Here is a 71,503-nt window from a genome sequence, read left to right as displayed (position 1 = left end):
CGGTCACTGATATCACCCATGACAAAAAGAACAAATAATAGGCTGAAGGAAATGTCTGTATTTTTTTTTTTGCTCCGTTACAATAATCACATTGTGGAGTTATATTAATGTGCCATTTTATGATATGCCATTATGAGCCCATGGAACACACATATACATGTGGTGGTGTAAATACTGGACGTAAATGTATAACTAAATTGTCCTTTTTGGAATCGCCAAACTTATCCTGATTATAATATAGATATCGTTCCTCAAAACCACTTTTCTGAATGTCCCAGCCAGTCTCACGGTGAGATCCTCCAAATTCTAAGACCTGTCCTCGGATAATAATGCGAATCTGCAAAAATTGACACAGCAGTTCAAACAGGACTTGCACAGAAAGTCAAATTAATGAACGACAAACAAAAAATATGACAATATATTTGCAGTCAGACAATAAGATTCCAGCACGGTGTTCCACATTGGGAGCAGAAGATGTCGAGCGAGGCCGGAGTACAGTTCAAAGATTTTACCTTTTTCTGCAGCAATGACAGAAGATACCAGGAGGGCGAGAAACATAGAGGTGATCATCTTTCTTCGGGTTCAACTCACAAGAGAGTTCCTAGGCGAAAGGCAAAGGAAAGAAAGTTACCAGTGTGGTCAGCCCTATGCTGTCTCGCATGGCAGCTGCTGTTACATCTCTAAGTTTTGATTGGCGGCCTGGTGGGAATCAAGCAGGTGGTCATGATAAGTCGGGACACAGAGGACTTTGGACTACGTGTCAATGTGCCACAGGAGACTCGTGTGTGCTCTTTTCTGGCTGCTTTTGATAAAAATCACAAGGATGCAAGAAGAGGAATATGCAGTTTAAGAACATTTATATGATTCAAAACCCTAATTGTAACAGGAGCAACGTCGAACATCAAGTATCTAAGGATTTCTGTGCCGGGCTTCTTCCTACTCGTTTGGATCTGATGTTTTTTTTCTTTCTTACAGATCTTAATAACATTGCAATTTATAGGAAGTATGATACCACCCACGATTTGCTACATGTTACACTTGTGATGGAGTAACTTTCCCTTCTGATGTTGATGCCTAATATTTGGCTTTACTTGGATTTTGAAATACATTTATTTGATGTGCTGTTTTGGAAAGCTGAAGAAATTATCATCGTGACAGGGAGATTGTATTGCCACTGAGATAAAAAATATTTAGCTGAAGGGACTTCAAATAGCTCACGATGAGGTCTGAGAGATCAGCGACAAACTGGGCTGCAGTTTGTACGACACACCACATGAGGGACACAACTCCTACCTTTTTTTAATCCTCTCGTCACCAGCCATCCATCTTATGTACTGCAGCATGGTGGAGTGCTGGAGGCGGAGGTGTACCCAGAACACAATCTACCCTCTGTACATGTTACCGGTCCATCACAGGGCAAACAAGAGAGACAGTCACAGGTTTGCATGAACATATTTGCGTGAAGTTTGTATGTGTAAAAAAAGAATTTATAATGTCTTTTGTCTGATTTATTAATGCTTGTATGGCGTCAAAACACACAGTTTTACATGTGAAGTAGTGTTGTTATTTTAAATACCTTTTGAAATAAGTAGTCTGCAGTTGGTGCATAATAGGACAATTCTGCACACACACTCCTTTCCTTTTGAAGATGTTAAAAAAAGTCTGAAAAATCATACTCATCAAGAAAAAAATCAACTACACCAAAAATCATACAAAGTTTTAATAAAGGCCTATCAGCAGCTCTGGCAACCACAAAGATGTTTTTTCTTTTGTTGTTGTCGTGTATTTGAAATGCAATTTCTAAAAACAACAGCAATTCTTAAAGCTGTAAAAGCATGACTCATATGGAGTTTGACATTTCATGTTGTGGTATTTTTCCTCTTTAAAAAAAATACCAAAAAATGAGATCTTGGTTGGCCGCAGACGAGACAAAGAGCTCGATGCACAAAAATACAATGAGCTCTTGAGGACAAGACATTTTAGTCTAAACTATATAAACCTTGTTTGCTCAAAAACAAATGGTCATATATAATTCGAACTCTGAGGTATGCAGTTACAACCTAGTTCTCGTGACAAAACCTTCATCATCGAAAGGTTGTTCTGAGTTATGTAAAGTCTCTGCTTGTTTACAGTGCTGACGTACACAGTGGAGCTTACGTGCCACAGGGAAACACTAATACTTTGAATCAGGGGATCAGTTAACGCTGAAGACTTATGACTTCTGTGAATACACAGACGCACGTCACAGGTGTGCTGAGCATGAGCTTGCAACTCCTTCCCGGCGAGAACAAGTGACGCTGAAACAATTTACAGCCTCCAATTCCAATACGGGATTATTTTGTTTCCACAACAAAATACTGAGTTGCAATCACTTGCAGTAATCAAAGAAATGAATCACAATGCAAGTCGACTAAAGAATTAAAGGGTAGCTATTTAATCACAACAAGTTCTAGCACTAATTAAAAACAAGCATAGATAGAAATACCACTAAAAATTGTACTCAAATAGAAAAGCTGATACATTGGTTGAAATGTACTTAAACAAATGTGTGTCTGAGTAAAGTAGTGTAGTAGATTACATAGTGTACTAAATTGTACTTAAGTATGTGTAAAATTCTCTACATAAAATACTATAAAAGTGCATGTACTGAAAAAGCACTACTCAAGTGCAGCAATGTAGTTGTAATTCCTGAATAATTTTATACCTTCAGTACAAGCACAATGTTTAAGTGACGTATGAGACTTTTTTTTTTCTTCTTCTTTCTTGAATTTTTTACATACTTTATTAGCTGACTTCTACACAAAAGGCTTACATTTTCATTTTGAGCCCTCAAAACTTTTAAGCACTTTTTTCCTCCATACATATTGTTGGCACTTTGAATATGCATAACATTTACACTGATTATATCATGTGTGGTACTACATGGTACCTTAGTGATTTGCACTGTCACCTCACACCGATAATATACCCAGTTTGAGTCTGGGCTTAGAGCCATGCAGTGGTTTTCTCTACATACCCCAGGCTCCTCTCATGGTCCATGTCTTTGAGGTGAACTGGTGAATTCAGATGGGTGTGGTACCCAGCAGGGTACAGCCTGGACAGGTCCATCATCACTGGGTGAACACAGAGATACAGACAACCATGCACACTCAAATTTACAGTTATCATTTATCTGCACATGCAGGCTTTTCGATTATGGGAGGAAACAGGAGAAAACCCACGTATGCACCGACATAACATGCAAACTCTACATGTATAATCGAGGAATTTAATGTGAAAGTGCAGCTCAAAGACTTTACTTTTTAATAATTTTTTTTTTTAACACAACAAACTGCCAATCAGCAATGATATTCAATCCACCTGCTTATTATTGTGTAGGTCTCACTTGTGCTGACAGAGCAGCCCTGACCCATGAAGCATGTACTCCACTCGACCTCTGAAGGTGTGTTGTGGTATGTTTGCTATGTGGCAGCAAGACGTCAGCAGAAGATCCTTTAAGTCCCGTCTTAAAGGAAGGTGGGCTTCCCTGGGCGCACGTGCATTAGTAGACCGCTCACGACTCACTCCTCACTCCTCACTCCTCACTCCTCACTCCTCACTCCTCCTCCTCACTCCTCACTGCTGTTACTTTCTGACTACTTGTGATAGATACTGAATCCTCTAACAGGCGAAATGACTAATCCTGATTAACTCTTCATCTGGTCATATTGTTATTGTTAACATTCCTGACACGAAACCCAGAAAACAGTACAAAAATTAAGCACAGATGGAAAATTCAAGAAGGACTCAAAAAAAACGTGTTGAACCGGCTGAAAGAGGACGCAGCGTTGGATAAAACTACAGACTCAGCCGCCCGTATGACTGGCGCTACGAATAAAAGTAATGATTACACTTCACCCGGCAGCAGAAAGGAAAACATCTGTTTTGTTAGACGGGCTTTGTGTGCTTTCTCTAGGTTTGTTTTGACGCTTGTCCTATTTCGAGATAAACCTGTTAGCTGGAAAAAATTCTATACTGTGCAGCGATAAAACGCTTTGTTTCATTTAGATGACTTGAATCCGTATGATCGCTGTTGATAAACTGAAGCAACTTTCCAGAGTTAAATCATGGGGACGAAGTTGTTAAGAGATAATAATTGAAGATAAGCTCATGTAGAGATGAAAGGACTTCATTGTCATGGCAATTTCTTTCCAGTAATTGTGCCAGTACATCCTCACAAACCACTAATGAAGATCAGCACGCGTAATCACCGGATGGCAGAAGCGGACACGCTGTATATCAAAGCAGCAAGAGCTTGCTTCATGATACGTGTGATGGTTATGGCAGCTTCACTCTGGAGATCGGAGCTCGCGTTAATGCTTGTATTTGATCGCCTGTAGCTTCAGTGATGTGTTGACGCGTTAAAGTATGATAGTGTGGCAGGAAAACACATTTGGAAAGTATTTCAAATGGCCCAGTTTTCTGTGAGAATGAGTCAAAAATGTTTAGTGGTGTCATACTCATTTCAGATCCGTGGCCACAGTTTGATCTCACTTGGGCTGTGCCAGTAAAATAATAACATAACGACCTACATACAGAGGCACCTCACAAATTTGCAGACTTTAGCATATGGCTTTCATGATAATGATGTTTTGTGGAGAATCGTTTGAAAAATTTGACACTGTTGATCTAAACACTGAATATCATTCAGAAAATATTATGTCTCTAAGGGGAGAACGGTAAAATAGGTAGCAAACCTGCTGCACATCCAGAAGGGTTTGCTTTAAGGGCCAGGCCTTCCCAACTAAAGGTTGCATGTTTTCCTTGTGCCTGCATGGATTTTTTTTTTCTGGGTACTCTGGCCTTCTCCCCAAATCCAAAATACACCACCTTTTGTCAAACTTTAGCTTGGACAAGCTTTGAAGCTTTTGATGTCACTGAACACAGCAGCAACAACCTCAACCACACTGCTGATTAGACTCAGGCAATACCAGAAGGACATTTTCCTCACAGCTTCGGCTCAGCCATTATTTCCCCACGTTTGCTCGATTGGCTTTCGGAGCTCATTTCACTTCATCTTGCTTTGATTCAGAGCTCCAATCTCTTTATCGCTCCCAAAACAATAATATCACCTTTGTGGATCACCCGGTGTTTCAACTGGCAGAAAGTCATCCTGTCGTCGTCCTACACGAAAACGCCATGTGTAATGGAAGGGAAGGGAAAGGTTTCAGGTCCCGAGGCAACTAAGCCACCGTGAATTATGTAACTCACTTCACTGTATTCTGATTTGGGAATGAGGTTCTCATGTTGGTATGCGGCCCTCTTTTCCCACCATAAGTGGTTTCTGCGTGTTTCTCCCAAGCAATTCAGCCTTCATTTCATCCGTCCACAGAACATTTTCCGAGTAGCAGTGTGGAGTGTCAAGGTTTTCTTTAGCACACTGGAGGCATGCAGGGTTGTTGTTGTTTTCTTAGAAAGCAGTGGCCTCTTTTAGTGCGTCCTGCCATGAACATCACATCTGTTCATTGTTTTGTATTTGTATTTGAGTCAACGGAGCTTTTATTTGTAACTGAAGGTGTTTTTTATTTTTTGTTTTTTTTAATTAATTAAGTTTCTGCATTGTGCCTTTGGAATATTGTATAAAGTGGTATGAATGGGTGAATCCATTCTGATCCATCCATAAACCACTATACACTTTATCCAACGAAGGGTCATGGGGGCTGGAGCCAAAGCGATATAAAAGATTGTTTAATGTGGGTATTGATACAGTATCACATTTATTGGTGCAGCATCATTTTTAAGCACATAGTCTTTGTTCATCCTTGTAATATGAATAGAGTTCAGATCATATTTGTGAGTAATTCAAATTTTAAAAAAAACAAACTGAAAATTTTTAAAGTATACACGTATGTACACCACCAGGCAAAAGTTTTAGAATGCCCCTATTTGTCTATTTATTTATTGCAATTCCAGTCTAAAGATTAGCTTGGAAGAGAACAAAAATTATTGGTGAACTGGGAGAGGTAAAAAAAAAAAAAAAAAAAAAAAAAAGAAGCCAAAACTGAGTAGCAGCGCACCAGTGAGAGTTGTCATTCAGATAGAAAGGCAGGTTTCGTGCAGCGATCTGTGCCGTAATGCAGGTAAAACTTAAGTCTGGTGGATTACTGGGTCCAGGTTAGCGCTGTCGCTATACCTCAATAGTCACTTATGCAACCTTGTAACCCTGTTAGGCTTTTACGCAGCCGCGATCTGTTAAGGTCCCACTAATCCTCAAAACATGCCGCTGAGCTTCTTCCCTCTCTGTGGGTGGCTCACTTATGCAACTTGCACATGTCAATCTGAACATTTGCAAATTAATAAATCTGGAGAGAAAACAAACGAACATTTGAAACCATAAACCGGATTCATTTATAAAAGAAGGGAAATAAGTGCAACTACACATTTGAGACAGAACTAAGCCTGTGGGTAATACACCAAATTATTATATATATTCAAACTATATGTATCAAAATGAGCAGTATCTTTGGTCTCGTGATGATATTATGTCTGCATCATTTTTGTGGGGGTGTTTGCGGTATGGATTCCTTGGATGGATTTTAAACAGCTTACAGACTGTCTGATGGTTATATCATGGGTCCATAGAGGATGGGGATTCCCTCTGACAGATTTTCGAAAACAAAAATGTAATTACCTATCTGTTAATCTGATGAATCATACTGCACTGTGAGAGCAATAAGGAGACTAAAAACATTAGATCACTCTCAAAAAGAACATTAAAAAGGTAATTGGCCAGACAGGCAGTTTAAGAAATAACTAGTTCTTTCTTTCTTTAAATGAAGAACAGAAACACTCTTACTACATCGTATTCACTCAAATCACTTATGACTTTGCACAATGCAATTAGCTTAATATTACATTACATGAAAGGTATTGCTATTTACATAAAGACGGGTAAAGCAGAGAAAAACACTACAGCCCCTGGTCCCTTCTTGTTTATTCTATCCCTTCTGTCCTCTCAGCCTCAGCCTCACTTCCCCCCAGGCCCCTCACTGTTCGCCACCTGACTAACAGATGCCCTCAGACTTTCCCTTCAGTCCTCCGACGACCACCTGCTCATCCATTCCTCACTCTCGTGTCTCCCGCTAACTATTTACACCCCTTCCTCACCCCAGTGATACCGGCTCCCTGTCAGTTTGTCATGTTGTGGTGCGTTGTCACCCTGTATCCGTCACCAGTACCTGAACCTTCACCTGCCCGTCTGTGGACCTCCGGACCCTGTGTGTGCGCTCACCACCAAAACTCCGTGATCAAGTGTCTCAAGAGCATCAAAACAGAAAAGATTTGCAAAGGCAGATTGTTGCTCTGTTTTATGAGATCAACAATGACATTTTAAAGTTGCGATTGCTGAATGATTAATCTAAACCACTGGAATGTACTGAAATGTACTGCATGTGTACAATACATGTTCAGCGTCCTGTGAATTATTTTGTATTTATTATTAATAGGATGCAATGTGTTGGGAACAAATCACTGAAATCGTATTTCAAAAACCGATAAAAACAAATTGAAGCAATACTTTTCCAAGCACACGGGCCTGCAACCACATTATTAATTCATGAACACAGTTTAACCTCCACAACTTTTCCTCCTATTTCATGTCCAAAGTAAACAAATAAAATTGCCTTTTTTTTTTTTTTTTTTTTTTGCATAGATGCCATTCCAGCAATAAGTGAGTCCTGGAAGTAAGAAGCGTGTTAAGTAAAATAACATGCAGTTAGTGCATGTGTCTGCAATAACCCAGATGGACAAGCCCCAATCCTATTACAGGCTGTTTGATGCCAACTCGTCTGCCCTCTGAGTGAAGAGTCGCACCTTCATGCCAGACTAAAGAGGAGAGAGACAAACAATTCCTGGCAGAGATCATCTGAGATATTCCAGGATCTACGATGAGCTTATTTCCTGTGTTGCTGCTGAGGGGGAAAAAACTGCATATGTTTGAGAAAAGACTTTAAGAAGGAAAAAAAATAAATCTCAAAACCAGAGGATTATGAGCCCAATCTGTACGCTGCAATCACACACACACGTGGCGACGCTGCTCGGCTCTCTCATTTTATGGATTCTATTTTAATCATACACAAATGGTTTGCAGGGGTGACTTCTCTGAGCACAAGCTGCAGTTTGTGGAACAATTTGGTGTTTGTAGGATACCACAGATATCTTTAAACATATGAAATGTGGTTTTCAGGACAGAGGCTTTGCAAGAAATCAGCTCGTATGATGGCTGAAGTATTCTAGGTTACTTTTCAGACCTTATATTTGCAGGAAGTGTCGCCTTGTTTCTGCTGTGTCCTGTCACTACTTCCTGGCTCTGCAGTGTCACAGTGTTAATGACTCTGGATTATGTTGGAAATGTAATAAATATTCTAATATTATGAAGTTCCTTCAATTCCTCCCAGATTCTGTTTTGGATTTCAGCAAAGTGACTCTTCTTCATGCATCCATCCATCCATCCATCCATCCATCCATCCATCCATCCATCCATCCATATATATCCAGATATAAGAATATATGCTTTTGTGTCTCTGAATTCTGGTCACCAGGTAGGACATAATCCAGAATTAAATGAATGAAATAACATGTTATCTTATCTTAAAACAAAATATATCACATTTCATTTGTGGGTCCACACTTCCTTTCTGGATCAATCTCTTGCACGACTTGACTTTGTTTCCATCAGATCACATCAAGTGCAGCAGTGCATCTACGTCTGTTATAAGTTAGGTTTTAACTGCACATTTGCACCATTTAGCATCTTTTTCCATCAGTGAGGGAAATACAGCAATTTATCATCCCTGCCTATGATCTGATCAGAAATTGCAGCACAAGCCTCGTGCATCGTTTGCTGTCAAGTTCACTTTTGTATGTTTTGTTTGTCTCAATCAGATACTGGAATTAGCCGCAGTGCAACCCTAGAATGTGGTATCAGAGAATTATAAGAAATATATCATTGTGGATTAGAATTCGAATTACGACAAGAACTGTCATTACTACACAGTTTATTCAAATAAAAAAAGTAACAAATAACATGTATATTATATGCCTGTGTTTGTGATGTTATTGACTAATGACATTACAAGTTGTCTGCAGAAATACCTCATCTTTAAATGTCTTTTTTAGTTTCAAAGGGATCCTGCAATACTTTTCCCCCACACCTTTCATCCTCGAGTCCTTGTAAATCAAGTGGCCCAAGAGTTTGAACTGATGTTGTGCTAATGTCAGGTTACACGAGGCTCGGTCTCTTTGTCTGCTCACAGTTTGGAGGCATAAACAGATAACTGAGGCAGTGACACAGATGCACATTGCTGTCTCGAGGCCAAACCGTTAGTCGCACCAACAAACAACACCAGGCTCTTTCACATCGCAACTCTACACTGATTGGCTTTATAATAACGATGTCTCTCTGTAGGGTTACATGAGCACTTTGTTTACGTGACTGAGATTATTCTTTTATTTACATTAAGTGCTAGGTCTTGCTAATCGTTTATACTTTTTGAGGGAATTTTTTCACATGACTCCCACTTTAAAAATGAATATGTTACATAGAAACAATCTGGTGAACTAAATGCAGATTCTAGGCTGAGCTATGCTGTTAAGTATGTGAACAATATTTTACACCTGACCGGCTATTTAATGTTTCAGTAATACTGGCGTGTTCCTGAACAATTGGGATGTGGATAAAGGTTCAACTTTAGAATGCGGTCAAGCTCAGAGAAGAAAATATACCATCTCTCAACATGACATAACTTGTGCAACTTCATAATAAGTTATTTTTCTTAATAATTCCCTCTGGAATTAACCAACTTCATCACACTTGGTGACAAATAGCAGATTTCACTAGCATAGCAAATGTAGCTTAAAAGCTAAAAAAACAGCAGCATTTACATATTTGTAAAAGTGAAATGTGTAAATATTGTTGACTTGAAGCATTGTTTCATCTTTGTGTTTATTTGTATTTGCTTTGTTGTTTTTAACGTCTGACATATCCGCACAATTTGGAATTTCGGGTAACAGGTAACGGTCATGCAAGTTTTCAACTTCCAACAAGTCTTTTTAAGGTTTCCACAAGCTAAATAACACAATTTAGATATATAAATAACCCTTTAATCTCAATATGTGTTAAGTGGGAACTTTATATGTGACCCGAAGTCTAGAAATATTCTTGAAAGACAGTCTGGGGTTGAAACGTTCAATATCCATTTCAATTAGCATCCTACAACAGCTTGAGTGAAGAGTAAGAATTTTTCTCACCACAGTATATAAACTGTCTACAGTATGTTGTAGAGACTTTTAAAAGAATTATAACTAGAAAAGTAGCAAGTTCAATCTTCTTTAAAATGAAAACATCTGTTGCACTGCATCTTTGCCTCGAGAATTTGTCTGTGCGGCGATTTAAATAAACAAGGGTGCATTAGCAAATTACCCTCATAAGACCCTTCTTTGCAGCGTCTCTGCTGACTTTGTCAGTGTTCAGATTTGGAGTCAGAGATTTCCTTTTTCTGGTGCAGAATAAAAAATAAAGATGGCATGTTTCTGTGAATAAGCAGGTCTGGTCGCTATGGCAACAGTATCTTGGGTTATCTTCCCTGAATTCAACTTTCCCTCACGCTCTGATCTTGAAACCAGATTTATTTTTACACTTTGACTGAACAATATCACATTTCTTTCTTTCTTTTTTTTTTTTTTCAATTTTCAAGTGATGCTTTAAAATCGTCACTATTGAGTAATGTTATTCTGCTGTGGGCAAAAACAGGAGGCATGTGAAGTCAAACCGTACAGATCCAGGCAATATTTGTTGTTGTTGTTTTTTTACATTGAGTGCATTGATTTTTTATTTTATTTTCCCCTCGGATTCAATGTCATTTGTTCATGAAATAAAGTCCCAACGGCAGATGTACTATGGAAAATATCAACATTTATTGTGCTTATGTAATTGTTTCACTCTCCTGATGAATTGGATAGGGTGGATCTGTTTTCTCGAAGAGTAACATTACTTACAGACGTTATCATAAAAATATATTCTGATTTATCTAACTGACAAAATAGACACATCTGTGCATATTGAGTGAGCAGCTTTTTTTTTCTTTTCTTTTTTTTTTTTTTTTTTAGCTTTAAAGACACCGGGACGGGGAGAGAAACAACACAGCATCTCCTGGGTATCATAATAAGATATTCATATTTACAAAATATATAATAGAGATCTATGATATACACAATCATTTTTGCTCCCAGGGCTGATGGCAGTGGTTTCATTAGGTGGATGGACAACATTCAGGTGAAGAGAAGGGCCTAGGGACTGAGAAGATGTACTAAATTAAGCATGAAAGAATAGAGTCGGAAAGGAAAAGAGAGTGCAGGAGACAACAGACAGAATTATATATTTTTTTGTATCCAGGTTGTAGCTCTAAAACATTCTAAGTTTGTGTCTCTGTAGATCTTAAAGCGAGTAGATTTGCAGCTGCTTTCGAAAGAGAAGGGCAATATGAGTGACAATGGCTGCAACAGGGACAAAGGCAGAGGGAGGAGGGTTAAATAATTCCATATTTCGCCAGGTCGCTGAGCTCCATGTCCCCGAAGGCTTCCCAGGGGCAAACCACTGTGAAGTCAGTGCCAAGACCCTCCATGCCGGGGATGTCGTCTCCGAACCTGAAAGAGACATTAAGCTTTGGTGAGTGCAAGCTGAGAGACAGATGGGACGTTGTCTTTAATGCAGCAATGATTGAAGACCTGAGATCAAGGAATTCAAATTACATCGTGGATGTTAAGGGTTTGATTTACGACTTGAAGAACTAAAGATAATATGTTTGATAAGCCATCTTTTCTAAAGAACTGATCATATAATTCTATAGTATGAGGATGTCCAACAAGTCAGGTCCTCCTAATCGGCCTGTTGGAATATGTGTGTGCAGGATGTAGGGATGCATGCAAAAGTATCCCGCAGGGAAAGAATAAGTTATGCAAACATTTCTCACCCCTTCTGTCCAGGCTTTGGTGCCTTGCTCTTGAAGGTGCGTACAGTCCTCTGCTTGAACTTGGGAGGTGCCTTCTTTTCGGCGGGAGTTGCCACGTCTGCCATTTCTATTAGCCACTGAAAAATAAAACACAAACTTCATTTACAACCTGACTGAAACTCAGAGTTAATTTAACAGTATATACAATGAGTTCCTTGTTACAAACCTCCACGATAAGTACAGTTCCAAATCATCCTGTGTTTACTGAGCATTATATCTAGATTGGCTCTCACTCTGAACCATCAGTTCTGTTGTGACTTCCAAGCTCGTCTCATCACACTGAATGTGTCTGGATTACTTTGTGTCCGATGTTTTCTGCTCAACGTCTCATGGATGCTATTGCCAATTACTCATAGCTCAGCTCCCACAACACTAACTTGGATAAAACTGGTGTATAAGACAGATAAAGGCTGTACGGATGAATTGATGGATGGCTTCCGTTTTTCCTTGTGTGGAATACTTCAGCATATCTCTGTGTACACATTGCCTAGTAATCCTGACTGTCTCCATCAGCCTTTCAAAAAGTCAGACCCATCATCAAATTAGAAAATCAAAATGCCAAAACTTGCTATGAAAAGACCCCAAAAATAAAGGTTGCAGACAAAAACAGTGGCAGCACAAAAATGTACTCCATATGATCCGTGTCAATTCAGAGCCATTTCACTCAGAAAAACCTGGAGAAACAAACTACAACGTAAATATTTTGTCTGTTTTCCTTCTGTTGGAAAGAAGTTGAAACAGAATAAAACAATCTGAGACAATACAGAACATGACGGCAGTAAAAGGTTTTGACTCCTGATATTAAAGTGCCTTAGTTTCTGGCGGTTCTCGTGAAGCTGCCAGATGAATCTGCGTGTTTCTGATCCGTGCTTCAGGTTCTATTCTTCTTCAGGTTTTAAAAGTTCCCCCAAGCAGCTTAATCCACCCATATGCCCGTTCTAGCTATTCTTTTATGTGCCAACTCTGCTTCGTCCTTCTCAGCCACAAATAGACACCATCAAGGATAGTGGGATATAAATACCAGGTGCAATTCTAATTCGCTGTGCCTGTCAACGTGTTGGATTGAAGCGAATTACAGAGGTGCCAGTTATTGGCAGCGGTGACTGATAGCTGATAGCATAGCTTTGAAACTGAAGCCAATAAAATCTGCTAAAAGATTATTGTCTACCTGTCAGAGCTCACGTCTTACTACTGCTCCATCACGACCATAAAAAGGTAATAAGCTGGAAAAATGGACAATTATAGTCAAATTAAAGCAGGTAAGTTTATCATGTTGAAATGTTGAGGTACTGCCCATAAAAAAATATTCATGTAGTTTCAAACTAATAATACTTTTTTCACTCCTTTTACAACATAGACTAATAGAAGTAGAATAGTTATGAATATAAATGTTTTACATTCAAGGGTGAGTAAGTACTATGGCTTTCTGCTGTTAAGATATAAATCCAGGTTTTTTTGGGAAATTTTAATAGCAGGCATTTGATTTACTCTGAATGGATAAAATATGCATGTTTGAAGCATGCTTCTCAGATTCCTTACAAATTATATTTTGGTGAAATTGTTTTGTCAACAAGGAAAAATTTCTTGCAATAAAAATGCATCTCAAAATCTTTGAATAAAACCCGGGCGTACATAATTTGCCACTTGTGATTTTAAAAGCAGTGAAGTCAATCACATGGCTTCAACTGGACTTTAGTAACATATATGAAAGTTCGACAACCCAGAACGACTGAGACTTACAGTGACTCATTACTTTCGCCCTGCTTCTTATTCACATGTTTGGATTTTAAAATGTTAAATACTGGGAGGTCCTTCCACCTTAGTGGTAAACACACATGTGTCCCGACAGGCTGCACGAGGACCTGGAGCATGTGACGTAAGAGGAGCAGAGGAGGAACGATCTCCTCAATCACACGGCAGCAGATAAGGAACACTTAAGCGTTCGTCTCTTAATCCCTCACCACATGGCCCCAGGGCGCCACTGAGAGCAAAGAGTGTCACCTCAAACGAACAATTATTAATGTGACACCAAGTGTGTGATCTTGGTAAAACATTCATGATGGTAATTTGGTTCAGCTCCCAATCCTGCCGCTGAGTCTTCACTTTTCAGGCTGTTTAATATAGAGATTTTTACTGTCAGTATTACTTTATTAGAACTTTTAAAATAGGCAGAAATCTAAATGTTGACACTGTGTAGGTTTTAATTGGTCATTTTATGTTAAAAATATGGTTCTTGCAGTAAAAGCTGGAGTTCTGCTGGTAATGATTTCACCCTTTAATCCCAGCTGCATTTATCGTGGGTGTGTACAATCACAACATATTGTTGTGCAGGTGCATGTCTTCATTCGGATTCATGTTGACGTCCTAATATGACTTATGACGATGTTCAGATCACGATGTCAGGCGGCCCTTTTTCTCATGACGCAGGTGGAACGCTGAGCTCACCCTTTAAGCTCATAAACACTGACTCAAAAAAGAGGGTGGGGTCTAAAAGTAAACAGGACAGAAAGTGATGGAGAAGCCTGGCGGGGGGATTAGAGAAGACAGTATATAAGAGTCCAGAGGATTCCCTCCCTCACAACGAAGCAGACTCGAGAAAGAAACATCAACCAGAAGCCAACTGTACTAAACTACAGGTAAGAACAAACTCGGAACCTGCAGTCAGACTTTGGTGCTTTTTCAATTCTGCTGTGGAGAGAAAGGTGAGGGAGTCAATGAGATGGCAGAGAGTAGATGAGTGTGAAGTCAGACAAATGTTAACGTCTTCCAGGTTTCATAGCAAAACGTTTGACACATTTTATAGCTGAATGTGGTTTTGCACTTTACCTTTTGGCTGCTCGTGTTCTGATTTGTGGACTGTGCATCATCGCTTTGCAACAACCTTTACATGTCTCTTATACTGTATTTTTTTTGTTGAAACTTCATGGGACTTTTTCACTTCCTGGAGGACTTTGGACTTTTACATGTGTATGTGCAAGACTATGGAGGATCTTTGGGGGGGGAGGGTTTACCTGGAAGACTTATTGAGATTTATTGTTAAATCCAATGTCAGACAAGCTTGGCAAGAAGATACATTTGAACTGGAGAAGTGACATTTAAAATGCTTTTATTTGAAGATTTTGAAGAGTTTCAGCATTCTGTCTTTGTTCCAAAAACAATGTTAACGTGTAGAAGAACGAGCCTTTGATTCTTAATGATGTTGGTCTGTGGCCATTCAACACAAAAACATTTTACATTGTAATATTGTTTGGAGGGTTTGCTGAAACGATTTACAGCCTAGAAAGGATAAACAGGGCCAAACCAAGATGAAGTTTTTAAAGACAAAGAAATACAGAAGGAGACTGCAGTGCTTTTGTATTGTCAAGTTGTAGCTAGAACAATGATTCATTTATAAACAGCTCTTCTATCAGGGGAGGTTTTTTGTTTGTTTATTTATTTATTTTTAATGAATGAGGTCAAAATAGTCTCAAAGAATTTCTAAAGTGCAGTGAAAAAAAGGATTCTTTGGGTACTTTTTTTTGTCAGATTTAATAGGGACAATCATTTGTTTAAAAGATTCTTTTTGAATTTTATCCAGGGACATTTTTTTTTAACTTCATATACTGGCAGAACAACGAGAAATTGACAAAATTGCTTAAAAGTTCACGTTGTGTCGAGAAAGTAATGGTTATCAGTGAGATCAGAGTACATTTCAGGTGAAATTCAGAGTATTGCTGAGCTCTGCCGCAAGGTAAAAGGCCTTTCCTCCGAGGTCAGATTAAAAAATGGTCATTCAGGGCAAAATGCTGTTATGCTCAGGGATCAAAAGTTACCCCACCTTGAGAAAGTGTTAACTTAATTTCTTGGTCTCAGAATACATGTCCTGAAACTTGGTCATGAGTAATCCTGAAAGCCAAGGTGTAAATATAGACTAAAGCTGTTTGTCTTAGAGGGCTTTAAGGGACTACGGCAGCTTTGGTGTATAATTTGACCCAACTTGAGAGGGTTATGTCATCATAGCACAGGGCTGTAGGGACTTATAGGAGCAAGAGGAAGGGGAGTTAGGAGAGAGGGTCTTTAACATTAAGATTAACTGTTAATTCTTTCTCTTGCAGATCCTAAAAAGATGGCAGACACTGCAGTTGCTACACCCGCCGACAAGAAGGCACCACCCAAATTCAAGCAGAGGACTGCAAGGACCTTCAAGAGCAAGGCCCCTAAACCAGGCCAAAAGGGGTAAGAGGCACTTTCATGTCACACTTTACATCAAGTCAATACTTATATAAGAGCTCCACTATATTCCAGAATTATCATCCAATTCAATTATCATCAGAGCAGTTTTTGTAGTTCGTGTGGGAATTCCGAGTTTGAAGTAAAAACGTCTCCAAGGACAGATTTTCCTGAGTCATTCAGTGTATCTGGTGTTTTTATGGCACTTAAGGGTTTCTACCCTCCCATACTGAACAAGCTAGTGCCAGGACAATTGGAGGCATTCATATTGTTTTCCCAAGTCAAAATATTGTGATCGAATGGTTAGTATTTTGTGATCAAGTGAGGAATACAAATGTCTGAAACTATAACTTCTTCATTGACAATTCAATTGACAAGTTTTATGGCATCAGACTATTGCGTACAAATCAACAAAATAAAAAGAATTCTGGTTTGTAAAACATATGGCAAATAGCATAAATACTTACCTCCAAGTACCACCTCTCAGGATTTGTATTTTTTCTTGTTGTACGAATAATAGTGTTTTTGTTTGTTTTGTTTTCAGATTCGGAGACGACATCCCCGGCATGGAGGGTCTGGGCACTGACTTCACAGTGGTCTGCCCGTGGGAGGCTTTCGGGGACATGGAGCTCAGCGACCTGGCCAAATATGGAATCGTTTAGGGACCACCCTGTGTCTTCATGTCAGCTATTTTACCTCCCTGCAGTATTTTTCCTGCACTGAACCTTCCTACCTCACCCTGCTCTTTGCTTTCCTTCAAACCTGACCCGAGATGTTTTGTTGAAGTAGGTTTGGGATTTGTTGCACGAAAAACAGAACCCCAGACACGAAACAAGAATATGTCAAATGAAATTGGCAAATCCAATTCTAAACAGTTATATATTAAATATATGTATACACGCTTCACTGAGGTTTCCCGGCTGCCAGATATGACCCCCCACCCCTCTTATTTTGCACTTTTTCCACCTCCATTTGCTAACCCTCACTCCTCTTCTGCCTTTTCCTCTCCACTCTCCTCCCCCTCTTTGGAGCTAAAACCTTCTTATTGTACAGCTGTTTATGAGAACTATATTGAAACATGTTTTTATTTTTATGAACCAAGAATGTAAGTTTGTGCATGCTGTCAATAGCGATTGGATTCAGTTGTGAACTGCCAATAAATATTTTCCTGAAGAACTCATACGGTGTGACTATCTTTTATGTTTGATCCTGGGAAAGGACAAAACTCAAGCCGCCATGTTGAGCTTAATCAAAGCTGCAAATAGAAGTTACTTTGATCGGTCTTTTCTCCAACTCTGTCCTGAGGACTAAAATATGTCAACCTGTGTTACACGGTTCGCCAGCTAAAATGCGTACACATATACAAGTTCTCACGACGAAGGTTCACACGGTTTCTGAGCAACCGCAGGATTGATTTGTATTTAGCAGCTTGGCAGAAGTGGTTTGACCTCTGATGAGTGTCATTTTGATCAGCTGATCCATTTTCTTTGTAAATCCAAGAACTAGTGATGTTCAGATCTTAGTTGGAGTGCTTGACGCAAATTGGCGAGCACTAACACATCAGCACTAACGCAACTCTGCCTCCCCGACGTGATGGGTATTACAGGTGACATCTCTTTGTTTCTGCAGTCATTCCTCTCCTTTCGTCTCGCTCGCCCTTGTTGGGTTTCTTTTGTAAAGATGCAATGATTGGCGTAGTAAAACTAAAGATAGCCGGTGTAAGACATCAAGTTGATTGTGCTGCGTTTACGTTTTAGTTTTGAAAAATAAATTATTCTATTTGAGTTACCTTTAAACAGTGGAGCTCTTGTCAATATAAATCAACAGATGACGTCTCACCTGTGGTGAAAAAGATGCAAACTAGAAACAATTTCCACTGTGGATCTTTGATTTAGCATTTCTATTATTTTACACAAAATTTGCCAGAATGTGGAGCCTTAGCACCGCAATGTTGTGTTTGCAAAATGGTCGCTAGATAAAAATGAAAGTTTTTGGACTTACAAAGGACGAATGTCTTGCAACAGACGTGAGACCACTGAGGATTCCTGATTGGGTCACTTCACAGTCCAGAAATCATTTTGTCAACAGATGTCTAAAGAAAACAACAACAACAAACAAAAACAAAACAAAAAACCGGACTGGCAAGCCTCATTTCTCGTTTCTAAAACGTTGTATTCTGCGGAAAACTTGAGACGGTCTTGAAGAGATCTGCAACGACAAATCTATTTAGTTGGATTTTTATTTACTGGTCGAAGATTCATGATTGCAGGGCCCTTTGCGAAAGTGTTTCAAGATATTTTGGAAACTCTGCATGTTCCCTCTGTAATGTCACAGCCCAGTGAGATACACGCTCTACAATGACAGCAGACCAACAACTCACACCCTGTGAGCAGGTTGCATGTACTGGACAAAAAGGTGCTCTGCAACAGAATTATAGACTCTACTTTTAATATTGGTGATCGGTCAGATTTTTAACTTTGCATCTCACACACTGGACTACAAAATTAACACTCATCCATTTTACCAAATCAACAAAATACCAAAAGAAAACAAACTGAAAGCTTATTCACAACAAAACGTTTTATAGAAAACATTTTATATGGACATTCATTAACAAAAAACAAACAAAAAAAAAACTAAAACATAATGGCAATCAAGGGGGAATACAGACATGACAGCGGGAAGAAACGCTTCATACTGTAGCAACTATGAAGAATGACCACATAGTTTACTATAATACAGTAGCAAAAAAACTAAAAACAAACAAACAAACAAACAAAAAATCACGGCTGGAAAATGAAGCCGCCGCCGGTCATTTCTGCAGCAGCCGTTTTGCTTGTCAGACGGCCTTTTCGCCAAACAGCGCTGTGCTCTTTGTTAGGTTGACTAGCTTTGGACCGCGCGCTGCCGCCGCGGAGCAAAGCGGTAAAGATGAACGCAGCCGGGCTCGGCTGCTTCGAGAGGCAAATATGAAAAGACACAAGATTCATGCAAAATATTTTTTTTTTTTTTTTTTTTTTGACTTAACAAGTATCACTCATGCTGGTTTGTCCATGCCTTCAGTGGCTCCAAAAGTCTGTCTGTGTGGTTTTGTGTAGCACTTTTTAAGTTGCGAACCAGAAACATGCTGGGGACTGCTAGCATCTTTGGCTGGTGCCGTTTTTTTTTGTTTTTTTTTTGTTTGTTTTTAAATTATGTCCAGAGCACATTCACTATTGAAATACAAATAAAAAAAGAAATGTAAATGGTATGATGAAATATAACAGCAGCACATTTAATAATAGGGGGGGGGGGTGGGGGGCACATTATTGACCGGCTTTTAAGTGGAAAAACACTATGGTAGCTTACAAATTTGCGTATTTAAAAAGAAAAAAAGAAAAAAAAAAGCTGCCCCATATTATGCACGTACTTAGATCATATTCCACATTTACACTTTTGTATTTCACCATATTGGGATATTAACCAGCTTATGTATGTATGAGTGATAACACTTTTAGACATTTTACAAGATATCTTCAAACAAACCCGGAGCAGCAGACCTGTCTGAGCCGACAGATCGAGCCACTGAAATGTAAAAGGAATCGGCTTTTCAAAAATACAAACAAACGGAAACACAATGATGAAAGAAAAAGAATGGGAAAAAAAATTCAACACAGTTGGTTTCAACCAAAGTGCTACAGGACTCATTTCAAAACAACTCAGTCAATTGCAAAAATTTCGACACTAAAAGGAGAGAAAAAAAAAAAGAAGAGCCATTACTGTATAGTTTGAAATATAATTAAACGTCATGCTAACGGATCCTATGATCAATCAAAACAAACAATTAAAAACAACCTGGACTGAGAGGACTTAAGTCTGCCAATGTTACATGCATACCCTTGTTTGTCTACACTCATGTACACGCTCAGTTTTAATCCAAAGAAAAAAAAAAAAAGAAAGAAAAAAACCGTGAAATTTAACTTGCACCTTACTGGAGAAGGAACAACATTTAGAGATATATAAAAAATATATATATATATATATATCAACAGAAGATGAGGGAAAGTAAATAAAAACAGCTATAAGATAATCATAATCATAATAACAAAGATAATATATTTATACATACGGCAGAAAAATGTGCTTTCTACAAATCTTTGGAACAAAAAACAAAAGCCCAAAAAGCCACGTTTTGGAAATACAGAATACAATGGTATAGAAATATGCACAATAGTAAGGTGTTTTGCATTTAAATATTTACTATTAACTCACCGACTTGATTGCGCTCTTGCTCAGTAATTGCTGCTGGCAGCATTTTGAACACAATTACCAACTAAAGTATGTTTCAGGAAGACTCATCCAATGTTGAACTCTCGATTAAAAAAAATGGGAGCATGAGGGGGATAAAAGAACCCAAATCATCCAAATTATAAATCTTTACATTAAAATCCCACAGAGACCCAGAGGGCTGTGTGCCCCTGATTTAATTTGGATGTCAACTCAGCTAAACAATGTTTTCTGTGTAGTGTTGCACTTTTTGTAGTGTTATGAGATATTGTGCAAGTTTGTACTTGATAGGTGGATGATTTGTATAATAGATGCTTGGTTTTTTTGTTGTTTTTTTCACCCCAAGGCTCACTGTTGTAGCTGAGTCAAACAAAATAATTGTGATGATAATATTAATAGCAATAATAATGATAATAATAATAATAATAAATTTGGTAACTTTTTTTTTCTCTAAACTAATTTCTTTGCATATCATAACAATTTTAAGTTTAAAGGTTTACCATTTCCACATACTAAGAAAACTTGAGGTAAGGAACAGCTCTAAAAACCCTCCCTCCTCCTGTAGCGTTATAAACCATCGCGTCTCCTCTCCAAGCTGCCACGCTCAGTCTGCCCCTGCCAGAACACAGCAGCAAAGGAAATCCTCCCGTCACTACCCGCCCACGACAAAGAGGAATTATAAAACCCGTCAGTGGACGTTTTTCTTGTATCTTTTTTTTTTTTTTTTCTTTCTCCATTATTATTTTAGTGATCCTGGTTCAGAATGTTTTCAGGTGCCGTTTTGGGTGCACCTTCTTCTGTCTTCTGGTCACCCTGATGATTTGTGGACGCCTCGATTGCTCGCCTCCCTCTCAGTTTTCCTTAAATGCGGAGTGTGTGCTAGCCACACACCGTTGGGCTCGTTTCCCTCACAGGAGTGACAGCTGCTCAAATGTCAGTCATCCGCGTACAGACTTTGGAAGAACTTCTGGGCTCTGTCCCAAATCTTGTGCTGCTGAGTGCCGAGGGAAAAAGATAGGGGAGACTATGATACAGCCGTGCAATAGTGAAGGTGGCCTTTTAAAGTCTTATTTTTTTTCTTTCCTTTTTTTTTCTCAATAATTTTTATTATTCAAAGGCCATCCTTCAGTCTTTAATACAGCATTCCTCTATTTCGGTAGTAGCGTATATAAGAAAATGTGGGACTGTTCTGGGGTGGGACGTGAAATATGTTGTTTGTGGATGACTCCACTCTTTAAAACTGGGTGCAGTCAACCTCCACGACAACAGGGGGAGCTCTTTCAGAGTAATTCAATGGAAGAGAGGAGCTCCTGGGAAATGTAGTGTCTTCAATAAGGGGCGAATCTACTGTAGCCTCCCCTGTACAGTGTGGCCTACAAAACGAAAGGAAACACACATTCAGAAGACATTATATATTTTGCAATCTCAGTCAAAACAAAATATCAAATGCAACCAATTGTTCTACAGTGCCATCTCGTCGTCCCAAATATTATGTAATGGTGCATTTTGATATACAAGATGCTTCTGAACTGGAGTCACATGACCAGCCAAACAACAAAAAAAATTTGACTTATCGTACATACAATACAGTTGCAAACTTTCTCTGCTGCAGCACTTATCACTGCTATCTGGTGTTGAGTTATGTGTCTCAGTCACGAGTTAAAAAAAATTGCATCCCCCCCAATTCACTGTAAAATTGCAGCTTAAGCCTTTTTTTTTTCTTATTTTCAGACTGTTAGTTTATAATGTAGACCAGCGTGGAGCTTTCTGCAGCCTGTGGGCCAAAATCAACACATGAGCTGCATTAACTAAAGAATAAGTGGAGACTATGTTGAATTCACAATGTAAAATAATTATGTGTCACCATTATCACACGCTAACAAACCTGCCAATGCACTATGTTGCTTGCATGGACTTACCATGGCTCCAACACCGTAGGCAGCCGGGGCGAGCGCAGCATGGTAGGGATCTGCTGTGTAAACTCGTCCATAACTATCAGACATATCAAAGAACATTTGATTAAATTTAGTTTTTATTATGAGCAACTGCTTGATCCTAAAAGAAACAACAACAAAAAACAAGCACTGTAATAATTCAGAAAGCAGTTGATACCAAAAGATGCATTCATGAGCAACTGGGAAGTTGGAAAATTCTGCCTTGTGAGTTGAGAAAATTCAGCTGAAACCAGTTAAACTGGGAAGTTTTCACTTGGACGGTGAATGACTCCAGAGTTCAAAGAGCTTCGAGAAGCAGATCTGACGTCACACAACACGGCAGAATTTGTGGATTTACACGAGAGAAAACATTGTTTAATATTGTACTGTGTACTCAAACTTATAGCAGTAAAGGTATAAAAGTATAAGCAGACATTTCTAATCTCGTCTTAATAGTTTGTGATATATAAGTGAGGAGTGTAAATAATGTTGACCTTATTTTATCGTTAGTCTGTTAGCTTTTATGGGTGATGACATCGCTGTTTGCCATTTTCTGCTGAATATGTCTTGGCACTCTCTTGTTCAAGTTCCCAGCTGCATGGATGCACCAAAAATATTTCTAAAATTATATTTCACTAAAAATATAATACGTTTTTTTTTTCCTTCTTTGAGACGCAACATGCTGTCCAATGAACTCAGAGGAGTTTACTCACCTGTCGCTGTACGCTGCCGCTGCAGCCGCCGCCGCCGCAGGAGTCGCTACTGCAGCCGGCTGGGCATAACGATATGCTGCATAGCCACCCTGTGAGCGGGCAGCAGAGTGAGGTGGAGGTGGAGGTGGACGAAGAAAGTCACGAGAGAGAGGGGAGGTGCAATGGCGGGATGAGACAGGAAGGAGGCAGAAAGAAGAGGAAGACACTGTTAACTGATTGCCTGTCTGCAGATTAAAAAGACGAGCAGTGGATCTATGGGGTTACATTGTGAGATAAACTGCTGAGAAGAGAGCGAAAGATTAACAAGCAGACAGTCAGCAAAACTGGCTAATCTGGTGCAGTATAGCATTCACAAGGATGTAGCTCAGGCTCTGTGTGGCTCTCTCACTCCATGACCAACACCACACAAAAAAAACAACAAAAAAAAACCATCCTTAATTGTGCGTAATGCTCTTTTCTGTGGTAGTAAACTGCATCATTGTGTTTCCAGTGTAAGTCAGACATGGAGGAAGAGAGAGTTCATAGCCATAACTGTGCCCCACCCCAGTTCCCCTACCAAAACACACAGTTAAAGAAAGGGGAAGGGGTGGCAAGATGATCGTGTCATTATTTATGTTTGGATGAACAGCTGATGAACAGACACAAAAAAAATTTAATAAAAACTACAGGTGTAAGAAGACAATCAGCCAGTCGGATTAAAAAAAAAAGAAGGGCAAAAACACACACACACACTCACACACACTCTCGTGTGACCAGCGACCAATCACTGACAGACACAGCATGCTTTCCCAAACTCAGAACGTACAGTGTATTAGACCAAACATCCCTATGGAAAATAAACAAAAACACACCACTGCATTCTACCCTAAAGAATCAGTCACAACCAAGTCCCTGCATTCAGGACCACACAGTTGCTGCTATGGTAGGAAGGCTGGACTGGGAGGGTGGGGGAGGAGGGAGGGGGGGAGGAAGGGAGGGAGGGAATAGTGAGAGATAGGGAGGAAAAAGGTAGAACCACACAGAAACAGTGGTAGATGAAGGGAGCGAATAACAGAAGAGGATAAAGTGATGAAGTTGGGGAAATGGAAAGTTCCAGCAACTTTAACAATGTGGAGGGAAAAGACAAAAAAAAAAAAGATGTGAAAAGGGAGAGAAAGAAGGGGGGTGGGGTCGGAGGGACTGGGGGGGGAGTCAGCCTTGTAAGTATGTCCGCATGCTGACATTGATTCAGTTAGCATGCCACACGTGAAACAGATAGGGAGATTCCTGGAAGGGGTCTGAATGAACGATTAATTCGAATATTCCTGAATCCCTCACTGCTCGTGCCGAGTACAGTCAAGTCATATATTTCTGTGTGAAACTTTTTTCTTTTTAAGAGTTAGATAATACCTCGCCTATCTTCATCACGTTGAATGAGAATGATTTACTGGTTTATTTTGCCATCCTAATATAAGACAAATGAGTAGTAGAGATGGCTCGATCAAATGAAGTAAAATATGCCAAAAACTAATACGAAATACATTATATTTGCTCCAACAAACGGTTAATGTGGACCTGTACAAGGTTCAACTAATAATTACTTTCTCATCTGATGAGTTTAAAAAAGCCCCTCAACCCTCCCATGTTCATCTGTTTTTCACTCCTTTTTGTACAAAGTGCTTTTGTGTGTGAAATGATTTCACATCAAAAACGACTGATTTTAAAAGGTAATCTACACTTTTCATTGTCTTTTCATGCATCAACAACACACTGCAAAAGGGTCTCCTTATAGTTTATGTAAACTAATGAAAGAACATGCATTGGCTCAATATGTCGACAGAGAACAGATTCAATTAATCTTTTTTGTACAACTAACTGAAATTATACCCACAGTAGTTTTCTGTCTGCTTTCTAGTCTAGCTACTGATAGTGATTCCCATCTGAATTTAGCTTTTTTTTTCTTTCTTTTTTTAATTCAAAAAACAAAATCTGAATCAAACATGTTTCTTTTCTTCCCCCTTCCGCAACTCCACCCATGTCAGAATCCAGTGAGTTAGTAAAAGAAGACAGAAAAGGCATTTCAATCTCAGATGGTCAATAATGTCTAGCAGCACGCAGTCATTGGAGACGAGTAGGATGCACACTGGCTCTCACACAGAGTGTGTAAACCCTACCTGGGGCAATCTGCCACTAATGTCCTGAAACACTAGTCTACAGAGAGAACAGAAACAGCTATTGTCAACCTGGTCTCTCTCAGACACACACACACACACAATAACACACACACACACACACACACACCATTACACACAGGCACACACTCATAATCACGTTGGTACAAAGTCAAAAATGCACAGAAACAAACCCGAGGGGAGTCCACTCATGAACACATGACTACAAGGTGTGCTGGGCTACCGAGGGGTCATGTTTCCTCACGGACAGACCGTGTATCATCCATTAATCATGGAGCATTTCATGTAAGATTGCCCGCAAAGTGCTTTTGAAAATGGGATGTGAACATTTATTGCAATTAAAAATCCACTTAAGATTTAGTTAGAGGAATATAAAATGCGGAGTGAATTACAAATCAAAGAATTGGAAGGTAGACGTCTCTGTGGGTTTGACCTGTGCTGTCTCACACTTGAAATCCCACAGCCAAGACGGGAGAAACGTAGATGAGGAGTGAGGCAGTGAGGAGAGACAGGCATACTTACATAGAGATCAGCTGCACCGTAAAAACCATCCTGATAGGCCATCACACTGAGAGAGAGACAGACAGACGAGGAAGGAAAGGTAGAGAGTACACAGGAGCGGTGGTGGGGGAAACAAATCCAAACAAAACAACAAAAAAAAGATGGTGTGTTGCGCCACCATGTGGGCATTGAGCAAAACAACAAATAGAGGTGGTGATTAAGGAAGAGGGGTGAGAAAATGGTGCCAAAGAGATTGTGAGAGAGAGAGAAGAAGAAGAAGAAGAAGAAGGGTGAGATTATTACACACCGTGCAACATGCAAGAATGAATACCACCTCTCTGTATGCAAACACACCGACTTTACAATGATACAACTGTCACTTGAAGCAGTGAGACAAATCATGGTTATAAAAATGACACTAAAACTGGTTTTCAAAATGTGGATCCTTCCTCGCATAGCTTGAACCATATTGCTTCCTCTCTCATGCTGCTCACAAAACAGTACATAATAATAATAATTGAAAGGATGATTTCTGATTTAAGATCATCATATAAAATTTCAGCTATGTTCAATAATAGTGTCCAATGTTCTAGCATCCAATGAATATAATGGAGGAAAAACATTACAGATACCCGAAAAATATCTTGTTCGCCATAATGGCCTGCTCAGATCGAAAGTATTATATTCATTACAACTTGTCTTCTTTGCACTCAGAAATTCTGTTATAAAATGTGTGATTAAAATAATGACAAAACAGTATTACTGTTCACTTTTTGAAAATTACTGCATTTAAGGATCATTGCCACATTTTACGTACAAGGAAATGGTATTTCAGCTTAGCAAACTATCACTATCAATACCAGAAAATGTACTCAAACACACTGCATGCACAATAATACAGTCCTACTTCAATGATAAATTAAAGTCATGCTTTTAAGAAGGTAGTCATTGTCATACTCTAAAACCTACTTCTTGTCATTAACACCAGTTTGCAGGTGTGTCTCTTGTCATTTTTAGAGAGTGTTTACCCGGGGTAGGTGGGGATGGCAGGTTGCGGGACAGCTGCCCTCACTGCACTGTAGACCGGCCGAGCTCGACCCCGGAGATGAGCACCTCGAAAGGTTGCAGCTGTGGAGGCTGCAGCTGCTGCTGCTGCTGCGGGGTAAGGAAACCCTGGCACTGAGACAGAGAGAGAGAGATTGACACTTTTAATATTGTAAATGGAGACGAACACAAAACAGTAAATCAGTAAATAACTCCCCCAATCAATCACTTTGTCCACCAGAACGTAAAGTTATTGGATTGAGCGGGGAAAGGCCAAAACCTTCACTATAAAAGCATATCTGATACAGGAAAGCATTGCATCTTGACACCTGAGAAGCTAAAAATACAAAAATGTTTCCATTTTTAGGCACCCCTTTTGTTGTTGAAATATTTGACTCTCAGCTGACGAACAGTTGCACTTCAATAAACAGTTGAATTCTCAGATTTCTTGTCTTACCTGTATAGAGCTCAGGGCTGTACATGGCTCCAACCATGGGACTCAACTTCCAGCCAGCTACATTCAAAAAAAAACAATGGCAGGTACTTATAGCAGCGATTTCACATTGAATACAATCAGAGCAACATTTTTATGACTTGTTTATTTTGTCCAGAGTGAGATTTGCTGCTGCACATGCTCACAGAGCTTGAAAATCAATCTAATGGATTTCAGATCGATTTGAGCACTTTGCATATAAATCTACAGTATATGCGGAACGCGACTTAATATTAAACTACACCTGAAGAGATCTCACAGGATAGCTATGCAAATTGCATTACCATATGGTAGTGCTGCGAGACCCTCTCCATTAGAGTACGGTGTGGTCATCTTCTTGTTTGTCATCACTCTGGCTGTGGCATTATTGACCTGGACATTAGAGAAAATGGTCAGGGCCTCATATAACTCAGCTTTTTTACATACACGTGTGATGAGGGCAAAACAAAATGCTGCATATTCCAAAACCACAACAGCTTGTGTTACTTAAGGCGAATGTATTCTGTGAAATAGACGCACACAAAAAATACGCTTCTCACATGACGACTGCAGCCTTCAAGTTAAAACGTGTGGTGCATCTTAATACTTGTAACGTTTTCTCTATGACAGCAGTTAATTCTCTTGATGAGCAGCGATGGTATTTGATGCATGCGCTTCTTTTGAAGGAAAAAGACTTTGAAAACAAGGATCTTGGTGAGTAGTCAGGCAGTTTTGCACACAAACAATGCAACCATTGGCACACAGAACAAAGAAAACAAAAAAAATATTTCAGAACAAAGGCATTCAAAAAAGAAATCCATGACCATTATATCGCTACCTTAAAAAAAAGGAGGGAAAAAGAAGGTGAATTAAGCAGCAGATTCATCAGTAGAACACAATGCAAAAAAACATCAATCAAAGAGTTCATACACAAATTACACACAGCCAGTCAGGAGCGCATCACATCACCAGAGGTGAGCAAAACTAGCCAAACAGCAAGCATCAGATGCAGCAAGAGACCAATCAAATAAGGTTGGCAGCCCTCCCAATCAAATACACATCATACAGAAAAAAGGAGGAAGAGGAGGGAGAGAGAACAACAGAGATAAGACAAATATGGAGGGATGCAAAAGGAGGAGCCAGTCCACATGAAAAAGACACAGAAAAACACATAGATGATGTGATGGAGACGCAGAGAGTGAATAATCCATCCAAATGTGCAATTCTTCAATATGAACAAACAATAGGATGCGATACACACATACAGAACACGTCTAACCGTTTGCCTACATTGGATCTGACTGTGCATGAGCAATGATGGAGAAATGATGAATGGAGCAAGAACAAATACAGACAGAGAAGAGTCGAGATAAATGACAGAGAGGATGGGGGATGCAATTATCATTCCTCAAGAGAAAAAAATAAAATAAAACAAAATGAAATAAAATATCAAATCAAACCGTGGCGGTGAAACACTGCCAGACATTCCAGGTCAGTGTCGCACACCAGAAACACCTCGAAGCACACGACCACCAACACACACCATCCAAAACCAAACTGATCCAAAAGTAAAACAAGGACATCTCAATACAGAAAATCAGGACAAAGAAAAGTTGGTTTGAATGTTTACAGTCGTTAACTACTGACAGCTTTTCCCCCTTTTGTGTTTGTCTCAAACACCGAGTGAACATGTAAGCAGTGAATTGCCTTAAAGTTTCAAGAAATTTTAATTCCTTTAGGGGCGCGCGCTAATCCTCCACAAGTAAGGCTTTAATTTAAATGGGAAAGTCTGCACAGCAGTACAGAAAGTGATAATCAAGCGCCACGGCACACCACTGTATATACTAGTATCCCCTCTCCAGTAACTAACATAGCACTCATGCTTCAGCATGCTGTCCCACTAAAAGGTGCAAAAATGCAACTATTGGCTGACACATGACACAGAGAGATGACTTGATACTATATGGCGTCATACAGATGACGAGAAAGAGAGTAAACCATGCAGGATACAGCTCTGGAATTAAATGCTGAATGCAGTTAGAGAGGTGATTGGAATGAATGCATAAGAAGTGGTAGTCAAAGTTGTTGCACTTGCAGATAGATGCAGTACATTCAGTTAAATAAGTGGCCTTTGTAATGCCATGCGGTCAACGGCTAATCTGGTAATAGTCTTCATTCACCACCTCCCCAATCAATCAAAGGATTAGCCAATCAGGTTCTGTCAATCAATCAATCAATCAATCAATCAATCAATCAATCAATCAATCAATCAATCAATCAATCAATCAATCAATCAATCAATCAATCAATCAATCAATCAATCAATCAATCAATCAATCAATCAATCAATCAATCAATCAATCAATCAATCCAGCTCCCTTCAGCACAGGAGCCCTTTATTTAGGTGTTGGGTGCATTTTATTTCATTTGGACGGATGGGGTGGGGGGGAGGGGTCATTCAAAGATGATGCCATGTATACACAACTTACCGTTGCCAGGGAAACGGCGTGAGGACACGCGAGCAGTTACCGTGGAGACTGACAACAACAACAACATACAAAAATCATCAGGGAAATAGAGAAAATATATGTAAGAAAGAAATGATGAACAAAAAAAAAGAAAACAAAAACAAAAACAAAACGAGGTAATGAAAAGCAACCCCCACCCTGTGGTAGAGAGGAAGTGATGTCACAGGTCACGTGTCAACAGTCACCTATACGTATCAGCCATTTCACAACAACCTAGCCCCTAAAAACCCACTACACACACAGATCATAACACTTTACAAAGGAGCAAAGAAGTTTTAAGAGAAAATGAAAGAAAAAAAAAAAATCTGACTATGGAGGGAAAATATATGTTGTTGTTTTTAGATCTCAGATTTAATTCAAATAACAGAAATAATCACTCAGAAATCTAACTTAATCCCAGTCTCCAGTGTTGATGCTACCTGACTACATCCCAGGATGGGGAGATGGACAGAGACATGAGGGAGGAAGGGAGGGAGGGAGGGGGGATGGCTGGACAGCACAGGTGCAGGTGCAGATGGGGACACAAACAGGGAGAGATGGACAGATGGACAGACAGACTGGCCTGGTGAAATAGAGTGGAGGAGAACCAAAAAGTAAAGAAATAAATCAAAGAGAAAGGAGGGAATGACAGCTATCTATTGCATACTCGTCACTTGTTCAGCCTTTCTCCACCCTCCATCTTTTTAATTCAGCACACCCACACACAGAGACAGAGACAGAAGAGTGCAGGACAGTCAAGACCATGCAGAATAGCTGGAGAAGCAAGTAGAGAAAAATAAATAAATAAATAAATAAAATAAATAAAAGCGGGATTTAAAATCAGGAGCCAGAGCAAATGGCGAAAGCATGGTGTTTTTGATCTCCAAGGCCATTTGCAACTGAAATCTGAGCTCATGCTGACAAATCAACAAAAAAACATGGATGTCATAACAAAATGCACTTCCATGAGATCTAGTTTTTTTGGGGTGGGTTTTTTTTGCGGTGGATGCGAGTGTGTGCATGTGTGAACAATCTGCATCTCTTTAATTATTACCATCTTGCAAGTCAGAAATTAAACATTTATTTTGAAGCATCAGAAATGACACCCCACTTCTCACAGCAGTCTCATTCCCAAAGCTTGCCTTCCTGAAAATGCTCCCATCATGCATCGGTCTTGTGACACAACAAACACAAAAAAAACTGCGACCCAGATGCAGCCGTGTAATGTTGAGTAAAAGAGTGGGAAAATCTCCTCCACAACAGTCTGACCATATGCCCCATCCATGCAACATACAATAGCCTCTTAAAGACACCAGCAAGCACTTTTCCGCCCTGAGGGAAATAACAGAGGCTATGAACTGCCCTTGTGGTCATAAACACAACCATAAATCAAAATAAATAAAATAAAATAAAATGCCACTCATCATGATCATGGAAGAAGTGATAATGGTGATGGAAAAGGTGCAGAAAAACAGAGAAAATGAAAAGATCCTACATGCTTTGACAGAAGCGGATACCATCAGCGTCAGTGTCGAAGTGACAGTCTCACCAGCCATGCCAGTTGTGTAGCCACGCCACCCAGCATGCTTTGCAAACCACACGGCTTTTAAGATCAAAGTGCAATGAACAGCCCACAACATCCACAAGAACAGCGACATCAGCATGGACATCAAACGGGGAGTGCCGTCAAGAGAGACGTCTGTGCGTGCAGCATCACTGCACCATGCTATAGTGAAGCCAGAGGGGGTTAGAGTTCAACACATAGCAGCCATCCGGAGACCTTGTCTGGGGCTGAAAGGGCCAGAATAAACTTATTTTTGGACATGAAGGGGGTAAACAGAGGAGAAAATGGTCACTGTTTTTGAAAAAAAAAAAAGGGGGGGGGGGGGGGGGGGAGCAGGGGCGAAGGGAGGTGAGTTACCTCGATTTTACGGCCCTCCACCAGCGTGCCGTGCAGCTTCTCTCTGGCCCGCTCTGCATCTGCACTCGTCTCGAACGTTACAAAACCGAAGCCCTGCAAACAGAGGAGGGGTGGGGGGGGGGGTGGGGGTGGAATGACAGAGGAAGAGAGAGAGAGAGAGAGAGAGAGAGAGAGAGAGAGAGAGAGAGAGAGAGAAAAAGGAAAGATCGTAAATGCCAGCTAAGGCTTCTGCTGAGCTCATTTGACATTTGACAGGTTTATTATTCACCGCCGTACCTTGGAACCTCTCTCGTTGAAAATGATCTCCACATCCAGGATTTTGCCAAATTGCTGAGGAGAAGCAAAAAAAAAAAAAAAAAAAACAGAAGAGGAGAGGAAAATGAAGAGACTGAAGCAGTAAGTCAGATACTACATCTTGCCACAGGGTGTCAGCGCTCCTCAGCCATGATGGGCTGGCACGGTGCCAGACTCTGGTGGAGCCTGGGCTTCTACCATATCTTCCTTGCCTCTGCTCTCTTTTCTGTGTGCCGCATTTTGGAGGCATTCCTCTTACAAAACAGGCAGGCACCAAGCCAGACCAGTACACCTCACCTTAAATAACCTGCTGAAATTCAGCCCGAACATTTTGGATTTGAACCAGTACAGATTCCTTTCAGCAGAAACAGATGACACAGAACTACGTTTTTACTTAAATCGTCCCCGTGAGAATTATTACAAATATCTACTGATGATAAAAAAAAAAAAAAAAAAAAAAGGACAGCGTGTGCTGACGGGGCGTTTGAGCTATTTTCACAAACTGCAGGCATTTATTTCAAAGATACAACTTTTGTGATGATTCACGGAATGAATGGGAGGAATAAACCGGTACGCATACCCCAAACATCTGCCGTAGGTCAGGGTCTCGAAAGCGGAAGGGGATGTTCGATACGTGGAGGCGTTTGGGGGTCCCCTTGGCATCTGAGTCATCCCCGGCACTCCCGCCGCCTCCCCCTCCTCCCGAGCCAATCCCAGACTGACCGTCAATCTGGGAGGATCCGTCTGGCTGCTGGGACAGATGTGGGTTTAAGCACAGGAGAGAGGAAAAAGACAGATACTGTGAGGGCTGTGCTGCGACGACGTGACTGATCATCATCTGTCGTCGGAACTTATTTCTCACAGTGCAGTCACAATCTGGCTACAGCTAATGATTCTTCAATCAATGAATTAGTTCACAAAGACAACCTCTTGTGATAAATATGCACAGTTGTTAATGTAGCCGAGGGAAGTCTTTTCCACGGTGCACAACATAGTTGACTGTCTTTCTGTCAAAGTTGTACATAGTTGTCAAATGCAAAAAAAAAAAAATCAACACGGAAGACATTAGCGTTACAGTACAATGTATTTTAGTGAGACTTGATCGTTTGTGTGGCATTGGGGATTAGGGATTTAGCTCCTCTTAGAACAGGCCCTTTGGAACTTTAGAGGGTTCCATATTCATTATGGGGACTGTTGAAAGACGTTGCAGCACAGTTATGGTTGGCACTTGCGTCTCAGTTTGAATTGGGCTTTGCATGCTCTCTCTGTCCGTGTCCGGATTTTCTCTGGATCCAAAAACATGCAATAAAGGTTAATTAGTGGATCAAAATAGCCTGTTAATGTGAATGTGTCCATGTTTTCCCTGTGAGGGCCTGTTGGTCTGTCCAGAATGGAGACCCTAAGCTGGATAAAATGTAATAGAAAACAGGTGGAAGGATTTTATGGAAAGTTTGTAATTTATATAAATCAAGACCCTAATCTCACACTGAGAAACGGCATCTTCCAGATGCGATTACATGAATTAATTAATTATCATAACAACTTCAAAGTCCATCAGTAAGCATCTTAGTTAACAGCCACATCATTGCAGTATTTCAGCAGCTCAGTATTATATCTGTCCTTCAGCCATTTAACTGTATTGACCTTTATTACTGTGCATGTTCATGTATTTATGGGTTTGAATGGCTGCATGCTTGTGCACTCATGCAAATTAGAATGTGCATGCAAATATTTTCCATCAGAAATTTTGGTGAAGCATATTGGGTTTCATTTTATTATCAGAAAGGTGTTATACAAACAAAGATTGATTGATCGATCTCTTAAAATCAGTAGTCGTGGGTATTATTGTTTGTAAAGCTGTGCTGATACATACGGAGAAACATCATAGGACAAACAGACCAATCTGCATGTTTCATCACTAATGATAACTGTTATCACTGCTACTTTAATACATAAACTGAGGCTTTTCAAGGAAAACCCTTTTTTTTAGCTTTATTATTTTTTGTTGGTCAAAATGGGATTTTTTTTTATGTCGCCAAATGTTAAACAGAGAAAAGAATTTGGAATTTATGGGGGCATTTTCTCATATTTTTGCTTAGACAAAGATGTATTAATGAGTTAAGTACAGTGAGATTTATATATTTTTTTAAATGCCCGGATGAAACATTACTTTTAACAAGCTGTCTGTTGTTTTGCTTTATTCAGAAAGCAAATCATCTAAAAATCATTTGCTTATTTTTGGAAAAAGCTTGGCATGCTCATCTTACCAAGCGTACATGTATCGACACCCCTCCCCCTTCACCCACCCACCCATGTATCAATACTATCGACATAACGGTTTATAAAGTAAAAACAAACGTGTTTCGATAATACAAAGTTGGATTAATATTTTGGCTGCCTACATGCTAGAGGACAGACACCACAAATCTAAATTCTAGGTAATGTAAAAAAACATTGAAGCTTTACAGATTTTAAAATCAGAAAAAACAAAATTTAAATAACAATAGTGCTGATAATTTATAGCCTTTCTTTTTTAAACATCTGTTCAACATATCTGTGCGCAGACACTCGCTCTTTGTGCTCTCTGAAGGCACAGACCTGGTGTGGGCTGCTCACAGAGGAAGACGCTGGCACTCACTTGGGCACTAAGGCTGTTTGCGGCGTTGGCTGCGCTGTTCGCTGCTACACCAGCTTCCACCGGGCCCTGGACCGCCCCTGCTGCATACAGGCTGCCCCCGTAATCCAGGGCCAGGCCGTTCTGGGGTGGCGGTGGAGGGGGAGGCGGGAAAGCAGAGAAAGGTGGGGGGACGAGTCCCTCCTGACCACCAGCACTATCCTGTGAGCCCTGTCGGGAGGAGGAAGCAGGAGAGTGAGGAGGAAGTGGGAGCTAAAGTGGCCAACTGGCGAAAATCCACAGTATCTTTTACTGGGAGCAGCACCCGACCACACAGAGACCACTTTCCCAGGAGCTTCGGTCTAAAAGTCAGACACGTGTGGGTATTGTGTTTCCATTTCCTCGCGTATGTGTGTGTGTGCAAAAGCGTACATGTATCGACACCTCTCCCCACCCACCCACCCACCCATTAAATATTCACTGCAGTCACATCTATTATTGAGGGTCAGATGCCTCCATGCTCAGTGTGTTGTACAATGATGAGTGTCTAATGCCTGCGCTCACACACACACACACGCCTCTGCAACACAAACCACCTTTGACACGCAAAACGCCCACGCACTAAAAACGCTCACACACAAAGACCAACTGTTAGTAAAGAAGCCTGCCCAAGTGTTTCTTACACATTATTACCCCCAGAAGAGACGTGTTAAAGTTGCTCCTAATGTTCGAAGACCAGAGGACAATAATAAGAGGTTCACAATCACAGGCTGGAGAAGCACAATCGCCACACAACAGACACACACGCACACACATTCCTCACTGCTGGCAGAGGGGCATCTGAATACCCTAAATGGTAATAGAGAGTGAAGGGAGACAGTGGGGACGGGGGAGAAAAGGGAAGGATGAACGATAGGAGGTGATGACTGATTGAAGAAACATGACGAGTCATCACTATCTTTTATGTCTATTTATAAGTCAATTAACAGAGCAGGATGATCAATTATCTAAACACTATGACAACATCAGAAGATATAATAGAGCTGGTCTCACTCAACAGCTGAGGTTTTTATAGTACTTCCACCAGAGGGTGCTGTAGAGCCCAGTGGCATAGTGGCAGGAAGTTTAGGGGTCAGCATGATTTATTACTACAAATAAGTGTTTTTCTTTTTGGGGGGAAAAAAAAGATGGAGATCAAACCTAATAATCATGCTAATGAAACATTTTTAAAGTGAATTCATTGGAGGTTTAATGAATTGAGGGTTGGGGGAGGATTACAGCGGGTGACGGCAGGTTCCCTCACTGGGCAAACGCAGACCGTCACACATTTTACATTCACATCTTCAAGCAACCTAGGATGACCAGTAAATCTCACATGCATGTTTTTGGACTGTGGGAGCAAATCAGAGAACCTTGAAGCAAGCAAGCTCAGGGAGATCATGAAAACTCTTAACAGAAAGATCCAGCACGACACAAAACCCACAGAAATCTCACCTAACCTAATGTGCGACAATCAGGGATCGACGGCCATAATGTGAGAAGCTGTTGAAAATCAGACATTCAACCAAAAAATTACAGCTTGGGTGAAGCAGTGTGTGATGGGTGACAGTTAAGGGGTTGAGGATCAGAGTACATGTGGGACATGTGATCCTGTATCTATGCATATAGGTCTTTCCACTTATCTCACTTAGATTTGCAACAGTGTTTCTACTATTAGTTCTGTCCTCAATCTCAATGTATTGCTCTAATTGCCAGCTCCTGGTGTCGCTAGAGGACATTTAAGTGAATAAAGTCAGTCGGATTGACTCTTTGGGGAAGATTATTGTCAAGATTTTGAGAGTTTAGCAGCCAGAATTTGCTTGAGATTTTCCGGCGTGGTAAAAAAAATAAAATAAATTGATCTGGCAAAAAGCCAACTGGCCGTGACTGTCAGCCTGCCATTAATCATGGCAGCAGTCTGGCTAATAGAAAATACAAAATCTCAGTCTTTGTCAGAGGTGGAACAATTCATTCCTGGAATTCTTCCAGCACTGTTACTGGTTAAAAACCTTCAATTTGACAGAGACAGCCAGAGTGCCACAGTGAGATCTATTCAATAACAAGAACCAGAAAACGGATTCAAACAATCAAGAAAATGCATCAAACACACCCAAAATAGAAATTTGTCTCTTAAACGGTTGAAAGAAAACATATAAAGATCTCTATAAATATGATCTTGCAGCCACAGTTGAGCCTTTTGTTCAGCCTATTATTCTTGTTCTTTTTTTTGTCTTCACTTTGTTCTTTTTGTTCCACTCCTACGTCTAATCATAATCACTAATTATCCGTTTGTACTATTGTTATTATTACTATTATCAATAGCGGTTATGTAGTGGCACTAGAAAGAGACCCTAATAATACTAATTCGTCATTAAAACCAATATTTGGTGCCTTTTCCTCCAGAATTGTAACTCTTCTAAAAAGGCTGTCCACCAAACTCACGAGGCATCTGCTTGGCTAGATTCACTTTAAGAGCGACTGTGTGTGTGTGTGTGTGTGTGTGTGTGTGTGTGTGTGTGTGTGTGTGTGTGTGTGTGTGTGTGTGTGTGTGTGTGTGTGACAGGCTGCAGTGATGCCCATCTGAGTTGGACAATAGATCACTGTCCCTTTGGGAGTGTTAAAAGTGTGTGGGAGGGCGTGTATGTAAGTGTATATATGTGTGTGTGTGTGTGTGTGTGTGTGTGTACCATCTGTCTCACAGCTTTTGACCTTTCTCAGCGTCACACCTGTGACACGGTAGTCCGGGCCCCTCGACTCTGACACAAACCGAGGTACGCTCAGTCGACACGGATCACATTGATATGAGACATGAGAGCCAGAAGACAGCGGACTACAAAGTTTGTAACGAAATGAACGGAGATAAAAACCAAAGTGAATACAACAGTAGGTTTGATACATAATAATAATAACAATATCAAATCTTGGCATTCTTGCCTCACAGTGATTATCTGTGTGGGGCTCCATAGTTGGGTGAAGTGGTGTGGAAGACGTATGGATGGATGGATGGATGGATGGATGGATGGTGTAAATATTTACAAGTTCAGAAATTCTTCACTTTACCTGTGTGTCCTTGCAGTTTAACAAATTAATTAAAAATCCTATGACACAGAAGTTAACATCTCTTCAAACGTAGGTATTTATCATCAATTAAATCTTTCTTGTCAGGTGTAATAATTTGCTGCCTTTAAAACCAGCACTCACTTTAATAACAGGATGTTTGAAGAGTGAATTTAGCTGTCAAAACTGCTCATCTACCTTTGTTATTAAATAATAAAAAGGAAGATGCCACCCCTCGTCTGCCCTATGCAAATCAAAAATATATTAATCCATCATATAAAAAAATAAATAAATAAATAAATCACAAAATGAAGTCAACCTTTATTTGCACTTCTATAAAGACTTCAAAATCTTTGCAAAGTTGTCTGTGGAAGCTTTAACTGACATATTTTTGAAAAACAAACTAAATCATTGCAACTTGCACTTTGTTTAACAGTAGAATTAACTGAAAAAGATTATTTTTGTGAATCATTTCTCCAATTTTCATTCTAGATTTGTTTACTTCTGTATCTGGATGTATTTGTTCAGTGTTTTCTGCCCTCGTTAGACGAAGGAAGACGACCAGGGGCTTTACGCGAAATGCTTTGAACACAACCTTTAACGACTGCAGCGGCGGTCTGCCTTTTGTGATTTCAACCGCACAACCAGAAATCCTGTTATCTCATCCCCTCTCCCTGACAGATAACGGGCAGTAAATACTGTACATGTTTATCATTAATCTCAACATTGTACACCTTGTACTGAACCGGCGCTGCTACACCTTTCACTGCACACATCCCTTTCCCTTCCACGAAATCCCCGAGCAGCCCCCGATTTCAGGTGAAGAGTTTTATACCTCGACCAGAGCAGACGCCATGTTCTCCATCTTCAGTGCCTGGCACGCACGCAATACTGCCGCCAGATTACTGACCACAGTGTCCAAGTATAACTTCATTCACATTTTCAGATAGCAGCTGTGTCCGCTCATCTAAACCCTGCAGCTGTATGAACCTCTTCCAATCCATTCCACAAGCATCCAAATTAAGATTTTGCTAAGTGATAACATCGCTCACATCTTGAATCCCTGCCTTAGTTTTGTGTAGCAGCTCGACCATGTACCTTGGCAATGAATTATTTGCACCAAATTCCTATTGGTTTACGACGGTTTGAGTGGATTTGATCCCATTACAAATGTATACGGACATATAAGCGGGGAATATTTTTGCCATTCTTGAGCTTAATGTGCGAAGAAACTGAGTTGAGATTCTCCTTTTATTTTCTGTAAAAACCTATGAGAAATCTATGCTCTAATTAATGAACAAAAGCTTTCAAATGGACCAGAAAATTGTGCGTATGTGAAGAATTCACTCCTCGTTGTACAAAATACCCCTTCTGTTACATCACCGATGGTAATAATGTGAGCATGAGCTGCAATCCTCTGATGAGACATCCTGAATTCATTACGTTTGCTCCATTCAGAGACAGACAGGGGAGAGCAAAAATGGGGGAATTAGCCAGTTTATATCAGGCTTTTAACTGCAGGAGTGAGGGGGGGAAAGAAAAAAACACAGACAATATGTTGAATGACACACTGGATGACCTGACCTTGCATCACCCTAGTTTAAATGCATTTGTGGAGGTGAAAATGATAGGTGGGTGGAGCAAGTCGTTCTGGGTCGTCAGGTAGGAGCAAACCTGGATGACAAACAGAGACACTAAACCTGCTCCTCTGTCCTGCTAGAAAGAGAAAGTTGATCGCGCTGCTTGGGTGAAGTGGTGAAATGGGAAAAGCAAAAAGAGAAAGACAGATTGCCAACGTTTTGTAACGATGAGACTCTCTTTTCAGAAGAGGAATAATATGGAAATATGAGAAAGATTTCATTTTAGTGTCAAAGAGAATACTCTGCGGATTCTGTTCCATACTGAAATCCATCCATCGACTTTCAGATTCAAAAGAGTATTTTCTTCTTTCTTTTGGAACAAAACCTGTTAAACACTTGTCTTGCTCTTCAGGAAACTCACGGCCACCGGTTCTCTACTGGGAGAAAACGATGCGATCAGGACTCATGTTTACATCTGCAATCTCACTGCTACATGTTGAGAAACTAAACTTACGGCACATTTAGGTGTCAGAGCCATTAGGTGAAAGTGCAGCTCAGGCTATGCTCTCCTCTGTGTTTTATGATGATTAAACGTTATCACACAAACAAGTGCAACTAAAATGTTCAACTTGGGGAACATACATGCTACAAATATACTGTAACTACACTGCTGTATCTGGTCAGCCTTAAAATTACCCAACTTAATTTGGTAAACTCAGTATGATGATTGATTTTCACTAACATACTCCAGGGTATTAACACAGTAACCTTCACGTATCAGATCAAACATGCTATTAAGGGGATGCCAAAAATGAAATTGGGTTTTCTAAAGTTCCATGTATGGTGAGATGCCGATGACATCCTGCGTGAAAGGTACCGATTTACATCGGATGGATAAGAGACAATAAACAATATCAAATGAATTCCATTGATTTCATCCATACAACAAAGACCGTGTGAAGAAATAAAGCCTCATCACTGAGCGCCTTGAAGTATGTTTGTGTACTAGTTTTGCCCAAAATGTCTGCCATAATAAAATCAAATTGAGTGATCATAGTGCAGTCATCTAAGAATTATGTTTATCAATATCAATCTAGCAAAATCTCACGAAGGTATGGATTAAAAAAGTTGGCATTTTTCTGCCAGCATTCCGTACTGGCTTTTGCTGTGGTAACAATGTTGCTTTTGGCCTGCATGTCTTTGAATCCTTCATATTTTTGAAGAATAATTGCTCCTCCATGGTAAAGTAGGCTGCGCTGACAGAGTTTCTCTGTGTTTGTGATTGTTCCGATGGTGGAAACGCCACCCCTTTTATGTGCAAATACACTGATGAAGATGGGAAAACCCTGGGTTCAATTCTAAAGTTGATAACCAGCTTCGTGGTACTGCTTATCAAAAGTGCGAATGTATGTCTGGGTAAGTCAACCCTGGTAAGAGAGAGATATCCTGGGTATGTTCATTTTGCTTCGTAGTAAAGGCCCCAGGTGTCTTTCCTGGCATACAACTGGGATTAAACCCAGGCCCCTCACAATCAAGGTCAAGACTTTACCCGGACGTGCTATCAGTTTATTAATAGTCTGACACGGAAAGAACAAACAAAACAGCACCAGGAACCGTTTATGAGGGGGAACAAAGTTGTTGACTAAAAGAAATGCAACAAAAATATCTTTGTTTCAAGAGATTTGTTGGGAAAACTACCCTCCTACTGTGCAGTAAAATGTTGATCACGGCTCCAGTGTTGTCATAGTCGAGTCCCAACATCGATGACTCATGACACATCTCACTCGACGACAGATGAGTCAGTCTTGGACTTGACAAGTTGTGATGCAACTCAGACAGAATGGTAGTGACTTGGATTTTAATGCAGCGCTCTGGAGGTTTAATATCTTGAGGTTTCGATATTGGTTGCAAAACTTGACATGTCACCTCCGCAGTGTGAACCTCCGGTCGGATCCCGACTCTTGTCAGTCATCCCAGCCACTTTATTGTTGCTGCTTGTGCACACAAACAGACTACAGCCTAGCGGGAGAATGGACAACCCCGGCTGTTGCTGCTCCTTCTGCCAGACCAAAATAGAAGCGGGAACACAAGCCAAAAACAACCTAGTGTTTGTATTTGACGATTGGCCTTTTCAGAGGAGATCCATTTTAGCCGCATCCGAGCAGTCCTCTTTCTACCTGATATCCCGTGTCAACAACCTGGTATCTATAAAAACAGTACGTTCTTGCCTGCCACCCCCCTCCCCAACAGACCGTGGGTCCTTTTTGTGACTGCGAGTGGCCTTTTGTGATTCGCATCGGGCTAAAAGCATCCACTGAATAAATGCACACAGATAGGCGGATAAGAGGAGGCACAAGCAGACAAAGACGTCGGCATTCTTGAGCCATCTGAAGGGACGTTGTGCCCCGTGGACAAGCAAACTGCATGTTGTGCATTTGTGTCAACACTGGGGCCAAGTGTACGTTTTGTTTGTGTACATGTCTTGTGCATGTCTGCATGAGCATTTGCGAATACACTCCCTTAGTGTGAGGATGTTAAGGGTTGTGTAAGTGTGCGCGTTGGCCAGGCAAAGCCAGTGACTCAGAGCGGTAGCTGTAGCCGACTTACTTTCGGGTCAGTTAGCAGCAGCAAGTGTGTCTGAGGAGGCATGTTATAAAATGTGCGCGACTGCAGCAGTCTCACCACGCTACAGGAGGAGGAGAGGAAGGAGGAAGAGGAGCGAGGAGGAGAGGAAACATGGTTAAGAGCTAACTAGGGCATCACTGGGTCATTTCACATGAATAATGACATCTCAGGATCTTACTTTCTCTGGCCTCCAGCCATTAGTCTATAGCCTAATTCAACAAACTTGACTGTGGAAAACGTGATTCATGCTGTTAGCAGCAGCTCAGAATTTGGCTCGGTGATCGTATTAAATGGGGAAGTTCAGCGTTCAGTTCAGATCTTGGCTTCAGAGTGCGTGCTGTTGTAAGCCAAGCTGCAAACAGCTGGAGAACCGTTTACGGCGTGTCTGCGGCATACCAATGAGCCAGGAGACACCCTCTTGTTAAATTATTCCATCCCACGTCAACCCCTCCTCCACCTCCTCCTTCATCACTCGTCCTCCTTCTCTTGCTCGTCCTCTCTGCTCCTCTTGCTGCTGTTCTCCGTTTCCTCCCACTCTCTCTGCTGTGTGTGCTTCACTTTTTTTTACGCTTCATAAAATCCAGACGGGACCCTTGCATACGACCCGCCCCCACACCTGTCAATCAAGCCCATTTGCCTCATAGCAACAGGATATCAGTGGTGTCCAGGCTCCTCCCTCCACACGCTTCTGCATCTCCTAATAGGGTAACATGTCTGCTTGTCAAGCAAACCCATCCCAGTCCATCCCCCATCCTTCTCCTTGTAGGGTCTCCCCCTCCTCGCACGCCATGACTGGGAGACTCCCCTTCCTAATACATGTGCACATGAACACGCATGCATGCACAATCTCCGACTTCCTCCCGTCATCTCCTCACCAGCTGCACCACTGGTCCGTTTGGCACCACTGCAGCCCTTTATGAAAAACAAACACCCCAGAGCAAAACGATGACGACATTATTTGTCTGCATTATTCCTCATTAGAGTCCACACGGCAGCCCAAACAAACACCTGTCCAGGTGAACACACAAACTTGCAAACATATGTATTTACCCAACATAGACACGCCACTTTCAATAGAATAGGTATGACCATGGAACAAGTTTGTCCTGTTTGGTGTTAACAGAGGGTTTGGTGACAATAAGACACTCACCTGGCTGACCAGTGTGGTTTGAAAAACGTACGCAAGCCAGCTGTAGGAGGTGTTGTCACTGTCAACCGCACAATCCATAGAGTCAGCGAGGGCAACCCCCATCTATTACAAAGGCAATGTTTTTTTTTGTTTTTTCTTCCAAAGTCACGCAGATGCTTCACAGCAAGTGCTTCTGGAGCAATTAGAAAGGCAAATAGCTGCCAAGGTGGCATAACCGTTACGGCGGCTCATGATTTGAGCAATTGCATAATGGTTTTTTTTGTGGAAGTATAGTCCACAAGGTGTTAAGCTCACGTAGCTCTCCTATCAACATTTCTCTTGAACCATCTAACAATCTGCACAAAATGAGTGAGTCATGCAAGTTGCCACGGCAACACGGCTCATTGGGATCATTTAACGACCATCATTGTTAACCCTGCACAGAATCAATAACAAGATTTGGGAGGTGGAGGCGGCTGGGGTGAGGGGTGGAGGTGGTGGCGACGGCGGCAGGAGGTGGAATCCGCACGACCCCGTTCAACGTTTACGCAAGCCTGGCAGGAGTTGCATAGCTTTAGCAGCAGGTAGGCGTCTCTCCCTCGCCTCAGGGCACACACTTAGGTGGGGCTTGAGAAAATATTTGACTCTTTTGCACTGTGTGCTGCTATGGCTCTCTTGCAGAGCAGGCAAAAAAACGATTAAGACAAGGAACACAGCTAAAGCGCTATTAAATTATCCCCAGTCATAACGCAACACTTACACACACATAAATGCAAAGTCAGCTTTACTGTCTGAAATTGCATCACTGAGCAAACTCTCTCGCTCTCTCTCTCTCTCCAGTTGACCTACAATATTGTCACGTTTCTGTGTTGCTCTCCACCTGGTTCACCCTTTTCCGCGTACTATGAGTGTGCTAACCCACCGGCTTCCATTGGTAAGTGGCCAAGGGTGTCCCGTCACCTTAAAAATCAATTTCCTTTTCTAATGCTCCCATTCTCTCTCTTTTCCAACCCATCCCCCCCTTCCAGGGGCTCTTAAAGGAAAACATTGAGATAACAGCTGCCAGGGCCCCAGGGAGAGCAAGAGGAGGGAGAAAAGAGGTCAAACAGTAAAGAGAGCAGGAATCCAAGGTACAGCTGAAAGACACACACACACACACACACACACACACACACACACACACACACACACACACACACACACACACACACACACACACACACACACACACACACACACACACACACACACACACACACACACACACACACACACACACACACACACACACACACACACACACACACACACACACACACACACACACACTCTCTCTCTCTCTGACTCACACCAATTGAAATGTAATGATATGAACATGACACTTCATACACCAACTTTGCAGCCCACTGTGTGCTTGAGCTTCTGTGTGTTTGTGAAATGTGTGACACAGAAATTACAGTGAGGAGGTGTTGTTAGCTGAATAAAAGAGATGCAGAAGGGAGAAGGGAGGAAGAGAAAGAGAAAGAAAGAGCGAGTAATAAAAAATAAAAAAAAAGGACAGAGACAACTGTTCAGTGGACACCTGTCTTTTTCGCTCACAGGCTTGAGCGATGAACGGAGACAGCTGCAGGGACAATAAAGAAGAGGTTTTTTTTTCCTTACTTACCTCTCCCCCACTATTGCCTCTCCCGTTTCTTTTCATTTGCTTCAGAAATGTCTACAGAGTTGAAGCAGAAGCGGCGCTCCAAACTGCCGCACAGACTAACACGTTGTACTGCATGTTCACATAGATTCTTCTGAGCATACATAATACATGGCAGAGCGCAGTTTCTGGCAGTGGCAGCTCTTGATGTTCAGGCTGCATGCACTTCTAGCTCGAGGCAGGAGAACAGATGCCACAACATCGGCGTACGATAAAACAGCGCCGCTCGTGCATCTCACCATAGCAAATCATAATTGTAGCGATACAATCTGTACCCTGCATCTCGCTGTCATCTACGTCTACTACACGAGTTGCGGTGTTTATATCCCTCACAGCCACTGGCTGACGAGTCCTAACAAGAGTCTGAAATGTCCTGACTGGACCACTCACGTAAACGGGTCAAGTAGAGTCCTCATCCGTTAGTAGTTGATTAACATTTAATGCTCGATGACAGTGCCGCCCGCTGCGATGCCGTCTCATGTACAGTGGGAGCCCGAGACTCGGCGAAGATGAGCAGCGGACCCGTACAGAGCGAAGGATATGAAAAGATAAGCAAGATAAACACTCACCGACAACACGTTAGGATAGTACAGTCCCATCATCGTATTCTGTGCAACAACGCCGATTGTCGTCGCTCCTCTCTCTCTCTCTCTCTCTCTCTCCGCTCCTCTTCTCACGCTGCCTCGCTTTCTCTCCCTCTCCGAGCCTGTGTCACCTCACCAGCACAGTCCCTCTTGTCTGTCTCACAGATTCAAAATCTCCCTCTCTCTGCCCCCGCTCGCTCTGTCTGCCCTGCCAATCCCCTCCCCACCTCCGCCACCTCCTCCTCCTCCTCCTCCTCTGCTGGCCCCTGTCCCTGTCACTCTCCCTTGGTTGCTTACTTGCTTTCTTGCCTTTCCCCACTCTCTTTCTCTCTCTCTCTCGCTCCGTCTCCCACTCACTCTTTTCTTTCCCTCTCCCACTCGCTCCTTGCTTTCCCTCTACCCCCAGCCTTCTGTTTTGCTGCTGTGCCCTTGCCTGCTCATCTCTTCTGTCTCTTCTCCAGTCCTCCTCCTCTCTCACCCAGATAGCCTGACGCCTCCCTCCTCCTACTCCTCCGCCTGTCACACCTGCAAACTTTCCCCTCCCCTCTGCCTCCCTCTCATGTCGCAGTCTCTCTCTCTCTCCCTCTATTCTCTTCTCCATGTAGGTGAGTTAACTGGGGCTGCTGGCACCACTGGGAGAAGAAGGGAGGGAGAGCAAGACTTTCCTTTTCTTTCCCTCTCCCCTTTCAGACATGCACCTTGTTACACAAAGGGACTGATGATTTTACACGTCAGTTGAATGCCGGAAGTACTTTGTTTTTCTCGTTCAAAGTCACGACTGCAATCATACCGGGTCAAAGCTGGTCACACTTTCAAAGCGCTGCAATCATTGCTGGAGTCTGAATATCATCACATTAGCGTGAGGATCATTAGAGCTGCACTAATCAATAGTTTCATAATAACAAAGATTGAAAAGACACCACCGGGGGCACCAAACACGCCCTGAGCGGAATGTCTATCAGAAGAATCAAACAAATGACCATCATTTCACATTCGTTTCATCAAGCAGACCGTCAACAAAGTAAGATGGCACGGTAACACTCTACCAGTGCACAGTCGTCTGCTTTCAAACTAATAAACGGAGCAAAATTGGAAATGTATTGCGTGCAAATTACTGTCTTGTTCCAATCTCTCATTAAAAGTTGATTGTGGAGTCAAAGATTGGTTGGATGGAAAAGCCTAAAAGGGACCGTATCCTTCATAATCCTTCAATTTGGTATTTTGTTGCACATATTTAAGACATTTCATTCCTTCTGCATGTATCAATACAACAAAAACAAAATAAAATGTATATGCATTTATAAATGCAAGGAGAACATTTCTGTTTATGTTTTCCTACGTGGCACCAGCTCAGCTTGATAAGCATTCGGCACAAGGTACATTTATGGATTTTGTTCAGCTCTGAATTAAGCAATGTGGCACAAAACTGTTGTGACACAATCAGCCACCACGGGGAGACGTGTCCTCTCAGCCGACCACAATGTCATTTTGCCAGTTGCCATGTCATAAAGTAGTCCAGATACTTAAATTGTAAATTGGCTATTTTACCCATTTTAATGATGATGTAATGATACAAGGATTAACCTGACAGCCAACAGCTTGTTGTCTTGTCACAGCTGCTTTTGGTGATTTTGGAGGTTGTTTGGATGAAAACCCCCAAAAAGATGAATCAAGCAGAGATGAGCCGTATCAAAAACCCTTTTTCACAGCTTCAAAGAGCAAATACTCAGCCAAAACATTTAGGAAAAAGAGTCTTTTAATAAGCTTTAACAACAAAAAAACGACTCTTAAAACCCATCCCCGTTGCAGCGCCTGGAAGAACAGAAAACACCTGTCATCCCGACGACTGCCTCCCTCTAAGCAGGCGACAAATACTGCACGATTCTCGTGGTTCCACGTTGCCGTCCTGTCACGCCGGAATAAAGCAATTTCACCTGATGATTTACCCGTTTATAAAAAGCCCCCCAAAAACTCTTGTGAAATTACATCCACAGCCAGATAAAGCCAGCTAAATTTCACATTCCTTCTGCAGAGGGCTCGTCTCTCGCTTCACACGGGGCTTCTGCTACTCTCCAGGCTCTTCCTTCCTCGAGCCTTTGATCACATCATTCTCACTCTGCTGTTGACAGTTTAGCACCTGAGCGTTGAGGAAGCCTCCGCTGCCCGGCATTGTTTTCCTCCTCTCAAGCCCATTTCTCTGCTGGTCAGAGGCCAGTTCATACTTCCAAAGCCCTCAAGCAGTCCTTGAATGACTTATCTACATCGCAGCAAGAGTTTGCTCACACAAGCCAAAAACTTCTGGAGTTCTGCTCGTTTGGAAGGAAACCATTCGAAGTCTCATCTCGCAGTGAAATCGAAACGGTCTAATTGACTTCCAGGCTTCCGCAATATCCACTAGACGGTGAAAGAAAGAAAGAAAAAAAACAAAAAAAAACAAGCTCCGCTCTCACACTGAAGCAAATTAAAGCCTCGAAAGAGAAGAAGTGAGACAGATAAAGTGCAGATACGCGGCCAGAGGTTGTTAGGCGTCACAGGGAGCGAGGGATGAAGAGATTACGGGCAGAGCATGAGAGGATGAGTGGACGAACGGAGGCTGATCTAAGGATTAACCACATAAACTGAACAGCCTAATAACACAGTGAGCAGGCTAATACAAAGCCCAGCAAACAAACTACACACACACACACACACACACACACACACACACACACACACACACACACACACACACACACACACACACACACACACACACACACACACACACACACACACACACACACACACACACACACACACACACACACACACACACACACACACACACACACACACACACACACACACACACACACACACACACACACACACGGCTCTAATTGCAGAACCAAAATCTGTAACATCAGCCACAAAACTGCACCTCCGTCTTCTTATACGGGTACAATGGGAAATTGTTATTTCCATAATTTAATTTAAACAGCTCAACTTCAAATATATTTCAAAAACTAACCTCGGTCCTTTTTCTTTATTTCCTTTATAATTTCAGCTTTGCATCATAAACTAAACTGAAATATTATTGAGCACGATCATTTCTATGTGTGTAGAAATACCTGCAAATTCTATTAGATGTACCTCTTCATATAAACCATTGTGGCTCTTTACAATTTGGGCCTGTTAAGGTTGAGTGGACCCCACAAGTGTAGCGTTGTCCCAGTTTATCGGCTTTACAAAGAGAGAAAAACAAGACCACACATACACAAAGTGGAGGATTCCTTTTAATTGTGTTTTTGCTTGTGGGCAGAAAAAAAAAACTAGAACACCATCATGTTTAAAGGTGATGAAAGAAAAAAAGAAAGTTATATTTACAAGCTGAGAGATGATTAATAATGCCTCTGATTATTGAGAATAAAAAGGGAAGTGGGCGGAGGGTAAGAATGGAAGAGTGAAGGTTGCGGAGGCATGTCTTCTTCTACACGACTGATAAATTATAATCTACACCCCCACCTTGTGGTTTAGAGAGCTTCACTGAGCAACAATAATGCTTCATGAACGCCGTATCCAGATGAGAGAGACATTTTGGAAGGATGGATTGAGAACACATTACACCATGCGGATCTTTGCATGCGTGTGTGACCGTACTCACCTGGCTATGAGACGGGTATCCATGATAACCGAGGGTCAGAGGATCATTGTTCTGAAAGAAAAGAGTAGATTTGTTGTTCACAGTTGTAAAGGAAAAAAATACAAGCCACTTGGTATTTTATTTATTACACAGAAACACATGATTCCAAGCCGACTTTTTTCAGCTTTTTTCCCTTTCAGTCGTGTCTCTATATTTGACTTTTGAGTGGTGTGAGGGTTTGTGATTCCTAATCAAATTAACTCCATCGGTGACACACTCCTGCTATCTCCCAGCTCCCTCTCTCCTCCAGAGTTTTCCCCCCAGCAGATCTTTTGTCTGCTTGTAAAGACGTGATAACGGGGGCGAGTGAGATCATGCGAGGAGGAGATGAAAGACAGGGTAGAAAGAACGAGTGTCACCACGGCTCTTAAATCATAAATAGGTCAGGAGTGTCAGCGAGCATGAAGCCCATTGGTGTGAAATGCGATCATGAGCCCTGATGCAATCTCCGACACATTCCTCTCAATGTTCTGGCTGTGCAGAGCAGAAACGGATACATCAAACATCTGGTGAGTAATTACACTCAAACAAGATGCAGGCGGGGCGGAGGGGGGGGTGGATTCATTTTGTACGGAGCCAAATATTAAACACAAATCACATTCCTGGGCCCTAAAATACTTTGTAACTCACTTATTCAGACTCATAACACTGTGTCCCGGCTTTTATGCTAATGTATGCCATTAAAAAGAAGCTTTTCACAGCAATTACAACACACAGGTTTTTTGTTGTTGTTTTGGGGGCGGGGGGGCTTTTTCCATCTCTGACTTCATATCACTAGATTAGAAAACAATTCGGCTCCTCCCTCATCTCTCCGTCCGTCCTCTCCCTGCTCTTCCTTTCATCTGGAACCAATGTCCCTCGTCTGCTCCGTCCCCGGGGGGAATACTTTGCTCTGTGCGCTTCACAGCTTGAGTTCGCCTGATTAATACTGTAGCCATCCAACTGCGGACCCGACGGGGCCATTTCACTACAAACTAAGCACAACGTTTTCAAATGTGAGCGTCCCGGTCGAGGAGGAGGGAGCAGGAAGTGTCTCCGGGATTGAAAAACGCAGTTTGTGAGTCTACCTCAGAGCCAAAAATGTACTTAGAGAACTAGCTTTGGGAGGTAGAAGCTCTAAATAATGAATCACCTCTTAGAGGCTTGAATAACATGAATAAAGTATAAACCGTATTTTACAGCGAGGACAAACTCTAAATGCAACACGCTGGAGGTATGGAGGGGCAAAATAAAACCCAAACGAGAGGCAACAAGAGGTGCGGTGCACTGCGTCAAAGTGTTTGTGTGGGGGGGGGGTTAAAATACAAACATCTGGGGAGAGAGAGAGAGAGAGAGAGAGAGAGAGAGAGAGAGAGAGAGAGAGAGAGAGAGGAAATGGACAGCAATAAAAGAAATTGAAAAAAAGAGATGGAGAGAGCAAAGACAATGACTCATACATGAGCGGAGTCATGTGCTTAATTTCCTTAAGGAACTGGGCGGGAAGAGAAGGGACTGGGAGGGGGGGGAGGGGGGGCAGCGTGGAGGCAGCTTGAGATGAGAGTGTCTTGGTCTCACTTTCAGCAACACAGTCACTTGCAAAAGATCCTGTACTATGTGCAGTCACACTTAATCAAAGTCCTCCCTTATCTGTTGTTTTTCTTCTTCTTTTCACTTTTTATCTAATACAAGCAAAACTGATTTCTGACTCGGGGCCATGATGGTAATGATTCTGTGGGTGGGGCAGCTAAAACAACAGAGGCAAACTGCAGGGAAAGACCCTGGTGAGCGACGAGGAGAAAGTAACAAAATGACCTGGAGTCAACAGATGGCGGCGTGGGGGGGCGGGGGGGGGCAGTGGCATTGCTATAATAACTGAATATGAGAAGAAACTGAGGATAAGACTCCAAGTGTCGACTTCGCATCATCGATTTACATAGCAACAGAAATCCATTGTACACATGAACCTTGCTCCTCTCCAAAAACTACAGGTGGTGCTGTGTGTGTGTGTGTGTGTGTGTGTGTGTGTGTGTGTGTGTGTGTGTGTGTGTGTGTGTGTGTGTGTGTGTGTGTGTGTGTGTGTGTGTGTGTGTGTGTGTGTGTGTGTGTGTGTGATGTCTAATTTGGTTGTAAGAATTGTGTCTATTCCTATCGTACCTTGGGACTCCTGCTCTTCTGAGGAGAGGGAAAATAGGAACTATATTTCAGTGCTGAGAGAATCATCCTACCAAACTGCAAAGCAGGGCACTCCACACGCTCAAGAGGATGTGAATCCATTTCTACCACAGAGCACTTAGGTGCTAAGCCTACAAGCCGTCAGTCGGGGGATCTGAAGTTTATTTTCCCCCTCCGTATACCTCACATCCCGCCGACTTTCTGCAGTGAAGCGACACACACACACACTCTTTTTCATAAAGATGCTGACTGGAATCAGTGGATTTTGGAAGCGGGCTTGACAGCTCCTGCATAAAGATAATCATATAGCAGCACCAGCTGCCAAATCACATCCTACATAATGAAACTGATGTCAGCTGCACTCGCGTGCATCTCAAATTAAAACTCACGATTTTATTTTTATTTTTTTTATCCCCCACCAATTTATTCCAGATCTGATAAGCGAGAATTAGTGTTTGCTTGTAATTATTTACCGCACAGCATAATTGGCCATAATAACGTTTCAACATTATTGCTTCATTTCAGCATCACTCCAGTGGAACTACAAACAAAGAGCGGACTGCTGGGAACAATGGAGACGCATTTAAATGAGGAAACTATGTTGTTACTATTTGACATTTATGCAGGAATTTGTTGGACGTGATTGTGAAAGGACGTAAAAAATATAGACATTTAAGGTCTGCTAGGGAAACTACATAGCACGGTTCAATTCCTGGATTATCTCAAGTACATTTCTTTTGGGTGTATTCACTATTTTGATTGTAAATTGATCTGTACGTTACTTATTTGGCCACGGTTCCGTCTTGAAATAACCATTCTGATAGGTCGATATAGCGTCTTTATTGCATTTCTGCTTGGAAAAATAATGAAACCATTGAAACATGAAGCTACTTGAAAATATACCTCAAGCAATAATTACCCTTTGCAATTATTTCAATAATTATTATTTTCAGTATATTATCTAATATCGGGCCACGGACAAACGCTGCTGGGACACAAGCAGGGGTCTGATCAACCTCGGTCGGGTCGCCTGGGCGAGGGTGTCTGATGATGACAGACCCAAAACGCCCAATGACCCCAGGTTACGTCCCTGATGATGTGTCCCAGTGCACCTAGTAGATGTATCTTTCACCGCCAACACCGACAGACTGTATATTGATACTGTAAACTGATATATTTAGTTGGCAACTTAAACGGCATAATGCAATGATGCTCCAGCTTTGGTTGTGCACTGTGGAATTATTAATTATAAAAAAAGAGCAATTAAAAAGTAAATTGCCTAATTCAACACAGTAGTAGGAGTTGCAGCTGTATCATAATGACAAGAATGTTAACAGTGGATGTGTTGGGTTTCTCTCTGTGGAAAGCACCTAGAAATGACTGTGCTGTATTTGGTGCTATATAAATAAAGTTGAGTTGAATTGAATTGATTTGAATTGAATATTAAAAAAAAAAATGGATGAGAAAAGGTGAACCAGCTATTTCAAAATATAATCTAATCAAGCACAGTGGTGACATGAAAATATTCACATTAACTTATAAATAAAAAAATTATTTTCTCAATTGAGACCAAGAGTCTTGTTTACGTGATGAAGTTGATTAAAATTAATATATAAATAAAATAAAATATATAAATAAATACAATAATCATGTAAGGTGGGTGAAATATATGTGAATCCTGTTGTTTGTATTATACTATCCCTGATTGTTATTATGTTTAATTAAAATGAGTTACTTTTAGTACATATTTTGGTGATGGCAGTAAAACTCTTAACTTTATATTGGCTGTTTGTGTTCGTAGAGCTTAGAAACAAATTCTAATTACTTTTCTGTTGTTATTTCTTCTATTTAAATATTTTTAATAAAGACTTTTTGGCTTTCTTAGAAATATCTGTGTGCCTAAGTGAAATAAATTTATTTAATTTAATTGTCTTTAATGTAAAACAGTCCATTCATAAATTCAAAAAAAAATGAATTCCTTTACTTACTAGAAGCAGACCACCTAAAGAGCGGCTGATATATGAGGAAAAACTACAGTTTAAGCACTTGAAACCTTCCCTAGCGCAAGGTCCTAAAATGCACTGGAGTCTTTCAAAGACGAATCAGTCAACGGACTTCTGGCAATTTATCACAGGAAAGCAGGGGCCTGAAAACTAAACAAATATTCTCAATCGGCCGAGAGAGTACATTTTTCTTTCTGACGTTTTTCATACCATTCCAGTAGCGGGGACGAGATGAAAGCACAGAGGGGTGATCCACCTACATTAACGTCCTAGTCAAGTCATTTGTCCTCAGCGCTGTCACCCCAGGCAGGGCCTTATTAGGTTAGAGAGAGTCCCGGCTCCTACGCCGAGCAGCAACAAAACACGGGCTGCTCAGCAGCAGGCCAGATGGATATCAAAGCCGACAACCTCATCTCAACATTTCCCAAAATTTGACGCAGGCTGAAAATTGCAGGGTGTTATTGTCGATCCCCTCCCCCCACACCTGCCCTGGAACACTGCAGGACTTTCCCGCTGCTGCACTGGAATGCTGAAAACACTGATCGAGTGTTATTCAGTAAGCACAACACTGGATGTTTCATAAACGTACATACTATAGTGCAGGGGCGGGAGAACCCAATTTAAAATACTCATATGATCACTCCTTTTTAGTCACACGTTGCTTCAGGGGGCCGCATGGTGCTGTAATGGTGAGCACTCTCAATCAGCAAAAACAGACCCACTTCCAGTCCTGTCGGGGTCTTCCTGTGTAATGTTTTCATGTGGGGTTCAGGTACTCCGGTTTCCTCCCACAGTTCAAACACATAAATTTGAGGATAATTAGAGACTAAATTGCCCGTAGGTGTGAGTGTGTGCTTCACTGCATTGTGTTGTCTCAAGTCTTGTGATGGACTGGTGCCTAGTGGAGGGTGTAGCCTGCCGTCGCCCCATAGTCAGCTGAGATCGGCCGCAGAGCCCTGACAAAATGATTTAGATAAAATGATAAGGAATATGGCAGGAAGTCTGCTGAATCAAATGTTTACTGATGATGCAATTGTATCAAAAAGGTAAGGTCATTCTTTGATTCATTTTAAAGAGCAATTCAACTAGATTATTATTATTACAAATATACACTACATTTTAGGCAATATTTTAATCCACATTTCTGCTCACCTTTATTTTAGCGGGTAAATCTTTCGAGATTAATTTACAGAAAAGACCATGTAAAGTAGATGTGAGTTGAGTGCAAGTTTTCGGTTCTCTATCCACCTCTGCTATGGGATGAACCCAGTATCTGTGCAGATCGGGGGCTAATTTCTGAGAGCAGCAGTGAACATTTGAACTCGTACTGCTGGATGCGCCCAGCTTTTTTTCTTCCGTGTGCTTTATTTGCTCGCATTAGCTGAGCATTCACTCATCCAGTGCACACTGCAGTGATTTATAAATGCTCTGCTGCTCTGTGAAAACTTTGCAGATTTGCCTCGACAGAACCCCGCCACCCCCACCTCCCGGCCCCTCTGCACAGTGATGACATCACACCCTATTGGGAAAAACACGCGGCGTCAATAACCAAATTGGGAGGATCTCATTATTAAGCTGCAGTGCTGCAAAATGGACTTCCCAACTGAAACCACTCCCCATTGTGTGGGCTCCTCAAACAGGTCAAAGTTCAACACTTGTCATGATGTCAACAATCAGGACTTTTTCTTTTTTTAAATCAACGGTGAAAGAGATTTGGGAAGGGAGACCATCAGGCTCTATGGGAGCCAGGATACTGTTCGCCGTCAGATTTTCCATCCTCCACCAACCTCTGAAGATTAGCTTTGCAGACGCACTCGGTTGCAGTTTTATAGATGTTTCTTGGAAAGTCAAGAGCTCGGGCTCTCAGAAGTCGGAAAACCGAACGTCACTCAACCCAATTTGTTTCCAGAATATTAATGGTGTCACCGGGTTAGAGGAATGAAAATACGTCACAGCGGTTCAAACACACACACTGGGACGGCAGAGAAATATTCGGAGGTGAGGCACAGACCAGATTGGAGGGAAAAGGTCTGTTCAGAGCATTTTTAAAGGTCAAATTCTAATTGACATGCCTCATTGCTTTTCTGGGTATAAAATATAAATTCAAGGCCTTGACAGCAACCGCTTTTTTTTTTTTTTTTTTTATATGTGCACATGCTGTTTTCCAATTACATAAACTACTTTAGTTTACAAAAATAGTCAGCAATTAGTTTATTTATAAATTCAAATGTCTTATTTAGTGTTTTTAAAAAGCAAATGTTTTTGGTTTAATTTATTTTGTGGTTTCTAACCAAACCGTCTAATGAGAGGAGCTCTCCAGAAACTATTTCTTCTCAATATCAAGCATATAAATGAGTACATGAGCATCCTGTAAATCCTTTGCCTTAAATAAGGATCTCAGAGATCAGTGTGGTTATAATGCCCCCTCCAGTATGAGATGTGATCCCATTAGCTGGAAACAAAGCCTCTTTACTGCCAGTGATAGGGCAAATCTGTTCAGCACAAACTGAGAGAACAGGAGGGGCAGGTGGAGAGGGGGGTGGGGCGGGGGTACATCTCCCACTCTCATTTCCGGACTGTCCAGCCAGTTCACGTTCAATACATTTTAGAAGCTGAAGTTATTGATCTGTGCTTCTCTCTCCACCACACAAACACACTCTTCCACTTGCATCTGTTTGTAAGTGCATTACATTTCCCAGCCTGTCTGTCAGCACTCAGCGGACAGCATGACGACGTAAAGCCAGCCATTTAGTTTTCCAAACAGGAGCAAACAGGCCACTTCACCTCCATTACTGGTGCTTTCAGTGACTGAGAAATAGCTTTCCGTCTTCCATTGGGGCACTTCACCCTACATAATCCACCCTAATGATATCCTGAGCATCCTCCCGCACTCCTGCGGTTCTTTATTAGCAACAACACTTGACCATTTTTGGATCATTGGCGGTAAAAACAGCAAATTGATTTGCCAATGCTGAGAGAAATGGGTTAATGGAGTGCATAGGTTATTTTAAACAAAGTAGTGGTTATGTTGATAAAAGCAGGGGTCTGCGGATCAAGGTAATTACATCTATGAGGTTTTTACTGATTGTCCCCCAAAGAAACCAGGAGTTTTTATTTACCACCCCCCCCCCCCAAAAAAAAAGGATCAACCACTGACATCCACTCCCATTGTCAACTAAATGTATTCAAAATTATGCAACATGGAAATGCTCCCTCAATGTTGAAAGGTCAGGTTTGTTTACATCCTCCATTCTCGGGATTTAGGATTTTCACCCACCACAAGATGTTTTTAGGAGACTTGTCTGTGCTACAATGTAGCAGCCCAGTGAAAACAATGAACTGGATTACTGCAATTCCCGATAAAAGCAGCTATTTTCAGTGGCAGGATTGGAGGAAACAGTTTGGTGAACGCCATGATTTACTTTGTTACGAATTCAGTTCCCTCCACAACTGAATTACAGCCTTGCACATCTGAACTGTGGTGGTATTTCCTGCACAGCTGCTAAAGGACTGAACAGAGTAGATGCTGGGCCTGCTGGTGCAGCAACTATCCACACAGCCAAGAGAGCAGATTACAAATATAACCACAGAAACTTAAGAATTTAAAGATCAATAGATCAGGAGATCCTCCCGCCGAATCGTGCACGCTTTACTCTATTTCGACAAAAGGCTCTCCCCCCTCTCCCCTCCTCCTCACCTGGCCAACCTCGCCGATCCCTCCGGAACCATCGATGCGGGGACGCTTGCACTCCGCGCCGGTCGAGTCGACCAGAGCCGCGGCCGTCTGTGCGTCGGGCTCCGGGTCTCCGCGCTTCATGCCCCGCACCGCTGCGGGAGCGCCGCCCGCGTTAGGATGCACCCCGGCCATGGAGTCCAGCTCTCGATCCCGGTCCATGAGACCACGGGACACCGGCAGCATGATGGATGCAACGTCGGTCGACATTAACATTTAAAAATCTGGTTTTGTTCCCTTTTTCTCAGCTGAAGTAATACTGTGCACCGCTGTGCGCAAAAAGCGGACGGAGGATTAAAACCTGTATCTTCCAAAGCCAAGTAGCCTTCCCTGTGTATTTTATTAATACTGGGCCTTTGTTTGATCCCCTTAAGAGTTGATGCAACTGGAAATGTTTCGGCTCTCTGGTTTAAAAAAAAAATCCACACAAAAAAAGCTAAAATCCTGTTTTTAAACACTCACGCCGCGTAATTCTAAGCGTCCCTGACGATACGAGGCAGGTTTAACAGGCTAATTCCAGCTATGTAGCCCCTAATGTCTGCTGACCGTGTATTTATTTACTGCGGGGCTGCCTCAGAGGCCTACGTTATTTCAGATCATAACAAACCAATTAAACAAACACAGATCAACACAATGGCTCCTGAGCTCAGCCTACCGCCCAGTTTCCATTTGCCCTCTCTCTTTTTTTTTTTTTTAACCCTTCCACCCGAGCCGTGTTTCTTTAAGAGCACAACATGAACAGCCTACCGCAACCTCAAGACGAAAAGCCCCTCAACATGTCTTCCCTGTCGCCTTTTTTCCTCCCTGTTAGCCACAGAGCAGAGGTTCACTGAAAGTCAATCCTCCTCAGGAGCTCTCTCTTCCCATGTTAGTCCTCAAGTCTGCGCGTAACGATCAAAAAAAAAAGCTACCCCCCCCTTAAAAAAAGAAAAAGAAAAAACCAACCAAAGGACGGACGGACTCAGGCTGCGGTGTTTCCTTCGCCCCCCCCTCTTTTTCCCCTCTCTCTCTTTCTGGCTTATTATTTTCTTTGCTCGCTCCGTTTTCCCGGTGTGTTCATGTGGCGTGTGTGTTACAGAAAGGAAATTGTCCTCCCTCCCTCCTCCTCCTCCTCCTCCTCCTCTTGCTGTAGTCATTCCCCTCCTCCTATCTTCCGCTCTGCCTTTGAACGCAGAGCCAGGCAGCCATGCAGCCTGCAGATACACGCAGTGTGCCGCAGTGCTTCCATACATTTCACCGAGGGGAGGTGTGTGTGAATGCATTTGTGTGTGTGTGCGAGTAGAGGAGGGGGACGACCATGCTCCTACTCAGACCCCCCACCCATTGCTCCTTTTGTGCGCTTTACATGATCTACTTGTGCGTAATTCTGCAAGATGAAAGCCCTATAATGTCTGGCTCTGCCGTTAAGCAGTGGTCACATTAGATGGCTGAATATTAATAGGGTGGGCTGCAGCGCTGGAAGATTTCATGCCTTGCTCATTATACAACCAATACGCAGGCCAAGGTCTTCACACAGACACACACAAGCCCAGCTGTGAGTCATGCAGCATTGGAAAAGCTTATGTTCCTCTGGCATTTTTATTGCTTGGATGACACCCAGTGGTCACAGGGCACCATGAGAGGCAAATACTTCATTCCAGTGACAGTTTAGCAGGCGCAAATGACAAAACAGACAAGTGATCAGAAAACCCTCAATGCTGCGGTGTGAAGCTTTGGAGTGTGTTTGCTCACGCTCCTCCATGCACAAACTTCTTCCCTGTTATAGCGCTGCTATATAATTAAGTGCCATTTATAGCACCTTTAAGGATTCACTTTGTTTTCTTCATTAACAGGTTTTAAGTGCATTTGCCAATGTTGTTGCAAACAAATATGAAGATAAACACTCATGCACAAAGCAAGACTGTTACGCAAGTTTGGGAAACAAGCTTGAAAGCTTTTCCCAGGTTAATATCATCCATGCACCAGTACTCTTTTCTTTGTGTAGTGTAACTGCCACCGTCAGTTAAATATTTTAACCCTTTAGCATGCTGGCGAATTAACTGATCGAAGGGTCTGGTTCAAAGAATTTAGTCTCATTTTAAAGAGTGTGGGCCAAGTGATTCAAAAAAAAAAAAAAAAAAAAGTAGGTCTGGTGCAAAGACTTTATCTTTAATAGTCTGGGTTTAGTTTAGGAGTCTTGTTTCAGGATCGAAGACCATGTAGTTTAAAGAGGTACAAGTCTTGGGTCATTAAAAAAATCCCTGGTGTGATTTGATGAGTCGGGGTGTTCTGGATCATTTAAGAGACTTGGACTTCAGACTCGATGTGTGGTCTAGAGTAAAAAATAAATTTAAGAGGTACTTTAAAGAGTCCAGCTCTAGATTTCATCCATTTCTGCCTACAAAGAGCCAGGTACATTTTGAAGGTTGGACCCACAAATTCCAGATCAAGTTTAAAGTTTGGAGCAATTGTAAAAAGGCAGGGTTAAAATCATATTTTAGGCATTCATGTCCATCTTCAAGTATCTTCGTCTGTTTAAACGAGTCGATCTGCCTCAAGAAGATTCTTAAGGTCACTTTTGGGACAAAGCTCGCCAAGGCGTTTCTAGTTTTTAAAACCGCTGCTGCCTGCAGCCTCACACTCAGCAGAAAAAGTGATCAGAAATTTGATAAGTGTGTCCACAGATCATGCACATTTCCCACAATTTTTTTACTTTGGTGATTACATTTGGCATCACTGCCACAGTTAAACATTCACGGCTCCATCCATTCATTTTCACCTCCTTTCAAAGGTTTCTCCAGATCCAAGTTTGGTTGACATTGCTTTATAGAAGACCGATTCTAGGAGATGCACAGCTCAAACCATCAAGTTCCCCCTCGAGTTTCCCTTTATACGAGCAGCACAGTTTTATGTAGTAAAGCAAATGATTGAAGTTCACAGGATTGAATTAATCTCAACCACCACAGGGGTGCCAAGACCAACTTAGCACAGCGACATGCGCAAGAGGGTCTTTGAAGTGTTTGAGGTTGAATTACAGACTTAGGACTACAAGTCATGCCATCCTGTAGTGGTCTTACATGTACAATAGTTCTACAATTGGTTAAATCATTATCCCATGGCGATGTTACCTTCTAATTTCAGAGCACAGTGGGAGGTTACGGGTAACTACCAATTTCCCCCATAGAAAAGGTTGAAACAAGTCAGGTTCTGCATTTCTTGCCAAACCTAATCACAGAAACTGTGGTAACGTCTATAGCTTTACTTTTCTGAACATACTCCAACTTGCAGTGCAGTCAGGGCTCCACTGTGGCTCTGTGCCCATGCAAACAATCAATGCTGCCTCCTACTTTTTGATGGGAGTGCTACTTCCTTCTGTTAACCGCAATAGCTGCAACCTCGGGAACAAAAACATACCAACACCCTCAGTGTTATTTAGAAGCCTTTATTGGTGGGTAACAGAGTGATGTCTGAGGCCTAAAAATAGAAAAAGAACATGTGGTACCGTGAGAAAGGAGCCACGATCTGGAGCACTAACGCTCAATTGTTCCATGATTTACCAGCGCATCAGCTTGATTAACTTCAAGCATCTTCCATGTTGGATCTGAAGGAGAGGGAAAAAAAAACCAAAAAAAAAAAACAGGAAATAGATCAGCCTTAATAAATAATTCAAAACTCCCCTCATTACTAAAACATTGCCCTGCTGTCGTACGAACTGCAGCTACCGACTCTTGGACCGTTTCCACTGGGAGGTAACGGAACTCATTCATGGGTGTTTCTCTGTGATCCAACAGTTCAAGAGGGTTCAGTGGTTAAATCGATAGAAATCACATTTTTCCTCACCGTCATTGGCCGAAGCATCCCTCCACACACGGTCCGTCACGAGGTGAGCAGATTTCAGTTGAACACATGAAGTAGATCTGAGAAAAGTAGCAGTAGAGCAGCAGGATTTCATGTAGTGTCCAGTCTCAGGAGGGTATGGTGTACAACAACTAACAGCTGCTGGCAGTCGAGCGAAAATGACCGCTTTTAAAGCTATAAAACATTTGATTTGCCCCAAGACTAAATGTTTATAGTTACATTTATAACGTACACTTCAAGATTTTTTTATGATTAAGACAGAATCACATTGTCTTGTTAATTACCCTGTGAAAACTTTAACCTTTCCATGGCACGGGGAAACTTATTGACTCACTTAACAGAGAACTACTTTTTCTTGCAACACAAAAAAAACTGAAGGAAGCCTGATTGATAAGAAAAAAAAAAAAAAAGACTTAATAATTTATGTCAAATAAAAAAGCCATTCAAGTATAATATGAGGCAAAGATGGCAGCAAATTGTCATGGCAACTGGAAACTAAGACTGCTAACCTGGCCAAGGTCAACTCAACACCACAACCAGCGCGTCTCCACTCCGACAGTCAGAACCAGGTTGTCCATTCCATTTTAGGAAAATACATAATGTGCATTTTAAATAATTGTTTAATTTACTTGGGCCAATAGTCCAATCCAAGGTTGTTTTTTTGTGTGTGTTTTTTTTTTTTTTTTTTTTTTTTAAGTCCGTCACGCCATCTCTGGATATTGCAGCAAATTAACATAACCAAACAGTTAAATAATTCTTTGAATGTTATAAAATATCAATGTGTTGCTCCAATAAAACATGACATTGATGGCCAATAACTGAAATCAATGCACAAAAGAAGAGGATTCCGATGTCAACAGTGGAGATATGTTTCAGCGATTTGTTTATTTTTACCTCTTCATTTGGGTCCTTGAACTCGCCATCGGGGAGAAACTGGAAGGTGCTGATGGTGAAGCGGCGGATCTGACTCTGATCTACAGCCTTCGTATCCCCAGACGGCACAGCCTGTGGTGTGGCAGGGTCCAAGGGGTTTGGACATCTGGGGAACAACAACATCAGAGAGCAAATTATATGAATTCTGAAATATTAAGTGATTTTTGTTTTGATGGGAGCCAACAATGTTAAATGCATGAGCAGTCGTCCTTCCATTTTTGTTCCCTCTGCAGCAGCAGCCTCCTCCTGCTGCTGCTTATTTACATTCTCCTGCTCAAACAGGAGGTCGTTGAGCATACCCGTTGTAAAGCAGCACCCACACAGCTTTCCCAGAGCGGGGGTAGGCCACACAGAAGTGCACCAGCAGTACCAAACTGGGATCTGGGGCGTTGAGGAGCCGCACTTCGAGATGGAGAGGTTTCCCCAGCAACATCTGCAGAGGCTGGTGATACTGTGGGTAGTAGCTGCTGTACTGGGCATCTGTTGTGGGTGGGATTGGAGGGAGATTATCTTCTAAACCACATTTCACCTATTCAAGCTGGTGTGGAAGTGTTACAAATCAAGTGGTGAAGCAACAAACCTTAAAAAAAAAAAGTATGTTGAAATAAAGAGAATTTACCTTTAGCAATCCGGAGTTGGACTCCGAACACCCCCTGGGTGTGAATTTGAGCACCGAGACTGGGAGATTTAACCACATAGCTGACAGTGAGACGTTCTCCTGGTTCAAACCTGCACTCCACCAGCAACCTGAGAGTCGTGGAGGAATACAATGAAAATGGGAATTCCCACTTCAATTGTGGTCTATGGTCTCGATAAAAACTGATTGATGCATTTGTGAGGAATGAGCCTGGCATACAACAAACTGTGCTTAAGCATTAGTCAACATACTTTTCATACCTAACCTTCTAGTGCAACATCAGTATCAACTACAACAGGTTTACAGTGTGATATGGCCAGGCAGCACGTTTGAAAAGCCACGTCTGAAAAGACTGCAAAACAGATGTTGCGGCTTATTCCATTTATCTAACAGCTGCATTTTGAACATATTTCCTGTTCCTGAAGACAACAACTTAGAGTTTTAGTTCAGCTTGAGAAAGCAAGTCCAGCTAAGGAATGATACCCGTGAATGAATGAATTAAGATCAGTCATGATGAAGCAGATTCTCACCAGAAGCTGTGAGGTTTTAAATGAACTTCATTATACTTTAGGTTAAACATTGGATACTAAAATTCCATTCAATGTCATCAAGTATTGAAGAAGTCTGGTAATTTCAAAACAAGAAGCAATACATATAATTACAATATCAACAGATGACCAGAACAATCATTTGGATATACATTTCAATGGCGTGTTGCAGTCCACCTTGTTTCAGCCGCCCTCAGATGTTGCCTGCTTCTCCACGAGAGTAACAAAGTGCTCTGACCTGACGGGAGAATCCCTTGTGATGGTGCCATAGTTGAGGGTGATGGTCTGAACCTTGTTGACGATCTCCAACATGTAGACTACCGTTTTCCCAACCACCTGTCACACAGTTGGAAATTAAATTGTAATTTTAGACAATAAATACCAGACGGCATTGTAGCCGAGGTGGTTTGGAAAATGTTTAAGCAACTGTTTTAAATGGGGGCACATGGTTTTCAGCATCATTATGGGACTATGTACAGTTGCACATCAAGTCAAAGAATCAAATATTCTATTGGAGCATCAACATCTAAAAGCTCGACTGACGTGTCCGACAGAGCAGATTAACCAACAAAGGCAAAACTACTTTTCATGTTTCACAAAAATGGGGGAAAAAAAAAAATTTAATAATGAAGACCCCATTCCCTTCAGGACCCTTTCCTAAGAGGAAGAATATCAAAGTCTTTCCTATCCTCAAAAAATCTCTCGCTCTCAAAAACAGATGTTTGAAACGAGCCGTCTCACAACTGGGGTTGACCTATATTCTGTCAAATATGCAGTTTTCTGGATGACAAAGTTCTGTTGCACAAATGAATAAGATATTAGGATTTTGCCACCCAGGACATACTTGTGCAATTGATTTATTTTGGTCTATTGCAAGAAATTCTTTGGACTTTTAAAGAATGGGTTTGTTGATATTCAGCCCGTCTAAATATGGAACGCTGACTCGGCTTTATTTTTGCAACATTTTTACTCCGAGTCTCACCACTTTCCGTGCGCCGCAGCCATCCATTGGGATCTTAAACAGGGCGTATTCAGAAGTGACTTTCACGGGCTTACAGGTGGAGTTGCTGGCAGCAACGAGCAGAGCAGGGGAAAGCGGGGGCTCCGTGAGGGAGGCGGGCACAGAGAAGACAAAGTGGCGGTCAATAGTGCACTCTAAAGGGGAAAACACACAAACACATTCACAAACAGATACACACGCGTAGTTATGTAAAGGTCAGGTGAACAAAAGGTCAGAAATCTCAGGAGGCAATTGATAATGAGACCCAAGGTATCTTATACCCTTTTCACTTTCTGAGTCACTGCCAGCCTGACTCACGCTGTGCCGCCCATGAATATGTCTCTTCACACATCCAGCAACTGCAGCGCTTACATTTCCGTACCCAAAACAGCTCAACTGCACTTAGCTAAGTGGCATCAATATGCCAGTGGGGACAGACTGCAGCTCACCATCCATGGAGTAGTAGCAGGTGGGAGGGTGCTTGTTGAAGCAGCAGCCCATGGAGATGCACTGAGGCTGGGACACAGAGCTGGATCCGCAGGGGAGACGGTGTTCGCGGGGAAGGTTGCACTCTGAGGGACAGCACGACAAATGTCAGCCACGCCGTTAAAATTACTCCGAATGGCCTGGAGAAAACACCCTTTGGCAAATTGAACAGCCTTTGAGAAGAGTAAACATAAAATCTGTCCACCTTGGCCAGACCCCAGGACGACAACTGGACAAGAAAACTTGGACTCTTTGTGCCCAACCGCTGTCGCGTAGATGATATTGATGATGTACATTTGGCCCTTTGGAGACAAAAATGATTCTGTTATCAAGTACCTAAAATGTTTTGTCTTTTTTTATGTTCACATAGAAGTCTGGGTCAGTTCTTGCCTGCACACTCATATGACACCGAGTGTGTAACTGGAGACTCAGACTCATTTTGCCATCGCTGGTTTGCCTTGCAGAATACCCACAGTGCTTTGGGGCTTCTTGAACCTTCATTTGGTTCCCCTTGATATCTGGGAAGCGCAAGTTGAAACAAACGATTAACTTTTCGTGTATACTTCAAATGTCACTATTATAGCATTTAACAAAGTGAACAGAGTTCAAGCATTCTCCAGCCTAAACAGAAACCGAGGCCCCTCCCCACCACTTAATATACACCAGAGCCCCCTGAACCATGTCAACATTCAACTCATGCAGAGCTGATGGCAACCATATGTACCTGGAACATATAGACTATATAAATCCACACACCTTTAACCACTATTTCTGAAACTGAGCCAGATGGGAGCTCAACCACCATCTCATGGGGGGAGCACTGGAGTCGAGTCTTTGGGACAACCGGCTGGCTGATGGTCGGGCTTTGAGGAGTGTGAACAAGAGGTGGAGGCACAGGCCATGGATCTGGAGTACTCTGATAGAGGCACTGCAGGTCCACAGTCCTGTACTGTGCAGCGGATAGGTCCCAAAGCCTTATCGGCAAGGAAATGGACGTGGGAGTCTGCAGCAAGAGAGAAATCAATAAAATCACCAAAAAGCAACCACGCATGGTTTCAAGTTACTGCATTTAAAAATAGTGTGAATTGAGCTCAACTCTCTCACACACACACACAAAAAGTTCTCACCAGCTGGCGTGCATAGAACATAAAACTCCACCCAGCACAGAAGCACGCAGGGCGAATGCTGCTTATGGTCCATATGGGAGTAATCATAAATATGAGTTGCTGACTACGAAGAACTGCTCGTCTGTGCTCTACATACAAGCAGGACTGGTGTTGTAAATTGCTGCAGTGACAACACGAGCAGTACAAACTGCTCACAGTTCAGTCTATTGCTGACGCTGGCAAAGACAGTTCTGGGATTCAAGGGACCAATTTCTTTAAATAAAGCAACTTCATCTTTATGAAATGATCAAATCAAGTCATTCTTTGTTAAATCAGCATTGAACAATTTGATTAGTTTCATATCTTCTAGATATTTAATAGTCAACTAACATCCACACTTTGCATTTCCTTTTATTTTCTTAAATAAGGTGAAAATTGCATGCTATATCCTTCCGCCATTAGCTTTGGGCCATAAATGACATTTTTAGAGCTGTGAAACACTTGCATAAAAATCCTGCATAACCACATTTGAACCTGTAGGAGGGTGTGTAGTCTTGACAATCTTTACTTAACACCACCCAACCAATATCTGAGCTTGAAAATATTGGCATTAAACCACTCAAATCATGTAGCATTACATTAGAATACGATATGCCTATTTCAATAAATGGATTGATTTAATGTGCAATAGTTTGACTTCAAAGTTAAGCTTTTTTTGTTTCAATTTTAGCAAACATGATTTCAAGTTGCCCAAGAAAGAACATTTTGGAACAAGTGAGCTTCACTATACCCACAAAAACATGACTGAAGACAAGCAAGGATTTATAGTGAAAAAGCATCAACATCGGTCTCACCTGTAACTCGCTGTGACAGGCGGGCAGAGGAGCGTGGAGGATCACCCCAGAGCCTTCAGCCGATTGTAGCAGGTATCCACAGAGTGGAGACACGGTCGACAGAAAGACCCACATCCTCCTGTGGTCTGTTGTCAGAAAGTGGTTGTTACAGCTTTCGACATTTTCAAAAGTAAAACTGACTTACAATACAGGCCGAGAGACTCGGCAAGCTGTAGACAGTTCTGAATATTCAGATACATTTTCTGTTTAAAAGATTCTTGAACAGAAAAAAAAAAAAAACCATTTACATATATACAAGACGACCCTCAATGTCTTTCAGTTTAATACAACTTAAAAAGCAGAACGATGATGGATTCAAGTAGAAAAAAAAAAAAAAAGCAAAAATGCGAAATATTCAAATTCTCATCTGGCAGACATCTTTGTCAGACACAAGTAAATGTCACAATTATATGTGGATTCTGCATTAAGAGCCATCTCACTTTTTGTAGACGAAAAGCTGGAAACAAAGAAGCCAAACTCTAAAAGACAAAACTAAAAACAACAACGATCCGCAATACTTTCACAAGCACTGACCTCTAACCTGGAGGGAGTCTGGGTGAGCAAAAGGCAGGAAGGCAGCCATCCTCCCTGTTGCACAGTGGACGTTGTGAAGATACGGAGTGGGCCAAGCTGGGGTTGTCAACCTGGAGGTGAATCGATCATCAGTGGAGCTGGTGGTGGGCGTTTCTGTTGGCGGTGGTGGATAATTGTTTGGATACTCTGGGAAAGTTTGGTAATGTGGTGGGTATAAACTATAAGGATATTGGGGATAAGAGAAATAGACACAAATGGTCTGAGTGTAAGGGGGGCAGGTGGTTTGTGAAGCCATTGGTGTCGTAGGGTTCTCTTTAGCGTGAGGTGGGGGTGGGGGCCCTTGCGAGTAGGAGGACTTTGGGGGAGGAAATTGGCTGAAGGGATAATTGGGCTGGTTGGTGTCCGTCGAAGTAACGGGTGGAGTGGCTACAGGAGGCGACTCGGCTGGTTCGGGGTAAGAAACAGACCAGTAGGGATAGTAGAGAGCAGGTGAATAAAATGAGCTGTGATACTGTGGATCTATCTCTTCTTTTGGCGAAGGAGGGGGAGGAGTGAGGGGAGCATGTGCTTGGGTGTCCGGTGCAATAGTGGGTGTGGGGTAGAAAGGTGCCTGAACATAGTACGTAGAGTAAAAATAACTTGGTGGAAGTTTGGGGAGCTCAGTGAGAGTGGGATCAGTATTGGTGGTTTTCTGAGTTTGGGGGATTGGAGCCGGGGTTCCTGTGGGGTAGAAAAATGGCACATAAGGCAAAACAAATGGCACCTGAGAGGGGCCAACAGGTAGTTCTGAGAACTGTGGCAAACGGCCCTGCTCTGAACCCCAATCTGGAGCAGATGTTGCTTCTACGAGGACCTGAGATTCAAAAAAAGAAGGGTAGTGTTCGTGCTCATCAAACGAGAAGGGAATCTCTACAGCTCCTTTGGGGTAAAGAAGCTGTGGTTGCTCAGGCTCACGTGAGCCGTCGGTGATCGGCTGTAGGGGAACAGGGTGTCGTGAACGAGGAGAGATTATCTGGGTCTGCTCGGGGTACTTCAATGCAAAGTGGGGGAAGCGGGGGTGATGTGCAATTTGCTCCTCGGTTGGAGGTTGTGGAGGAGAAGGGGGAGGGGGAGTGGAAGAGGGTGCAAGGCTAACGGGATCTGGGATGTTCGGAAACTCGGGCAGAACGGGAAACAGAGAAGGAAACCAAGGTGTGGTTGGAGTGTTGGTAAACACAGGACTGACGGGGCAGGACAGAATAAATTCTTGATCAACTAATAAAAGCTGGAGCTGCAGATCATCCTGTTAAAAAAAAGAAAAAAAAAAAACAGTTTACACACGTTTCGTGCAAGAAGTCAGCAGCTTCGAAATAATCCAATTAAAAATAAATCCCTTACCCCCTGAGTAAAACAAGGAGCACTGTAGGGGATGAAGAAGGTGAGCACCGGAGCCTTGATGTTGACACGGTATGCACACTGCTCGGATGCAAACGGAGCCCAAGTGCTATCCACTGTGAAAACAACAACAAATGCCATTACTCACTGGAGTGACAAAGTCTCAGGTTAACAGCTTTTAAATGTCACTCGTGTTTTCCAGGAAATTAGGGTCCCCCCCCCCCATTTGCTGCGGAGAGGTGCAGCAAAACAAAGGATGAGCAAGGAAGGCTTGAGAAAAATAAAAATTTTAAATGGTTCATATTTTTTTGTTTAACTAATTAAAGAGAAAGATTAAAGAATTGTGTCAGGAAGCTCAAGTCATTCAAGACTTTATAGAATTCAGACAAATGCGCATTTTCAAAATTTACTTGATAAAAGATATTCACATGTGTCTTGTAGGTCATTATTAATCAGACGCTATATCGAAACATCTTCTCATAGGGCAAAAGATTCAGCCCCCAAAAAAAATTCATTAAAAAAATCCAACAAACCCAAGACTCTCAGCACAGGTACGTCACTGTCCTGTCCAAATATCTGCACGGCCATGCCAAAGGGGGAGCAGAAGACGACTGGGAGTGTAAGGGTGAGCAGGGGTGAAAGAGTAGATATCGGCATCGGGCAGGAGAGCTTCAGCGGGCTGCCCCACCACAGGAGGGGCAGAACGTAACTGCCATTCTAAAAGAAAGTGAAATAAACAGCAGGGTGAGGGACAGCAAAAACGGGAGTGAGTATCAGAAGATAAAATGCAGCAGCTGCTGGTACCTCCTGGATAATGTAGCACGCATCGTAGGGCACCATTAGCTCAAGGTCACTCCATGACGACTTCACTGAGTAACCACAGTACGAGGGTAACTGGAAGACGGAGATGGGAGAAGCTCCCTCTGCGGAGACAAGATGTTGGTTTTCAACTTCTGAGCAGTCAGTGTGTAGACCGCTTATTGAACCTAGAATGGGTACTTTAAACTAGTTTCTCAAGCGTCATTACACTTTTTTAGCCAGATGCACAGAGTAACCAAAATGATCAAATACAAAAATTGAATCCCTCCTCCATTGCCACCATCCCATAACACAGCTTAGAGACTACACTTAGGCTTTGTTTACATTAATGATAAATGATCATTCTCTACATTTTATTCCTCATCCCAATTCAACTTCTGTCATTTAATGCAAAAACCAGACATGCATCTCACAATATTAATCTTAGGCTCGTCATGAAATAAAAATGTAGTGCACAAACTGGTATATCTTGCATGTGGGGGACTTACAACCCCCTCCCCCACAGAGCTTTTTTTAAACACCAAACAATGCAACACATTGTGTAATCACACCATCTGTACTCATTGTACACCAACAGTTTGAATTTGTTGTTTTAAAAACACAATGGACATTCAGAAGAGAAATATTTGCTTGTGTTCAATTTCTCATCTGTTTTGCACCCAACAAATTCACTGCAAATAAAAAGAATCCGAGCATCCTCTACAAATCTGAGAATTAAATGCACATCAGCTCAATATCAATTTATGAATAAGATTACCTCTGTCCACCAGCAGATCTGTGAATCCGCCGCCGGAGGCGGTGAAGGTCATGACGTTCTCATTACACTCTATGAAAGGCTTCATGGCCTCCCACTCCGTGAAGTGTGTGCTTGAGTCTGATGGCGGGCCCAAAACCTCCCCCTTGATTCCATGGTAGCCTAAATATCACAACAAAAACACTTTATTCCTTTTCTGATACATGTCAAAAATACCCCTGCAAGTTCTCATTTAAAAAAAAAAAAAAAAAAAAAAAAAACAAAACCATGTTTTGCACAGCACTTGCGTAACGTTTAAAACAACAATGTAGAAATCTCAGTTGTAGCCTACATTACCCACAATGCAACAGAACCGGTGGTTCAGGTAGGTTCAGGTGAGCAGGAGGAGCTACAGCGCCCTACGGAGCTTTGGTAAGCGGGCTTATTTCTTTTAAATCCAACTACAGATAACTTTAAATAGAATCTCAAACATTCACACAAATTACTTTATAATAAAATAAAGTATCTTATCCAATTCCAGTAAACAAGCTCTGACGCATGTGAAAGGTGTGATAAAAACAGGTGGAATTTCTCTTTAACCTGTAAAATCCCGCTGATATCCATCCTCCCGGTCCGAAGCCGAAGGCCGGGGTCTTGTGCTGACATTCCCGATAGTCCAAGAGAAAGTTGCAGTAAGTTTTGAAAGTTTGACATCTGGGAGCGGACCTCCAGGAGAGGCCTTCGATTCAGGAAGAAGTTCCTGGAGAGATTTATGCTGATTAGAGTCCAGAAAAACGGGTTTAACTGCGCGCCAGCGGGCCCGCTGGTCGTCCTCTTCACGGTTATTAATTCTCATTCCGGTGGAGGCTGGAAAATCATCGTCACATCGCACCAAACAGCACAGTAGAAAGGCGAAAAAAAACCCAGCAGGTTTAAATAAAGATAAACCTAATGTGCTCGTCTGTTTGCAAGACATCGCCGGTGACTGACGCATGTTGCGCACGTGCGTTCAGACGCGTCTCCTGAAGAGCGCGATCAATTAAGAGTCGAGCCAATTACGGCGCAGCACACTGTTTTTTTTAAAAAAAAAGACACTTCAACCACCAATGAACCCGTTGCTTTTGCTTTGCCTTCCACAATGACTCACTCAAATGACAAGTTTGACATTAAACAACTAGTCATGTCACTTATATTTGATCTACAAAAGACAGAAAAGTAAGGAAAATTAGATTCTTCCTTCTCCTTAAGGGCCGAATCCGTGGCATTGTTCTGTTGTTGCTGTGAAAAATGATTAAAATCTAAACCAAATGCTTGTTTTGCTCCAGTTTTGCAATGCTGTTTGCTTCTCAGACTGAAAACATGATTTCTGTGTCTTTAGATCTACAGCATTTCTTATTTTAGTTGACATACAGACCGGTCAGGACACCATAAGATAATATCTGTTCTGTAGTTAGTTTTGCCCTTGTCTTATAAACACAGTCTATTCTTTAAAGTAACGCACACACTACATTTTGCAGTTTAAGTGAGAAGTGAAGTTTCCTTAGTGTTTTGAGTTTTTTTTATAAATACGGAAAAATTAAACCTTCCTAATCCTGAAAGTTTTGAGTATTTCTCTGGCTGTTTGA

At 41.7% G+C, this 71,503-nt stretch overlaps 5 protein-coding genes across 10 annotated transcripts in view; 2 read left to right on the top strand and 3 right to left on the bottom strand.

Annotated features, from left to right (window-relative positions):
- The window catches only part of erp27 (endoplasmic reticulum protein 27), a 6,675-nt gene extending 6,030 nt beyond the window's left edge, over nucleotides 1-645 (bottom strand). Inside the window, exon 1 of the mRNA XM_080463067.1 lies at nucleotides 513-645. Within this exon, the coding sequence (XP_080319193.1) occupies nucleotides 513-570 (58 nt within the window). The 5' untranslated portion in view covers nucleotides 571-645. The remainder of the gene's footprint in view (nucleotides 1-512) is intronic.
- A 13,251-nt stretch (nucleotides 646-13,896) lies between these two features.
- Nucleotides 13,897-17,436, top strand: LOC308109505 (retinal cone rhodopsin-sensitive cGMP 3',5'-cyclic phosphodiesterase subunit gamma-like). Its single transcript, XM_080463099.1, has 3 exons — nucleotides 13,897-14,683; nucleotides 16,142-16,262; nucleotides 16,801-17,436. The coding sequence occupies exons 2-3, from the start codon at nucleotides 16,153-16,155 to the stop codon at nucleotides 16,916-16,918; spliced, it is 228 nt and encodes a 75-aa protein (XP_080319225.1). The 5' UTR covers nucleotides 13,897-14,683; nucleotides 16,142-16,152; the 3' UTR covers nucleotides 16,919-17,436.
- Nucleotides 17,437-21,253: 3,817 nt separating this feature from the next.
- Nucleotides 21,254-58,061, bottom strand: rbfox2 (RNA binding fox-1 homolog 2). Of its 6 annotated transcripts, none has more exons than XM_080463697.1 (13): nucleotides 56,943-58,061; nucleotides 49,053-49,103; nucleotides 34,718-34,924; nucleotides 32,660-32,830; nucleotides 32,062-32,115; nucleotides 31,786-31,878; nucleotides 27,663-27,750; nucleotides 27,343-27,399; nucleotides 26,870-27,020; nucleotides 25,863-25,908; nucleotides 23,170-23,258; nucleotides 22,442-22,514; nucleotides 21,254-21,895 (listed from the first exon to the last, which is right to left on the bottom strand). In XM_080463697.1, the coding sequence occupies exons 1-13, from the start codon at nucleotides 57,192-57,194 to the stop codon at nucleotides 21,851-21,853; spliced, it is 1,377 nt and encodes a 458-aa protein (XP_080319823.1). In that variant the 5' UTR covers nucleotides 57,195-58,061; the 3' UTR covers nucleotides 21,254-21,850. The 6 variants fall into 6 exon arrangements, with proteins under 6 accessions (XP_080319823.1, XP_080319824.1, XP_080319825.1 ...); XM_080463698.1 differs by having other exon boundaries at nucleotides 32,660-32,827; nucleotides 56,943-58,038; XM_080463699.1 differs by lacking the exon at nucleotides 25,863-25,908 and adding an exon at nucleotides 25,323-25,359 and having other exon boundaries at nucleotides 56,943-57,863.
- Nucleotides 58,062-60,389: 2,328 nt separating this feature from the next.
- LOC308110394 (zona pellucida sperm-binding protein 4) lies at nucleotides 60,390-66,506 on the bottom strand. Its single transcript, XM_080464649.1, has 11 exons — nucleotides 66,380-66,506; nucleotides 65,176-65,422; nucleotides 64,625-64,937; nucleotides 64,383-64,505; nucleotides 63,916-64,088; nucleotides 63,172-63,269; nucleotides 62,368-62,495; nucleotides 62,048-62,228; nucleotides 61,710-61,854; nucleotides 60,798-60,874; nucleotides 60,390-60,558 (listed from the first exon to the last, which is right to left on the bottom strand). The coding sequence occupies exons 3-10, from the start codon at nucleotides 64,713-64,715 to the stop codon at nucleotides 60,800-60,802; spliced, it is 1,014 nt and encodes a 337-aa protein (XP_080320775.1). The 5' UTR covers nucleotides 64,716-64,937; nucleotides 65,176-65,422; nucleotides 66,380-66,506; the 3' UTR covers nucleotides 60,390-60,558; nucleotides 60,798-60,799.
- A 3,739-nt stretch (nucleotides 66,507-70,245) lies between these two features.
- Nucleotides 70,246-71,503, top strand: part of LOC308110172 (epithelial membrane protein 1) — a 10,986-nt gene continuing 9,728 nt past the window's right edge. Inside the window, exon 1 of the mRNA XM_080464307.1 lies at nucleotides 70,246-70,310. The gene's annotated coding sequence lies outside the window, so the exon portion shown is untranslated. The remainder of the gene's footprint in view (nucleotides 70,311-71,503) is intronic.

The sequence above is a fragment of the Lipophrys pholis genome (assembly GCF_963383615.2).
Source record: "Lipophrys pholis genome assembly, chromosome: 5".
Classification (NCBI taxonomy): Eukaryota; Metazoa; Chordata; class Actinopteri; order Blenniiformes; family Blenniidae; genus Lipophrys; species Lipophrys pholis.
This window is presented reverse-complemented; position numbering and strand designations above follow the sequence as displayed.

Bases quoted from the DNA above. Each gene is read 5' to 3' on its own strand.
- LOC308109505 (XM_080463099.1), top strand. From the start codon at position 16,153: ATGGCAGACACTGCAGTTGCTACACCCGCCGACAAGAAGGCACCACCC. The intron at 16,263-16,800 runs GTAAGAGGCACT...TTTTGTTTTCAG, and splicing joins CCTAAACCAGGCCAAAAGGG to ATTCGGAGACGACATCCCCG.
- rbfox2 (XM_080463697.1), bottom strand. From the start codon at position 57,194: ATGTTAATGTCGACCGACGTTGCATCCATCATGCTGCCGGTGTCCCGT. The intron at 34,925-49,052 runs GTGAGTACGGTC...TCCTCCCGACAG, and splicing joins GATACCCGTCTCATAGCCAG to GGCTCACAGGATAGTGCTGG. The intron at 32,831-34,717 runs GTGAGTGCCAGC...CATCTGTCCCAG, and splicing joins CAAACAGCCTTAGTGCCCAA to CAGCCAGACGGATCCTCCCA.
- LOC308110394 (XM_080464649.1), bottom strand. From the start codon at position 64,715: ATGTACATCATCAATATCATCTACGCGACAGCGGTTGGGCACAAAGAG. The intron at 62,496-63,171 runs GTCAGAGCACTT...CACGACTCTCAG, and splicing joins ACAAGGGATTCTCCCGTCAG to GTTGCTGGTGGAGTGCAGGT. The intron at 61,855-62,047 runs GTATGCTCAACG...GTTGTTCCCCAG, and splicing joins TGGGTGCTGCTTTACAACGG to ATGTCCAAACCCCTTGGACC.